The sequence below is a fragment of the Lycium ferocissimum genome, chromosome 4 (assembly GCF_029784015.1).
Source record: "Lycium ferocissimum isolate CSIRO_LF1 chromosome 4, AGI_CSIRO_Lferr_CH_V1, whole genome shotgun sequence".
Lineage (NCBI taxonomy): Eukaryota > Viridiplantae > Streptophyta > Magnoliopsida > Solanales > Solanaceae > Lycium > Lycium ferocissimum.
This window is the reverse complement of record NC_081345.1, coordinates 40,186,305-40,244,099: the sequence shown is the minus strand read 5'-3', so window position 1 is coordinate 40,244,099 and position 57,795 is coordinate 40,186,305. Positions and strand designations below refer to the sequence as shown.

Genomic DNA, 57,795 nt, shown 5'->3' with positions numbered 1-57,795 from the left:
TCAGTTCAGCTCTAGTGCTCTACTGATATTAAGGGAACCACAGGACATACAGCTCCAAGTAGAGACTATGAGTCAGTTCAGCTCTACTGATATTAAGGGAACAGGACATACCCATAACTGTCAATGAGTGTGCACCATAACTTTAACTTCTCAAGGAAAAATATAAAGTAAGAAAAAGAGCTCAATGATTTCTTCTTTCTTTAGGTTTTACCCTCCAAATTCATTAGTTCATTCAATTGCATGAAATCAAAGTGATAAGTTTCCAAGTCTCTGGAGTATGGAATAGGTCTGAGGCATCGAAACAAGGGGATGTGCAAGCCACAATATCATTTTACTGGGTATGTTTATAGGAAAGAGACGAGCTGTTTAACCATTTCAAGATGATCTGATATTCAAAATGGCATTACCTGATCTAATGAGGCAATTCTGGGACGCGTACAAGCTGTTTCATTAATTGCAGGGACAAAGTTTTCTGGTCCAAACAGGATAGACAGTCTATAATAGACTATAGAATTGGAGTCTTCATGTATGGCAAAACTTTCAAGGATAAAATGGATACCACATATGTAAAGTTGGGAGTACCAGCTATAAGAGAAAGGATTTTTGGTACTAGAAGAAGCTATAACAGGTTGCCCTAATGGTAAAGATAGAAGAGAGAATGGAGCCTGAAATAAATTATTTGAAACTTTTGCTTCAAACAATAATGAATCTCTTTGCTCATCGTTTTCTTATCATCTTTTTCTTCCTTTTTAGTGCAGTGGTCTGCAAGTTGCCCTTCTCCAGTGACAGATAAGAGTCTATGTAGACCACCTTTATACACTTCAAAAGAATAACTTAGAAATAGAAGCCAATAGTCATGAAGGTACTCTTAATATACGAGTGAAATTAACTCCCTATCAGATTAACCAAAGGGTCGCACTGACAGAGGAAATGAAGGAATAGAAATTCAAAGTCTTATCTCAGCCCAATGAAAAAGGAAAGTTAGACTGATCAGTGCTGCATAATTTATTTATTTTTGATGACATGGGAACCCGCAGCCGCTACCCTTCGGGTCCGCACAGGGTAAACCCAGCTCCTGTGTAATAGCTCGCAAACCACACAGGAGAGGTAACCCGCACTAGGCAAGCCCCATGCGACGAGCTCGACCCAGAAGGCAAATCCCCTGCTGTCGTAGGCAAGGGGTTTCGAACCTGAGACCTCCATTATGAAAGCCCCATACTCAACCAACTGAGCCACCCTTGCGGGTCAGTGCTGCACAATCTAACACACCAGAGCACTTCATCTCATTGTATAGTTATCCCAACAGCTAAAATGAAAATGTTTCCTAATAGCACTTGATCACATCACATAATGAACCCTATGAATGAAATTCAATTACTCAATCAATCAACTAAGTCGGCTCTATGAATCCTCTATATCTATTTAAGTTCTAATCAAGATAATTATATCCAAATTACGAATGAAAATAAAAATCTTTTAGTTAAACTATCAAGTGATTAAACAACAACAACAACAACATAAACAGTGAAATCCCACAAAGTGGGGTCTAGGGAGGGTAGGGTAGAGTGTACGCAGACCTTACCCCTACCTTGTGCAGCTAGAGAGGTTGTTTCCAGTAGACCCTCGACACAAGGACAAGCAAATAAAAGCAGTACGAAAAAAAGAGATAACGGAAACGAATAAGCCATGGCAAAATACTATAAAAGGAATGATAGAGCAGTAACTACCACAAATTAATACAATAATAGAAGTACAAGAAACAACAGATAGTACCAGAAAGCAAAAGTGATTAACCTAAATACGAAAAGAGAACTTTTACATTGAACATAAACTCATACAACCAAACAAAAGCTTCATATAAGCCAAGTTACTAAAGAGTCAGCACAATACAACATGAAAAGAGAAACAGAACAAACAATTATAGGACATGCAACTCACATATAAGTACGAATTACGAATGAATATAAAACAAAAACAATTATAGTAAAAATGTCGATCTATTAAACCTAAATATGAAAATAGAACTTTTTCATTAAACATAAACTCATACAACCAAACGAAAGCTTCATATGAACCAGTCACTAAATAGTCTGCACAATACAACATGAAAAAAGAGAAACATCTCACAATTATAAGACGTGCAACTCACATATATAAAGGTACTACGGCCTGCTATCATAATCAACAACCTCATTATCAGTAACAGACCTCGAATGTTGAACAATAGATCTCCCAATAGAATTAATCCATTCCTCTTTCTCCTTCTCAGAATCAGCAATAAAATACATAGTATCACGACTAGTAGACAACTCAAAAGCAAAAGGCTTATTAATCACATCTTCAGCACCTTTAACAGTTAGACATTCAGCAACAGAGACAACTCCACGCGGTACAGCAGCGCGTGTGACAGACGAAGGGTCTTTGAACCAGAGTAATTTACCTTGTTTAAGAATGAACCATCTACGGCGCCAGGTTTTGATGTATTCGCCTTGTTTTGTGAGCCAACCGGTTCGTTCAGGGTTTGACCAGAATTCGATTTCTTCGTAATCGGATGGGTTAGGGTTTGCGCCTGTCACTGATCGAAATAGACTTTCCATTTTTGGGTGGCTTTTCGGGTTTCGAATTGGGTGGAGTTCTTGTGATACGACGGAGCAGAAATTATTACTGTTTGCTTCACTGTCAGCCTGTCATCATAGCTATAAATTTGAGTAGATCTTTTTTCATTTTATTTATTCGCGAACCTCATCGGATATTTATTTTGCTGAATTTCTTTTTGACCCACAGTAAGGGGTCGTTTGGAAAAAATCACACCAACTTCCTCAAATCTAATCCAAAACAAATCCAAATATATTTCAAAGACTAATTTTTTCAAACAATGAAGAATTTCATATTTGGTAAAAGGTATAAATTTATACCTTATACCAAACAAAGTATAAAATTGCATCCTTTTTTTTTTCATTTTCGTTTTTTTCCTTGTAAAAGATGGGATATACCTTCTTATACTTACACTTATCATAGACGATCTTTAATTTTTATACCATCCGGGATTAGATGGTATAAGGAAAATAGTCCCAAGATATGGGATAAATTAATCATCATATGTGTGACTTAGTTGAGTCCAAAACAATCGATGCAGATTTTTGGAATTATAATCTCGGAATAATTTTGGCCATGCACCAAACGACCACTAAGAGTGTAAGAGCATTTTCTTTTCTTTTTTTTGCGCGGATTGGCCTTCATTTGGGGTGGTATTTAAATTTTGCCGTTCAAATTGGTGGTCTTTAAATTTTGCCCTTCGCCTAATATCTAAAGTTGTGGATTCGAATCTCAACTCAGTAAAAAAAAAATGCACAAATTCTGCCTTAAAGGCAAAAGTTAAAGACCACCAATTTGAGGGATAAAAATTAAACACCACCCCAGCAAAAGCCAATCCTACAAATTGTCCTAGTATTTTTAGTATTTTGAAGCATAATAATACATAAACAAGCCCTCAAATTTTATTTTAATTGGCAAGTATAGTTTCTAATTTTTGGTGTGCATAAGTAGGCATCTCAACTTGTATAAAGTTGAATACGTAAACACAAATGCTGACGTGAACATGACACATAAATTTTGGAGGTGTCTAGATGATCATTTTGTAAGTTGGAGTGTTCAATTGACAAACTGAAGACAAGTTGAGGTGCCTACTTGTACACATCTAAAGTTGGAGGGCATACTAGAGGTTATGTTTGAGGGTCTGTTTATGTATTATGCCTATTTCAAATATAATTAACTTAAAAGCTATTGTCAAACGTCTTTCATTAATTTTTAAATTTTGTTCTAATAACCTAAAATGACACATTTTGAATTGATACACACTATCTTATCCTTTCGTTGTCTATAAATTTAAAGGTTTTCCTCAAATTTTATACACCGAAAATTCTGAAATTTCTCCCCTCTTTTGTGCATTTTTTTTCCAAAACAAACATAAGTATCAAGTTTGATTTGCTCCGCCATTTGAGTTCGCTTAAGTTCTGTAAATTAAAGTGCCGCTTTTACAGAATAGTTTTCCGTTCTATCTCGGGAGGAATTAATCCGTATACCTTGGGCAACAGTGAGGAGATTAAATTCCTTAAAGACACACAAAAATATTTTGGATGCGGAAAATATTTTTGTGTTTGTTTATGTTTTTTATTAAACTAACGTTTCTGCTTTTCTGATTTTCTGATTTTCTATTTATGAACACAGATTTACTAACAAATATATGATAGATAAAAAAAAAATGTATATGAAGAAAAGTAAAGGTGGACTTATTTTATTTTTAATGGAGTATAATATATCTGAAAATTCCGTTTCTAGAAAGAAGGGAAGTTATGACTAGAAAGTTACGGAGTAGTAATTTATAGAACTCATCTATTTTTTTTTTCAACTTGTTCAAGTGAACGTTTGCACTGTAACTTAAGAGTAAACACTTTGTAAATTTTAGCAGACTAGTAGCAATGATCTACTTCTCATTGCTGTCTATATTCTTTAGTTAGTTCATCTCAATTGATTCTTAATCTTATGACCAAGTATTGCATCCTACTAAGAACATCATAATATATTTCATTTGGGAAACCAATGTGTCGATAATGTGTCGATATTGGATGCTCAAATATTTCAAGAATTACCATCTACAGCAAGAATGAATCAGTACAAGTTTGAAGTTCCTAAAGTTCAAATTTGATAATGAAGGAGAACTGTATAGCTCAAGAGAATTTTTTTTGTTTGCTTTTTTCAGCTGTTTTTTGTTGCTGTGTTATATAGGGGGTATGCCTCCTACCGGCTACTGTGGTCATCAATGTATGCTCCAGGTTATGATCAATAAAAAATATCCACCAATACATCTAGATTAGGACTTAGGTGGTTGCTAAAAAAGCATCAGCAAGTATAGGATTCAGCTCATCAAGAAAAAAGGGACCATTAGGCCACAGAGGCTACTGGATAAGAGTCATAAGACCGAATGGCAGATTATTAAATTCTACATAGAGGATCAATTAAAATTTCATTTAACAAATTTACAAGGTAGAGAATCAATTAATGCGAACGGAATATAAGCAACAAAGGCAGCTGTACATCTAAACTTTTCTCCAGAGACTTAAGGCTTTTACAATCAATGTACATTTGCAGATAGAGTCTTATCTTTCTGGACTCTTCCCATTTCAGTGATAAATTGCTCACTTATGTCTTAATCCTTGCTCTTTGTTCTGTGACTAATTACTTGAGTTTCTTTGTAATTTCAGCAATATATTTGCCTTGATGGAAGGCTTGTTGAAATTCCAGTTCTGTGGGCTGACGAGAACCATCAGCAGCATAAGTTCCAGCTCCATAGACAGATCCACCTTTTACCTCTTCCATCTCAAACATCCCTTTACCAAAAGTATATCCAAGAGGAACAAATATCATGCCATGATGTGCCAACTGAGTTACGGCTGTTAGTCTGCAAGCAACAAGCACTCGTGTCAATGAAAGAGCTGTCCAAATATAACAGACTAAACAAGAAGAGAATAAATAAATATCCAACACAATCGAGACAAAACATAATATTCTCCGAATGATTTAACAACACCATGAGAAGCTTTATGTATCTATTTTACTCTGCATTTGAGTTTATCAACGCAATGGATCTCTAGTCTTTACAATGATAGAAGAATATTGCATACTTCATCCCAAAATAATTAAAGATGAAAAGGAAAGAGTATTGCATGTTCTATTTAGAGCATTGAGCGCTTGGGAAATACACATTTTATCAAAAGTCACTCTCTCGACAATAATAACAAGATCTTAAACGCGCTGTACCTTTGGAAGCCGCTGAAATGGAAACAAGACGGAAGTAAATTTTCCAAATTTCTGATCTCGGTCCTAGAAACAGTACGGTCCAGTTAAAGTTATTATTCCATTTAGAGCATTGAGCGCTTGGGAAATACACATTTTATCAAAAGTCACTCTCTCGACTTCAGTTTCATGAAGTCTGTGTCCTGCTTATGTTCTCATCTGTGACCTTGACTTAGTTTTTATGTAATATCAAGATAAAAATGAATAAAGGGCGTCGTGATCTTGCAAATACCCTCTTCCTGTCTAGCAATCCATAAAAAAGAATTCAACTCCCAAATGGAGGGGAGAGCAAAAGTATACTTAAGCAAACTGTGGTTTTAGGGATAGAAGGATAGGTGAGGATACAGCCATGTTTAAGAACAAAAAGTATTTGATGTGTCAGAGCGAGTGCTTTAGGTTGACATGGACTTTCGCCACTATGGTTGGTTAACACAATTCTAGGCTTCAGTGCCCTTTAACATATGATCTGATGAAACAAAGATAATATCCATGTTTCGGAATCCTCTTGGCACTAGAAAATTTTCAAATTATTTCTATGGATCTCGTCAAGTGCTAATCCATGGCTTGTGGATTATTACACCAAAGGCTTTAAGTGGACTATTGAAGCTATAGAGAGAGTTTATACAGCTACTGATTAAAGATTCTGGAATTACAATTAATCATCTAGCAGAGCTCTAACTTTTCACACATATACCAAGTTGAAGCAATTAGGAAACTAGAAATTTTCTGGTCCCAAATATTCTACGGACTACATTCTAAGTCTTACAGGATAGTAGTCCTATAACTCAATTATATGCAAGCCAGGAATCTGTATTGATGGTCAATTAATCTATGTGAATGTGATAAGAGCACAGAGTAAAGAAAGCAGAGAATCGATAATGAAGTACTTACGCACTAAGCTCTTGGCCACCACCATGAAAACCAGTACTCCAGAAGATTCCAGCAGGTTTACCAGCTAACGCTTGAGCTGCCCATATCTCATCGGAGGCATCAAAAAACGCTTTGAATTGAGCTGCCATCACACCAAAACGAGAAGGGAAACCAAATATGAAACCATCAGCCTCCAAGAGCTGCTCAGGCGTGATCTCAGGCACATCATCAGGCTTTTTAGGAGCCTTCATCTTCTCCAATATCCGCTCAGGAAGTGTCTCCGGAACCTACGTGTCTACCGATCAAATTCATGGAACTAGTAATATATAGAGTCTAACCTTTAGACCCTTAATATAAAGCTATTTATGCATAGTTTCCCAGAGGCAGATCTAAGGATTTCTGTGGATTCAACTGAACCCATTGCTATTTACTCGAACTAAAATAACAAACTATGAATAAGACAACATTCATTCTGAACTCACATACTGTTAATCTTACATTCACTTCTATAACTGTCGATAGTAGATATGGATTGATAAGCTTGAGAAATTCATGGAAATGGTAATAAAGTTGTAACTTTTATACACTTAAATAAGAAGCCAATTATGCATAACTGTCCAAAGGTGGGTCTGCGGATTCAATTGAACCATTGTTGTTGACTCGAAGTAAAATTAATAATGTATATACATATAACAAGATTATACTCATGCGTAACTCATAGGCTCAAATTTTATGTTCTCCTCTCTAACCGTCCATAGTAGTAGATATGGATAGATTAATCTTGAAAAAAATAAGGTAAGTAACCTGCTATAATACATAAACTAACTGATAATGAATTATTATTTTACAAGATCATTGTTTATAATTTAAATCCTAGTAAGAAAATGAAACCTGTAAGGCTAGAGCAGAAACTTCAATGCTAATAACTTTCCAAGGCTAAAGAGCTGTAGAAGTTACCTGCCAGAGTGTTGCTTCGACACCCATAACCGAATTGACTCCTCGTTGTATTTCTCGCGCCATAGTCTCCACATGCCCATAAAGTGAGTAATACCTGAAGAACACAAAAAAATGAATAAACACAGAGAAGGCAGATGCTACTGCAAAATCACCACCCAAATTCATTCATTCACTACAATAAGGAGACGGTCACTTACACTACGTAGACCTTCGTTGTTGCCATAGTTTGTTGATCAGATTATACTCACAGACCTGGAATTTAAATTGAACCCTCAATTGGAAATTATTCCAGAATTTATTGGCTTATAAATTAACTATAGCTTCTTCCCCCAAAATACAGTATTTCAACAGGAATATTTCTAGTTGACAAGGAGGTGGATTCGAAGAGTATGGAGAAAATTATGAGCAAGAATCAAGATTATGATCATTATCAGAGCAGAAGGATGCGTGCAATAAATAGATTATCAAAAAGGAGGTATTCCAAAGTTTCAGCCACGTTGCAAGACCTTATCGTCTAAGGATTTTTTATGTGCTCCTCCATTGACAAAATAGCGAGAAGCGTGACGGAATATTTATCTGCAGTTCTGCACTAGTGGCATTTGGCCCGTACTTCACTAAAAATTATATTTGCAGTTATCTTTTTCATTTTCTATTCTTACTTTTTTATTTTTGTGACATCAATCAACATCTCTTCGAGATTTCTAAAATATTAAAGCATAGAAAATATTTAAAAGTTACAAGAGAACATCTTTTAGTTTATATTTTAGATTTTAATTTCTTTTCAAATAAATGCATACACAATAGCTCTTTCATTTTCTATTTTACTGAAAGTTTTTCAAACTATAATCTCTAACTATCCAAATTAAGCTTTATCATATGTAGAACTAATGTCATATGTTTTTTAAAAAAAAAAAAAAAAATTAAAGTCATATTAGTTATAACACTTTTGTTTTTGCAAAAAAGAATATTACGATATTCAAGTAACGTCAAAAATATTTAATGCTATAGATATTTTTGAAATATGATGAAATCAATGAAGTTAACTTATAAATAAATGTAGAATTTTAAGCTAGATGATTACAAGTTCTGCATCGCAAAATACTTTTATGCTCCTTCAAATTAAACAACACAATTATTTTTTGAAAAGTATATGAAAATACTTTTTTTCTTCCTTTATAAATTTTCTTTAACCTTCCAAAAGGAAGTTAACCGTTTTTCCTAAATTAGATAAAACATTGATTATCCCATATTGCAAAAATATTTAGACACTAAAAAAATGTGAAAATTTTACTTTCTTTTGCAACTTTTAAGTATTATTGCCATTTGGACAGTTAAGTATATATTTTCTTATAAACATAAGTTTTTTAAACATTTTCAAATATATACGTGAACATAACACGTTATAGTCCGCCTTTCAACGTAATCAATTGTTAGGTAAAATTTATATTAAAAGAATGTGCACATAAAATTAGATTAATCAACTTTCAGACTGTGAAATCCCTTTTTTAAATTGAGACGGAAGGACTAAGATTTACATTTTAAAAATATTTAACAATGTTATAAGTTATTTGTGTTTTATTTTTATTGAGAACTTACCCAAGTGAAATCTTTGTTGATTACTTGTGTTTGCCAGCATATGCATATTCCGACATTATTACTACACACAAAATTCAATCAATTTTTAAAGTATGACCTAAAATTATAATAGAAAATAAAAGTTCTAATTGTACTCTCTTCGTTTCAAAATACTTGTCACGTCTCGTTGTTCAAGAGTAAATTTAACTAATATTTGGAACCAAATTAAATTTGATTAGATCAATTTATAAAGTGAAAATTTAGATACTTGAAAACTACGGCACGCCGATCGTTTCTGAAGGGGGCAACGAAAATAGATAAGCTACAGGACGTCACGCCTTATTTAGAAAGGATAGAATAGCCTAAGAAAAATTGGTTACGGGTTGAAGAGCCTGCCACGATCATTCACATAAATTTCAAGAACATCTTATTAATAATAGAGAAAAAATACATTTCATTAGAATATTTAAACTCATGAACCAATTCTATGTTAAAAGAGAAAAATCAATCCATGTGCACAAAGAAGGAAGTTTGAAAAGTCTTTACTAAGTGTCCCATGATGATTTGTCCAACAGTCAACGGAAAAAAATTATATACCACAAGAACATCAAATAAGACAAATTTCAAAATATAAAAATATAAAATACCTAAAATATTTCAATGAGGACTACAAAAACTTGAGGTTCTCTCTTATATATAATAGTAATGTATCAAGATTATGATAATTTATTTATCATGATTAAAAATTAAAATGTTTATCCATTAATAATAGCTAGTTAATACCTAAATTTATATAAGATAAACATGCCTTGCACTTATAATTTAACACATAAATCAAGTTCAATAAGCTTTTTACGTAATTTATTAGTCACCAAGAAGGTGAGCAGTTGCATCTTTAGTTCTGTTTTTGTCCGCAATGAGCTGGCATTTGTCCTTTTGCAGATTGAATAGGACTTACAACTTATAACAGCGTCACTGCCTATTGGAACTAAAGGAGGTATTTTTCCTTAATATATGCACTTATTGATATGACGTATATACGAGTATAATGTATCTTTTCTCCCGTACAAAAATTATACACGTTTGGTGCACTAATTATTAATGGCCTATTTGATTTGATGAACGTGAGATCATTTTCATAAAAGAGTAACCTACACCGGTTTAGCAAAATAGGAAGTGTAGTACTAATCGGGTGCGGAGCTAGTAAGAGTGAAGAGGTTGCTCCGAAATTTTACAACCTCTTTTTAACCAACTTACAAACTTGCGAATACAATAGTATTTGTTAAAAGTGAAACTTACATAAATAGTTATTTTTTATGAGCTTCTAATTAGATATAACTATAAAATGTAAAATTACCAAGCATAGCTACTTTTCTTTAAAAACGCGTGTATTTCTATTTTTTTGAAATATAGAGAAATGCAGTAAACAGTAAACACGCTTCAGTGAAATCAGGAGCTATTTATGGAACATATTTTTTTGAAATACAGTGAAATACAAAATCGGGTTAAGTAAAAATAGGCTATATTTTTGGAACAGATTCTTCTTTTTCTTTTTAAATGGTAAGTTAAATTAAATCAACCATATTTCACGTATTCCATAACAGCTAATGAATCTCTCTCAACTTTTATCACAATCAAAACTTTTTGAATTCAAAACCACTAAAGATCCGAAAACTTTCCAAATATAGAAAAATATACGCCGGAATACAATGAAATATGGTTGATTGTTTAAGAAATATAAAGTTGTAATATGCGTATATATGGAATACAATGAAATATATCGTAAACTATTTCATAAATTAGAAATACAAAATGCGTAAAATACATTGAAATATAGCGAAATACAAAAACCGTGAAAACAAAGTGGAGTAAAAATAGGCTCTAAACCAAAAACGAGATAAAAACATTTAAATACAGCGAAATAATACACTGAAATATACTGAAAAATTAGATATACTGTTTGTTGATACACAGAAATATACTGAAACATTTTATCAGACACTTGGTGGGCATGAAGCTCCACGACTCTCATCAATGGTGTTTCTGCAACAACAACCTATTCTCTTGCTTCTAGATGATGTTACAATATCATATTGCTATAATCAATACTATTCTTCATCACTCATAAGATAAACAACACCACATGATTAGCAAACATAAGAAGGATTTTCCTCTTATTTCGGCCTATCCATGGAGATTTAGCAAACGAATTGTTATGGTTGAGCTTCGACCATTGGCTGGAGATCCTCCACTGCTTTTCTTGTTGCCACTGGTGTATTTTTGCTTGGAGTTTCAATATCCGCCATTAAAATGGAGAGTTAGAGCTCGTTGAAGATACTCTAACAATGGCCGAAAATATATAAAAAAAATGAATGAAAACTGAAGGTAAAGACGATGAAATTTATGAGCAATTGAAGAGAAATACAACAAATAACATAACAAAAATTAGTTACCTGTAGAGATTGGGCAACTGATAAAGAAGAAGAAGAAATCGTGCTAATTATGGTGAAGAATAATGGGAGTAAAATACGGTTGTGAATTGAAGATGTGAGAGAAAAATATTTGAAAAAAAAAAGTAAGTGAGAGAGAGATACCTTAGAAATGATTTACAAAAACAGAGAGAGTAATTTGATAAATAATTAAGCAACCAAAAATAATTTTAAAAAGGTAGCCATTTCTAATAAATAAGTTTTAGAGATAGTTATGGGGTGTAAATTTTCCTTGTTAAAATGAGTAGAATCAGTAGTTACACAAATAAACAGGAAGCTCAAATCTAAAGGCCCAATTAGCTTAGGACTATGAAACCAAACTGAAATGGGCAATTCTGTGAATTGCCCTTCTTTTGGGTGGTCTTTAAGCAACCAAAAATAATTTAAAAAAAAAAAGTAAAGTTTAAAGCCATTTCTAATAAATAACTTTGATTTTAGAGAGTTATGGGGTCCGACATAAAAGTTTGTCCATTAAAAGTATGCCCCCACCTTTAAGCATAAACTTATTAATTCCGACATAACTTGGTAATTCCTTAAAAAGTGTATTCCTTGTTATTTTTTTTTAAATGAGTAGAATCAGTAGTTACACAAAAATAAACAGAATATAAGCTCAAATCTAAAGGCCCAATTAGCTTAGACCACCCAAAAGAAACCAAAAAAATGAACTGAAATCCAATCATAAACATAGGCCCAACAACTAAAAAATGCAGCTTGCAGTGCATGCTGTGATCAGTGCCTCTGTTTTCAAAAAGTGTCGTAGAAAAAGTTAATTGCTATACTAGAATTCAACAGATATGTACTACTTCCCCGGGACCAATTTATTTCACACTTTTCGCTTTTTAAGAGTGAAACAAGTTATTTTTTTATCATAATTTTTTTATATGGCTTTTAAATATCTTAAATATTTAATTATGGTGACTTATAATACTTTTTACGTAGTTTTTAAATATGTAAATTGTATTTCAAAAAAATTTAAAGATTTTATATTTAAATACATGGTCAAAATAAAAAAATTTGACTCACAAAAAGTGTCAAACAAATTGGGATGGAGGGAATACTAATAAGTAATAATTACCAGAACAACAGAGAATAAGAACTTAATCTTTTTTCATGAAAGGAACAAAGAAATAGCACCCAGAAAAAGACAATAACCCCCTTGATCTTAAATAAGCGTCAAAAATTGAATTAGATCATTAGATGTACATTTAAAATGTCAAACCTTTCACTTATTATGAGCTAATTACACATAATTATCTTTTAGGTGATTTGAGAGTATATAATCTAAAGAGATTAAATCAAATACTAAAATCAAAAGTCATTTACAAGAGTTTCAAATCTCTCAGCAAGTTTTTTTCCTGAAATTTTAGAACTTTAAGTTCCCCATTCAGAAATTATTCTATTTGTTTCTGTGAACGTATCCATTTACGTAAAATTTAAAGATTTTATATTTAAACACATGATCAAAATAAAAAAGTTTTTTCAATTGTCGGACCAAAAAAAAAAAAAAAAAAAAATTTACAATGGAAAACGTATCAAACGTTTTACAAAATGAATTTTGTAAAACGGGACGCCTTGGACCGATTTTTGCAAAACGTTCGCCAACGCCTTACAAGAATTCATTTTTGTTTGACATAACGTTATACAATTTACATGAAATTTAACCAGCATTGTTTTTTTATAAACAATCATACAGTTTTTTTTATAAAAAATAATTTACGTGATTTTTTATTTTTTAACTTAATCTTTAATTAACTCAAACAAATATTTTAACTCATACAATAATTAAAAATGGTGTGATATATGTGAATACTAAAATAAAGTTAAATTAACGTCACACCCCTTAAATGTTAAATTAAATACGTTATTAAACGGCACAAAAATTATCTATTGGAAGATTACATTAAATGTAACATTTAGAAATGTCAAACCTAAATCACTTATTATGAACTAATTACACATAATTATCTTTTAGGTGATTTGAGAGTGTATAATCTAAAGAGAATATATAATATCGTTTAATAACGTATTTAATTTAAATTTCCAAAGATCATTTAACTTATAAGACATATATCACACATTTTTAATTATTGCAAGTTAAAATTTTGTTTGAGTTAATTATTATATGACTTAGATGTTTGAGTTAAAAAATAAAAAATCCCATTCAGTATGAAAATACTTAAATTTCATGTATTTGGTTGGCCAATGTCAAACAAAAATGAATTCTTGTAAGACGTTAGCCCTCAACGTTTTGCAAAATTCGTTGGCTGTTTCTGTGAACAATGTATCCAATTTACGTTTTTTTTTTTTTTTTTTTTTTTGGTCTGACAATTGAAAAAACTTTTTGGGGTATGTCTCCACGTTATACCCCTTTTGGTATATTGTAGTCTCCCTGCAACCTAGCCTCCCTGCAACCTACAAAACCTGACCACGTTACCTTTGAAATGGATGTTCAAAGTCACACTAAAAGTTAAATTTATTTATTTCCTTTTTTTAGCTCCACTATTATTTTTTGGATGGAGGAGTTTTTGAGAATCAGATATGGTTTAGCGCTAGTAATAATGATTCTGGGAATTTCTTACATGTCAGTGTGGTAATCCTTTTCGATCACTGTCTTTTGGATTCTTGGTGCCAAAGAAATAGGTACTGTTTTTCCATAAGAGGTGAGGTGGAGGGACTTTATAGCTGGAAAAAAGATTAGATTCTGAACTCATATTAATTTCAAAGATACAGCAAGATCATGTTTCTGCCTCTTAACTTTTTAACAAAATCATAAAAATGAATAAGATGTAGACCTCATTTCTAATAAAAAATAAATTGGAAACAAGTTAGCGAGAGAGAAGGGGAAACCATTTGTTCGGATCAAGCAAGTAACAAATTAACCATAATACATCCACTAAAATCTCCTGATTCTCATCTATCTTCGCTTTAGCAGTTAGAAAATTTGTTAACTTTTTCTTCCATGAATAATGAAAATCATTATTATTCTTATTCTTATTAATGATGGAAACTTATTTTTCTCAATTTCATGTCAACAAAAAATTTAAAATGTCATGTTAGAAAATAATTTTATCAAGAAAACTTTAAGAGAGAAATATTTTCTCCCAAATCAAAAACACCCCTAAATAACTATGGATTAATCTTGTAATACTAATTTTTACACTATCAATGTATTCTTATGTTGTACCAGATAATATACCTTATTTTTTAAAATAATAAAAATACCTTTTCACACTTAACTAGAAGTCTCGGGTTTGAGCCTGAGAATGTAATCATCTTTAACAAGGAACACTTTACGTCCAAAGTAGAATTTTCCCGCAAGAATTTGTATTAGTCGGCTCCAAATCTGGTAGCAGAAACCGGATAGGAAACAAAAACAAAAAAAATTAAAAAATCACTTATGATGAACTAATTACTCCTAATAATCTTTTAAGTGACTTGAGAGTGTTTATAATTTAAAAAATAACTAAAATACTGAAATCAAAAGGTGATTACAAGAGGATAGTCCTCTCCCTGAAAGTTTAGAACTTTAAGTTCCCCATTCAGCAATTATTCTATTTTGTTTCTATGAACAATCAACACGTATCCATTTACGTACAAGCACAAGTCTCCTGAAACCAACAGATTAAACCTAACCACCTTTCCATATATATATTTAGCTTAGAGCTCCCATTGCCGAAAAAAAAAACCTTATTCTCTCACTCTTCTCTCACCATTTTTTCTTTCTTCTTAGCTCTTTCATTTTCTTCCTAAAAAAAATGGTAGTGAAAGCATCAAAAGCTGAGAAGAAGATTAACTATGACAAGAAACTATGCGAACTTCTTGATACATATCAACAGATCCTTATTGTGGGTGCAGATAATGTGGGTTCTAATCAGCTACAGATGATCCGCAAGGGTTTACGTGGTGACTCTATTGTTTTGATGGGAAAAAACACGATGATGAAAAGATCTATTCGTGTCCATGCTGAGAATACTGGAAATAATGCCATTCTTGCCCTTATTCCTTGCCTTGCGGTTTGTTTTCAGCTTTCTTCTTCGTTATACAATATATTACTGCTCTTTTTTTTTTTTTTTCGTTTTTGAATCATAGTATATCATTATGTGATTTGTTACTGCTAGTTTGTTTGGTTTTCCAAGAAAATATGTGGGATTAGATTATCTTTTGAGGTCTTTTATTTTATTTTTGTTGATTTATTTTGTATCAAAAGAAATCGGTACTGTTTTCTATATATTGTTTAAAAGTTCTCTTATATGATGAGTAGCTATTTTCATCTCAAAAAAATTTATTGGAAATGGATGTTCAAAGTCACAGTAGAAATTTAAAAAGTTGTTATTTAGTTCCACTTTTCCTTTTCGGATAAAGGAGGTTTGATAATCAGATGAGGCTTAATAAGTATTAATCATGATTCTGCGATTCTCTTACTGCTGTTTTCTATTTTTATTTTATTTTTTGTTTAGAGGTGGTCTTATATGTAGTTATGTGCTGTAATTTTTTTTTTTTTTATGTCGAAAATATTATGGTTCAAAGTCACAGTACAAACTCAAAATAGAGTATTTTTTTTTCTTCTTATTTTTGAGTTTCACTATTCTTTTTCGGATAAAGGAGTTTTGAGAATTAGATCTGGCTTAGTACTAATAATGATTCTGGGAATTTCTTAAATGTCACTATGGTTTTTTTTTTTCTCCATTCCTTTTTCGATCACTGTTATTTTGGTTTCTTGCGACCAAAAAATTACTGTTTAACATCATTGTCTGTCACTTGTTATATTGGAACAAAAAATGAGTCTAAATAGAGCAGATTAGTTAGATAATTTATATCATTAATAATTCAATTAGCTAGTGATGGTAAAAAAAATTGCCTTTGCCTTTGAGATTGCCTTATGATTCTCTCCTACCCCATAACAGGGTAATGTGGGACTGATCTTCACTAAAGGAGATTTGAAAGAAGTCAGTGATGAAGTTTCCAAGTACAAGGTATATATTATGTATATATATACATCTTCCTTTTTCGTTTTGCATTTTTCTTCCTTTCGGTATCAATAAGATTAATCTTTAATTATCTTTTTGGTTGGCTGGTAAAAAGTTTTTCACTGTATTATCAGTGGATCTGGATCTATGTAGGAGTATCTGAAATGAACTTCCAGAACAAAAACTGATTATTTGCATTCAAGGACTAGATCTTTCCTCTGATCAATTTGTTTCTTTTCACCGTTAAAAATGCTGCTAATGAGTTTATTTGGCTCCCAAATCATCCTGATCTGGCTTCTTTAGTTTTGCAATATTTGATAGGTCAAAAGCCATACAGCATATTTTTACATTTACCAATCCTCACTTGGTGTTTTTAAGTTATCTGAAGTATGGGAATTCTAACGTTTAACATTTGATCGAAAAGGTTGGAGCACCTGCTCGTGTTGGCCTTGTTGCTCCAATTGATGTGGTTGTTCCTCCTGGAAACACTGGACTTGATCCTTCCCAGACCAGTTTCTTTCAGGTTCAGTTCTTTCAAGATTTACTAAAGCTGCTTATGCTTTTTCATCTATATGAATAATCTCACATCCCAGTGAAATTTAGGTACTCAATATCCCAACCAAAATCAACAAGGGCACAGTTGAGATCCTCACCCCTGTGGAGATTATTAAGAAGGGCGAAAAAGTGGGTTCATCTGAGTCTGCCCTTCTGTCTAAATTGCTCATTAAGCCATTCTCTTATGGTCTGATAGTCCAGTCTGTCTATGACAATGGCTCAGTTTTCAGTCCTGAGGTTCTTGCACTCACAGAGGATGATCTGGCAATGAAGTTTGCTGCTGGACTAACAAATGTTGTTGGTCTCTCCTTGATTCTTGATTATCCTACTCTAGCTGCTGTTCCTCACATGTTCATCAACTCCTACAAGAATGTTTTATCATTTGCTCTAGCAACAGAATATTCATTCCCACAGGCTGAAAAATTGAAAGAGTACTTGAAGGTTAGCAATTACTGCAATTCTTGAAAGACCTTTAATTGATTAACCTGTTCTTGTTTGGCATTATCTGAACAAATTTTTTTTCTTGCAGGACCCGAGCAAGTTTGCTGCTATTGCTGCTCCAGTTGCTGCTGCTCCTGATGCTAGCGCTAAAGCAGCTCCTGCCAAGGAGGAAAAGAAAGAAGAACCTGAGGAGGATGATGACGACTTTGTTGGTGGATTGTTTGATTGAGTTGTTTTAATCTAGCAATAATATCTGTGAGGTCCTAAGATTTGGTATTAGCGATGATGAATGCTATTTTGGATATCTAGGAGGATGCTTTTAAGCAAATTTCCATTTGGTTTGCTATAAGTGGAGTTTTAACTTTGGGTTGAGCTATCCTTGGGTATTTTGCTCCTCTCATTGGCTTTGATTGTTACATTTGGATATCTATATGATGCTTATTTGCCTAACTTGTTAAATTGAGAATCAGTATGCATTATAGCTTTTAGGTCTATGAGAAACATAACGAAAATTAAGCTGCTGTGATTTGCGATGATACCCGAACAATTAGACCTCCTGGAGAAACAAATCCATATGAACGAGAATTAGCTGATTTTGCTTCACTTGCATTTGCAAAGTGCAGAGTTTCCCCAGTAATAATAGTAAGTGCAGAGTTTCCCTAGTAATAATACTAAGTTATGCTTAGAGAATTAGTTACATCTTAAGCTAGAACCACCTATGGTTGCTTTATATTTGCTTAGGTGGTTACTTTGGTATAACTTTTCAGTGAAATGTTTCGATACTCAGAGCTTAAGGCTCATTAATACTTCGTTTCTCCCTTTTTGGTGACGAGTGAAAGATGAACCAAATCCTCCACAAAATGTCACCAAAATTCCCCTACTAACTGGCACTAGTTCATAAGCTGAGTTTAAAATGGAACCTAGGGACAAAGGGGTGTCGAGACTTCTAAGACAAAAGAAGCTCGGGATAAAGTTAACTCTTTACCTTATTTAAAAACCTTTTTCACTAAGTGGGCGTTTGGCCAAAATTAAAATTTTTTCGAAATTTTTTTTCACTTTCTTTTGTATTTGAATATTGAAAACAATTAAAAAACTTGTTTTCGGATATCGAAAACAAGAAAAACTTTTCAATTTTTTTCACCATTTTACACTACATTTCATCAAAAATTACAATTTCAAAAACTATGGCCAAACCCAACTCCAACTTCAAAAATTCCAAAAAAAGTGAATTTTTTTTTTATATTTATGGCCAAACGGGCCCTAAAAATCAGCAATATGGTATTTCATCTTGAAGTGTTTTTTCAGGGATTCTTGAAAGTGAGAATCAGCATTTGGTAATAATACTGTCAAAAAAAAATGTGTGCAAAGAAAAATAGACAATCTGGAAATTGAAAGACATTCAATGCCGTGTATATCCGCAACTCTTTTAGCTGCCGTGTGCACCCACAACTCTCTCAGTTACGAAAAGTTTTATTTTGGGTGAGACACAATGGGGGCACCTTTTCCTTTTGACAAGTGTTTTGTAGGTCCCCCTTGTCAACAGTCTCTCTCTTTCAGCTTCATTTCCTCAAATTCCCTTTTTGAGTTTCTTCTGTTCCGTTCTTTTCTTTTTCTCCACACCCCTTCTCATCTTGTATATTTTGTCTTCCTTTCTCTTTTTGTAGTCTTGTTTTTCATCTATCAAAAATCAAATAGAGATAAATGGATTAATGTTAATCCAGTTTTTTTAAGTGTTTCCTTGTACTATTTTTTAAAAGACGGGTAAGTTTTGTAAATGGTTATATAATTACAATTTTTTTTATGGATCTTCATCATTCGAAGACTAAAAAATTGGACCAGATCCCTCCTCTTTTAATTGGATCTGTATTTGTTAGATTAAAAATAAAAAAAGAGTTAAAATATAGAGGTAAAAAATTATCACACATGGGAAAGTTGAGTTTTCGGGCAATTGTGACTTTTGTGTAGAAAGTTGAATTTATTTGCTAAAAAATATAATTATGTGACTTTAGTGAAAAAAATGTAAAGTTATATGATCATTCATGAAATTTATCCCTTAAAAGATTGACGCTATAAAGTTTGCAATATTTTTTCCCTATTTATGTTTTTTTGGTTGATTCTTAGACTTCATAACTAAAAGAATTTTAACAATAAGCGCAACACTGCTATAGAATTTCAAAATATGTTAAAAAAAAAAAAATCGAAGCTAGACAATGACAATTGAGGTTTTAGAATATTTACAGGTGTGCTTTCACTTGCTCATGGATAAGGAGATATTTTGGTGAAACTATTAGAGATTAGAAGAAGAATTTATTGAGCAATTTTTTTTTTTTCATATTTGTTAGTTTTCTCGTTACTGCAAATATAAATTTTGTTTTCTTATTCAAGATTTATCTTCTTCTTTTATTTATTTTTTTGAGATGTGAAATGAGAACTTTCACAGATTTTAATTTTTTTTTCCAGGTACAATGATTAATTATTTTTTCCTATTAATTTGGTCGAGGGATACAATGATTAATGACAAAAGAAAGAGCCAATCAAATAAATTGTAACAACACAGATGAGTATATGAATAAATAAGGGTAGAGAAATAAATAATAGTGATATTGATCCATCTTTTTGATAGGCCTAAAAAAAATAGCCGAGATAAAATAAAGAAGAGATGTTGCAAAAAAGAATGGAGAACAAATAGTGAACTGCAAATTGAGAAGAACGGACTATGGGTCTTTGATTGCTTGGAAAGTGGAGCCTACATCAGTCCACTTGTCAATCAAGCAACACAAGTATGACTTGACATGCTGCACACATGGTAAAAAAATTTCCTTAGTTGCTATGCCGAGTATATCCACAACTCTTTTTTCATTCAACTTCAGTAACTTTTTTCATTCAACTTCCATTCCTCCATAAATTTAACACCTGGTTTGATACCTGTTATCACGCACAACGAGTTAATATATATCAAGTTCCAATAACGCCAACCGAAATACAAGGGGGGAAAAAAAACTTACCTTCTATTCTGGACCACAAATTTGCTGTTTGTTTAGCAACAGAATAAATAGTAAAGAATCACAATCTTTTACTAAGTCGACCATCAAGTATTCCCTGATCCAAAATCAGTGTCATATATTAGTAAGTTAGTGAAAGATCACTTCATCAGTTGTTGTTGTTTATCACTTCATCATTGAAAAATATACAACTATGATGGGCGTCTCTAACAAACCAGATCACAAAAGGAGAAACGGAATAAATTCATACCTGCAATGCAAAGGTGACGTCTGCCTCATCTACTTTTAGAGTTACTCTACATAACTTTTCTTCTCTAACCTTTCCAACTTTTAGAATCCCCTGCATTTTCATGTTCACCTTGGGTTATGTGTCTTCCCAATTCTTAACTGAGAACTCATGACCAAGAAGAGAAAGAGAAAAGGAGACTGAAATGGAGAAACATGTTTTTTATGCAAGACTTTACCTGGTCTCCTAGCACTCTACACATGCCTGATAGCTCCATCATCCCAACTGGTGGTATTAAAGTTGATTTACACACATCAAGGTAAGAGATGTTCAGCTGCAACAGATAACAAATTGTCTCACATCTTGTTTTTTCTCCTTGTGTTGTTTAAATCTCACTGTTATAGTACCAAATAGAAAGTACCTCGCCTATAGTCGCATCCTTCTTTTTCCCCCTGAATAGCTTGACAGCAGAGCAAAGTATAATCTGGAGTGAAATATATTAAGCATTACTCACAACCACCAGGTGATTTTTATATGCCCATACAACAATAATCTAGAAGGGCAATCATAAAAAGGGTGGTTCCATATTGAGCACTTTTTTTTAAGTGTTAATAGATTTGCAAATCACTAAAATCCTACACCCTGTGATGATGATATTTTGGCAAAGACTAAAGACCTCCCATGCAAATCAACTTTTGAATCTAGCTCTTGCAATAAATGCTGCCAATACAGCACAAAAATTTGGATACTTCAACCATAATCCAATAGCTTTCCTCGTTCGTTCTTCACTTTTTGTTTTCACCTTTTCTTTTCCTTTGCAGGGAGGGTCAAGAAATCTCTTGTAACTAGAAACTAACTAGGAAATGAAACCAAATGAACTCTAGATATCTTCTTATGTCAAGTACTCTGTGTGATTACCTGTTGATGTTGTGGAAGTGATCTATATGCCTTTGGTAAAGCAATAGCCACATGATCAACCCTAACCTGTTAACGAGTTCCCAGTTTTAATAAAACACAACATGCTATTTAAAAAGAAAAAGCGAATGAGGATACATAAGTCATAAAATTACAGCTAAGCTCGACTAAATTAGTCAGCTGTTATCATATACGAACATTGAGGTCCTAAATTGATTGAAGGACATTTGAACATTTTAATATTATTAAAGTGTCATTTTTCTTTGTCCACTATGCTGCATTGACCATCCATCGGCGTATGGAGCATTATTCCCTCTAGTTACTTTGAGTAAATGGATGAATGTGGACACAAGTTCATTTAACCTTCTAGTCATTATTCTCCATTAACTCAATATTCATGCACATTCTTCTTGTAACCTCTAAATAATTATTCTTCCATTATCTACCTACTTTACTACCCTATTCATATCAAATTAATTCAAGGATGAATTTTTCAACTATAAATAGTTTGTCATCCTTACTTTGTGGACATAGAGAAAAATATAGTGTATGAAAAGAGTTAAAAAGAGAGAGAGTTTTTTCTAGTTGAAGGAAGGTGTTCTTTTGGTGGAGCTTTGGACTCAACATCTTGTCCAGTTTGTTGAGTTATACGACGTGATCGGGCCGTTGTATCTGGAGGGACAAGTCGAGAAAAAGATGCTATTTGGGCCAGGATCGTGTAGATTATTGCGCTGCCAAGAAATTTTGCCTGAATCTCCTTAAAGAAAGCGAGATATCCGCGCACTCATTAGAAGATATTTTTATTTCTTCATTTTATTTTTTCAATTGTAATTGTAATTTCATTGTATTATCACCAACAATAAGTTACACCTACTTTATGTCTAGCATATCCATTTTAATTCTCAAATACCTATACGCAATGCGTTGCTTAGGCCTCATGACTATAGATATCTCAATGGATCTCAAGGGAGCAAACGAGCACAAATGTGAAGCAGCAGAAGTTCAAAACTAACTTTAGTCTGCAATACAGTTACCCTTCGGTCCACCCTTTTAAATTCTAGATTTATTCATATCTACAGAAAACTTAATAATATGGAATCAGAGAAAAAGAAGCAAAGAGAAGAAAATCACGTAGCTGCTGAAGCTGGGATCACACAATGACTTGGCTATATAAAACAGTCCGAGCTCAACTATAGATCCTCCAGAATCAATAGTTTGACAAACTCAAAACCGTTAATGAGTGAAAATGACGATAATACTTACACCATTGCTTTCGTGTATAAGTGATTTATCATATGGTTGATCAGAAACTCCCCCGTGTAACGATGGCAAATCAAGGCTGGCGATAGAATCTCTTATTCTCGATAGCTTTGAACATCCATGATCTGAACGTGCTCAATGATTAAGGAGTCCTGGAAATATTACATAATTACTTATAATAGCAAGAAAATTTGATCTCCTTATGCCCTTCTTTTTTTCCCTCAATAACTCAGGTATTAATCAATATGATATTATAAAGTTGTTAGGCCACAATCAAAATGAACATTCATGATCTAGCAATATTCACAAAACCTGATTAACATTCTCCAGACGCGTGCTCTTATATTAGGAACGGTGGATTAGTTAAAAGCATCAGTTTGAAGAAATAGTTACATAATTATCTGCTAACAATAGTTAACCAAATTAGCAAGAAAATTTGATCTCCTTATGCCCATTTAGTCTATATATATATATATATATTACACACCAATAACTCAGGTATTAATCAATATGATATTACAAAGTCACTGCCAGCCCCTTCCCCTTTTCCCGTTCTTATCCGGTTCTCCGGCGCACAATCAATATGACCGGAAAAGCACCAAATAGCGATGGATCTAAATTGTTTCTGAAAAAAGCTGTGATGAGTCAAACTTGCAGCAATATTCATCTAGAAAAAAATGTAGACTACACAGATATCCATAGTATATAATATTTTTCCTCATATCTCCAGACTGAAAAAAACATTGTTAATTTTCTGCCATATTAGAACAGGTATTTGTTATATATTAGGATATTTGTTACGGTGGATTATTGTGTATGAAATAATAAATCTTGGATTAGTAGTTTGAAGTAGGATGGATACAATGTGTCACTAGGATAGTCTTACTGCATATGTAAAATGCCCTATAATAAATTCAGAAGTAAAACTAAGCAAAATGCAGATATTAATAATTAATGTACCTATCCTTGCACATAGTTCCACTGCTTGAGGCTGGAAGATTGTGTGGGGAAATGCCTGTTCAGCAGTCAAAGTACAAGACAAACTCTATCAACAATAGAACCATAAGAAATGATTTGTACTGTGCTTTATGCAGATAACATACGACAGGCTGTAAATATCATAGGCAGTCTACACATTTTCAATCAAACGCATAGACCAAAAAGAGGAAAGAGGTAAGTTACTGCACTAGGATGCAAATTAAGTGGAGCAATCTCTAATGCTTTCTAGGTTCTGGCATTAGAATCAGTTGGTTCCACACCAAAGCAGCATCAGTAACTAATCATTGAAAGCACTCGAATTCAGACTTTAGATAATTTCTTTTTGGGTTGCCTTATGATTCTCTTCCTTCCCAATTCCCATATGTAATATTGTAACAGGGTAATGTGGGACTGATCTTCACTAAAGGAGATTTGAAAGAAGTCAGTGATGAAGTTTCCAAGTACAAGGTATACATAACTTCCTTTTTCGTTTTTCATATTTCTTCCTTTAGAGGTATCATTAAGATTAATCTTTATTTATCTTTTTGGTTTGCTGGTAAAAAAAAGTCTTTACTGTATTATCAGTGGATCTGGATCCATGTAGGAGCATGTGTAAAAGATATATAATACTAAATCAATTTGGTATCGAAATGACTAGCTTTTTGCTCTAAGGTTTCTGATCAATTTGTTTATTTCCCCCTTTGAAAATGCTGCTTATGAGTTGATTTAGGTCACAAGTCATTCTGATCTAGGCTTCTTATTCTTGCAATATTTGATAGGTAAAAAGCTATCCAAAATACTAGTTTTACGTTTACAAATCCTCACTTGCTGTTTCTGAGTTATGAACACTTAAATTTATACTGAAGTATGAGAATGCTAACTTTAACATTTGATCAAAAAGGTTGGAGCACCTGCTCGACTTGGCCTTGTTGCTCCAATTGATGTGGTTGTTCCTCCTGGAAACACTGGACTAGATCCTTGCCAAACCAGTTTCTTTCAAGATTTCCTAAGCTGCTTATGGTTTTATCTGTATGAAAATAATCTCACATCCCAGTAAAATTTAGGTTCTGAATATCCCAACCAAAATCAACAAAGGCACAGTTGAGATCATCACCCCTGTGGAAATCATTAAGAAGGGCGAAAAAGTGGGCTCATCTGAGTCTGCCCTTCTTTCTAAGTTGCTCATTAAGCCATTCTCTAATGGTCTGATAGTCCAGTCTGTCTATGACAATGATTCAGTTTTCAGTCCTGAAGTTCTTGAACTCACAGATGATGATCTTGCAATGAAGTTTGCTGTTGGACTAACAAATGTTGTTGGTCTCTCCATGATTCTTGATTATCCTACTCTTACGGCTATTCCACACATGTTCATCAACTCGTACAAGACTGTTCTGTCATTTGCTGTAGCAACAGAATACTCATTCCCACAGGCTGAAAAAGTGAGAGAGTACTTGAAGGTTAGCACTAAGAGCCCGTTTGGATTGGCTTATAAGTTGTCCAAACCAGTTTAATAAGCCATTTTAAACTTATTTGGGTGTTTAGTAAAATAGAAAACAGTTTAAATTAAGTTAAAAAGTGCTTAAAATAAGCCGAAGTTACTCAACCCCAACTTTCTTTTGCTTAAAAGCCATTTTGGTTTGACCAACAACTTTATCTTTTTATCCCTTATATTTTATGTTAATTCCAATACCGTTCTTCCTTACCCTAAAAAAAGACTTTTATCTAAACACGTAACTGCTTATTTATAAAATAACTTTTAGCACTTAAAAAGTACTTTAAACACTTATGCTTAAAAGCCACTTTTTTTCCAGCTAATCCAAACGGGCTCTAACTGCATTCTTGAAAGACCTTTAATTAATTAATCCGTTCTTCTTGACATTATCTGAACAAAATGTTTAAACTTGGACCCTAGAAAGTTTGCTGCTCCAGTTTGCTGCTGCTCCTGCTGCTAGTGCTAAAGCAGCTCCTGCCAAGGAGGAAAAGAAAGAAGAACCTGAGGAGGAGGATGACGACTTTGTTGGTGGATTGTTTGATTGAGTTATTTTAATCTAGCAATATCTGCCAGGTCCTAAGATTGGTATTAGTGATGATGAATGCTATTTTGGATGTCTAGTAGGATACTTTTAAGCAATTTCCATTTGGTTTGTATCAGAAGATGTTTTATGCACAGAAACTAAGTTCCTTTCTTCGAAGTGGAGTTTTAACTTTGGGTTTTGAGCTATCTTCGGGCATTTTGCTCCTCTCATTGGCTCTGAGTGTTGCATTTGGTTATCTATATGCTTAATTGCCTAACTTTTTAATTTGAGAATCAGTGTGCAGTATAGCTTTTAGGTTTATAGGAATCATAACGAGAATTCAGTTGCTGTGCTTTGCGATGATACTCGAACAATTAGACCACCTGGAGAAACAAATCCATTTAAAAATTAATTTTCAATCATAATCAGAAAAGAGATTAGCTGATTTTGCTTCACTTGCATTTTCAAAGTGCAGAGTTTCCCTAGTAAAGATATTAAGTTATGCTAGAGTTCAAATATGTAACGTCTTAAGCTAGAACCTATCTATGGTTGCTTTATACTCCTTGCTGGGGTTGTGGGAACGAATGCACCACTCACTTTGGTGGAGCATAACTTTTTTAGTGCGATGTTTAGATACTCATTCGATTGGGGAACAAATTATCCCGAGATTGAAGCTTAAGGCTCATCAATACTCCTTTTCCCCCTTTTTAAGACTCTGGAGATGAACCACTTCCTCCACAAAATGTCACCATAATTCCCCTACTAACTGGCACTACGTTCATAAGTTGAGTTTGAAATGGAACCGAGGGACGAAGGGTATTGAGATTTTTAAGACAAAAGAAACTCGGGATAAAGTTATTTTCGCTCTTTACCTCACATAAAACCCTTTGACTAAAAATCAGCAATATAGTATTTTCATCTGATCTTTTTTTTCAGGGATTCTTGAAAATGAGAATCAGCTTTTGGTAATATAATACAATAAAGTTTACATGTCAAAAAAAAAAAAATCCAGAAATTCTTGAAATTGATAGATATTCAATGCCGTGTATATCGACAACTCTTAGTTGCTATTTCTCTTCCTATAATGTAACTATTTTGTCATTCAACTTCAGTAACATTTGAGAACAAAAAGTATGATGAGGGGGCCATAGAAAATTCCAATGTTTAATGGAATCCAGATGTTCCTCTTCCATTCGTCCATAAATTATAGCCACTTTGACCAGGTTTGATGCCTGTTATCACGCACAAAAAATGACTTAGTATACTTAGTATATATCCAGTTCCAAAATGCAAACCGAAATACAAGGGAAAAAACTTACCCTATATTGTGGACCATAAATTGGCTATTTGTTTAGCAACAGAATAAATAATAAAGAATCACAATCTTTTACTAAGTCAATCGTCAAGATTGCTGAAGACAATTTCGAAAGAAGCGTATTCCCTGATCCAAAATCAGTGTCATATATTAGTGAGATCACTTCATCATTGAAAAATATACAACTATGATGGATGTCTCTAAGAAACCAGATCAGAAAAAGAGAAACTGAATAAATTCATACCTGCAATGCAAAGGTGACGTCTGCTTCATCTACCTTTAAAGTTACTCTACATAATTTTTCTTCTCGAGCCTTTCCTACTTTTAGAATCCCCTGCATTTTTATGTACATCTTGAGTTATGCTTCTGCCAATTCGTTAAAAGAGCACTCATGATTGAGAAGAGAAAGAGAAAAGGAGACTGAAATGGAGAAACATGTAGTTTATGCAAGACTTTACCTGGTCTCCTAGCACTCTACACATGCTTGACAGCTCCATGATCCCAACTGGTGGTATTAAAGTTGATTTACAGACATCAAGGTAAGAGATGTTCAGCTGCAATAGAGTACAAATTGTTTCACATCTTGTTTCTCCTTGTGCTATTTAGATCTCACTGTTATAGTAACAAATAGAAAGTACCTCGCCTATAGTCGCATCCTTCTTTTTCCCCCTGAATAGCTTGACGGCAGAGCAAAGTATAATCTGCAGTGAAGCATATTAAGCATTACCCACAACCACCAGGTGATTTTTAAATGCCCATACAACAATAATCTAGAAGGGCATCACAAAAAGGGTGGCTCCATTTTTCCAAATCACTAAAATCCTACTCTGTGATGATGATCTTTTGGTAAAGTCTAAAGACATCCCATGCAAATCAACTTTTGAATCTAGCTCTTGAATAAATGCTGCCAATACACCACAAAAATTTGGATACTTCAACCATAATCCAATAGCTTTCCTCTTTCGTTCTTCACTTTTTATTTTCTCTTCTTTTCCTTCGGGGGAAGGGTCAAGAAATCTCTTGTAACTAGAAACTAACTAGGAAATGAAACCAAATGAACTCTAGATATCTTCTTATGTCAAGTAACTCTGTGGTTTACCTGTTGATGTTGTGGAAGTGCTTGTATAGTATCCACCACTGGCGATCTATATGCCTTTGATAAAGCAATAGCCACATGATCAACCCTGACCTGTTAAAGAGTTCCAAGTTTTAGTAAGACACAACATGCTACTTAAAAAGAATAGGTGAATGAGGATACATAAGTCATAAAATTACAGCTAAGTTCAACTAAAATAGTCTGCTTTTACATATACGAACAATGAGGTCCTAGGTCGATAACTTACACCTACTTTATGTGATATCCTAATTGTTCAGGCCGTAGCATATCCATTTTAATTCTCAAATCCTCATTAGTGTAGATATCTCAATGGATCTCAAGGGAGAAAACGAGCACAAATGTGAAGCAAGCAGAAGTCCAAAACTAACTTCAGTCTGCAATACAGTTACCCTTCAGTCGTCCACCCTTTTAAATTCTAGATTTATTCATATCTACAGAAAACTTAATAATATGGAATCAGAGAAAAAGAAGCAAAGTGAAGAAAATCATGTAGTTGCTGAAGTTGGGATCACACTATGACTTGGCAATAGGAACAGCCCAACCTGAACTATACATCCTCCAGAATCAATAGTTTGACAAACTCAACCATTAACGAGTGAAAATGACGATAATACTCACAACATTGCTTTCGTGTATAAGTGATTTATCATAAGCACCATCTCTCGGTTGATCAGAAACTCCCCCGTGTAACGATGGTAAATCAAGGCTGTTGATAGAATCTCTTATTTCAGCTTCTAACATCTCAATAGCACTCCTGAAACAATGATGAAAGATAAATATTTACTTATAATCAAGGGAAAGCTGTACAACAAGCTCTTGAAACATCCATGATCTAGGATTAATACTCTCACGAGCTCAACGAAGAACTTAAGCATCAGTTCTGAAAATAGTTTCATAATTATCTGCTAACAATAGTTCACCAAATTATGAAGAAAAATTGATCTCCTTATGCCCTTCTTTTTTCCCCAATAACTCAAACTACCACTCATGCACTCTATGACTAGAATTTCATCTCCTCAAATTATATTACAAAGTTGTTAGGCCACAATCAATATGAATTCAGGAAACTTTCTCAAATTGTGATGAGTCAAACTTGCAGCAATATTCACAAACCTGCATATCCATAGAGCCTTCCTCATATCTCCAGACGCGGAAGCAACTTTCTGCCATATTAAAACTTATATTAGGATACGGTGGATTATTGTGAAATAAATAAATCTTGGATTAGTAGTTTGAAGTAGCACGGATAAATGTGTCACTAGGATAGTCTTACTGCATATATAATAAGGCAAAAGTAAAACTAAGCAAAATGCAGATATTAATACTTAATGTACCTACCCTTGCACATAGTTCCAATGCTTGAGGCTGGAAGACTGTGTAAGGAAATGCCTGTTCGGCAGTCAAAGTACAAAACAAACTCTATCAACAATAGAACCATAAGAAATGATTTGTACTGTGCTTTATGCAGATAACATACGACAGGCTGTAAATATCACAGCCAGTCTACACATTTTCAATTAACTCATAGACCAAAAAACGAAAGAGGTAAGTTATCGCACTAGGATGCTAATTAAGAGGAGCAATCTCTAATGCTTTCTGGGTTCTGGCAGTAGAATCAGTTGGTTCCACACCAAAGCAGCATCAGTAACTTGTCACTGAAAGCACTTGAGTTCAGACTTTAGATACTTATGACCACCAGTCATTGAACTTGTTACTCATATCCTGAGCCCACACCCACTCATGATATAATGAAAACCGGCTAAATAATAAGAAAACAAATACATCCATGTGATAGAACTATTGCACTTTGCTCAGGGGAAGGAAAATGAGAGTAAGAAGCCATGGAATTACGTTTAATCTTTGCTGAAGAATGGAGATGACCTGGTCCTTAGAATAGGCACGAAATGTTATAACTGCTGGCTTGCCTGAAAAAATAAAGCATAAGTCAGAGATTAAATACTGTTCTACATACAATAAGTAATCTAGCATAAGCTGCATTAAGAGGTTAATTGGCAAATAGGTGTTTTTTACCACATACCCTTGTGAGATTAAAAGGGGCTATTTTGTGTAATAAAATTCATATGCTACAGAAAAATCAAAGAGAAACCCCATAACCAAAGCTAGTTGACTTTCTCTGTCCAATTGCTTGTGTTAAGAAATATTTAAACAACAACTCTTTGGTGCAGCCATTAACCAGGGTTTGACAGTTTTTACCATGTGTTCTGCGGTTACATTATGAAGCTTGACGCACAATTATTAACAGCTTGAATAATTAGGTCCAAAAGTTAAGATCTGTTTAACCTCTCTGCCTAAACTAGATGAAGTCAAAGAATTCAGAAAGAAACAACCTGACAGAAAAGAAAATACTCACAGTTCAAGGATTGTAGCTTTGGAAGAAATTTATCTGCTAGGTCTATTGCATTAGCAATTCCTGTCAAAGCAGAGTCCCAATTAGGAGCAAACATTAGCAGAATAATAGCTTCATTTGACAATACCAAAACTAGTCATATTAGAAAAACACTAAATCATTAGATCAAGAAATTTTGGCCTTTACGGTCTAAGAGCTCCAGTACCTATCAGAATAAATCTGGAGAAAGGTAACGTTGTTAGCATGAACAGCTCATGAAGCACGGCTTTGTCTTTTGTGATTAAATAATCCAACTCATCAGCAACTATTAACCTGTTCAACACTTTATGTTATTAAGCGGATAGACAGTTTGATTAAGCATCTAATAACAAGCACTATAAATGCTTCTCCAAGTTAAAGTAGTTTCACTTGAAATACAATAGAACCTTGAAAGGTAAAAAGGGGCCCCAAATTGTAGAAATTACTGAAACATCTAGAAGATGACTTACAGCATCTTCGTGACTGCTGTCTGCTGCTTCTCAGAAAACATTTTCTGAAGATACTGCAATGGTGATGTGCGACTATTTAGCTTTCTCCGTGGTTGAATTTTATCAAGTATCTGCAATGGTCACCAAAGCATAAGCATGCAGCGATGTATTATTTAGCAACTGAATCAGTAGAATAGCAATGTACCTTGCTGAAAATGTCAGATGTCTTTGACAGAGAACTGCAATTGAGGGATAATGTGTCTGGAGCCTGAAAACCAGACTGTAATGAGCAAGTAAAGAGTTGGTTAGCAATGATCTTCAGAGCAGTTGAATATGCATCTTTGGAAGATAGTTGATAAAGAAAATCTTTTGCAAACCCCTCAACCACTTGGGGAACTCTCATATGCAGATGAACTCTGAGGTTATTCAAAATCAGTTAGGAAAAATTAGAATACTTCTTGCGCATGATAAGAATCATAAGTGTTCAAATTAAGGCATTGACCTAGATCTTAAACCTTCCTTGAGCCCTTTATCATGAGGACTTAAAAGTGTGACCAAAAGAAACACGACTCTGAGTCCGGACAATTCCAGTCATGTCTCTTTGCATATTATAGCATGAAAATATATCCTTGAAGAACCTCAGATCGTCTAAAAAGCAGAGCAATCAGAAAACAGTACAAATCGTCTAACAAGTAGAGCAATCAGAAAACAGTACAAATATCACCAACAATTATCTAGCTAATTTTGGTACAATTCATTCAAAAATATTTAAGATTACATTTTCACAATAAAGAACAGATGTAAGAGTCTCAAAAAGGCATTACTTGCAATTAAATGGTCAAATGAAATCCATTCCAAGCTTAAAGCTCAGGAATCAGAATGAATTATCTCTTCCTTGTAAACTTATTTCAAGGGTTCTGCAGCAGTTACAATAGCAAACATTTAATTTGAAGCCTCAACAACAACAATAACAACATACCCAGTGTAATCCCACAAGTGAGGTCTGGGGAGGGTAGGATGTACACAAACATTACCTCTACCTTTGCGGGGTAGAGGTTGTTTCCGATAGACCCTAGGCTCAAAAGAGATGTAACCGAAGCATGGTACATTTGTTAAAGACGGTCAGTACTTCACTACATTATAAGGTTATAGTTAGCAATTCAACATTTTTTACATGGTTTAGGCCAATAGCACTACCAACATTAGGATACTGCAAATGGAAATAGTTCATGATGTGGATAGATGAACTTGTTTGGTTAAGGAAACACAGTTCATTATAACATTCATGTCATTCCCTCAAAAAGCATTGCATTCATCGCAAACCAACAAGTCATGTTTCGAAACACACCAAGCAACAAGCTATACCTCAACAACAACAACAAGAAAACACCCATTGTAATCCAACAAGTGGGGTCTGAGGAGGGTAGGATGTACGCAGCCTTACCCCTACCTTCGTGGGGTAGAGAGGTAGTTTCCGATAGACCCTCAGCTCAAAAGAAGAGTAAAATAAAAGAAAGGTTTTCGAAGCTATACCTCTTGTGCCCAATTAACAAGGACCTGGTTGACCTTCTCCATTGATAGAGACTTTCCAGTCCCTGGGCAGCCACACATATACAAACTTCCAGCCTTCTCTTGTTCCACAGCTTGCTTACAAAACTCCAGAACTCTATTCTGCTCAACTTCTCGACACACCAGATTTGATGGAGCCCTAGACACATGCAATGCCTGTTTCACTGCATTTAACTGCTCCATATCTACGGATAAAGATGGTAATTAACACAGCATGAAATCAAAAAATCACATGCCACTAGCTATGAAGTGCAGATCCATATTAGTTTAACCAAATTAAAGTAGATTATCTCAACTAAAGCAATAAGAACTATTACACCTCAATTCCAAAGTAGTCGAGATATACTGTATGAATAATTTATATCCATTCCGCTCCAATTCAACTATTATAGTTTGTTATAGAAATAAATTAGTGATTATCTTCGGACGAATACACAAATCTCTAGAAATAAATGCCTCTTTTACTTCATTTAATTGCTCCATATCTATGGATAAAGATGGCAATTAACACATCTTGAAATCAAAAAATCACATGTCACTAGATATGAAATGCAGATCCTTATTAATTTAACAAAACTAAAATAGATTATGTCTCAATTAAAGAAATAAGAGCAACTATTACACCTAAATCCCATAGTAGTCGAGATATGCTATATGAATAAAATATATCCATTCTGCTCTAATAGAACTACGATATTTTTAGAAACATTCTCTCTATCCCATAAAGGTAGAGATAAGATCTCAATTTACATCTTACCCTCCCCAGACGCCACTTGTGAGATTACACTGGGTATGTTGTCGTTTTTTAGTGCTAGAGATTCTCGACAATTTCTAACGAATACACAAATCTCAAGAAACAAATTAAAAGAACTCGTGGCAAACATTGACCTAATCAGTAAACAAAAAATCGATTTAAGAAATAAGATAAACAAAACAATCAAGCTCACCTCTTGGATTCCACATAGGCTTCGCTAGAAAACTTTCTGATAATCTCCTTTTAACTGGTGATTTGCTCATAATAACTGCTTTATCTCCCCGATTCGCCTGAATTCCACATAAAAACAGAAGATCAATTAATTAATTAATTAATTAATGCACTTTTGACAGTAAATCTTCACAAATTTAACGAATTACTATTACATAGTTGGAGAAAATTAAGTTACATTTGGAGGAGTTTTAGGGCTGTCATTGACACATCGACGTGGCGATTTCCATTTGCACGGAGATGGAGTTAAAGACGAAGTTACTAAACTGTCGTCAGTAGTTGGATTAGATCTGAGTCTTCGTTTTTGAGGACTGGATACTATTTGATCGGCGACTACTGTGGTCTCACCGGAGACACGTGGCGAACGACGGACGGCTGCGATTGTCGGCATCTTTGAAAAGCCGATGGTATGAGAGCTTAGATTGGAAGTGAAGTGAATGTATGTATGTTGTGAAGGTTATGTGTTTAATTATTTATATATATAGGATAGATAGATAGATTATTGTGTGTGCTCAGATTCAATTCGTTTCGCGCGAAAGAGGAAACTGTAATAGTGTATTTCCCGCCGTTTTGTAGTGTTTTTTTGAAGTAATGAGACTTGCATTGCGAACGTTCGGCCCATCAAATAAATCACGGCCCAAATATTAGGAACTAAGGGGCAATTCGCAGGAATGTCCTTATTTTGGGGTGGTCTTTAATATTTGACCCTCAAATTGGTTGTCTTTAATTTATGACCTTCGCTAAATACCATGAGGTTTGGAATTCAAATCCCGGCTCAGTCATAAAAAAAAATGCAAAGCAGAGTTTTGTAGCAAAGTTAGGCCTATTCAAATCAAAGTTAGGCTCAAAAATTTTGAATGCAAAACTCTACTGTGCTCGTGTAGAGTTTTGCATTCAAAATTCTTGTAGATAGAGTTTTGCAATTAAAAATTCTGAGATAGAGTACTTGTGAATCCAAACCTCTGCCTTGCGAATTTTTTTATTTTTTATGAGCTGAGGTTCGAATCCAGAACCTTGAGGTATTAGGCGAAGGACAAAAATTAAAGACCACCAATTTGAGGGCCAGAAATTAAAGACCAGTGCTTTTGGAGGCAATCCGCACAAAAAAAAAAAAAAACTAAGCAAACCTATATATTGGGCTTTTATGATTTTTCGGTCATTTGCACTTTAGGCCCTCTGTTGTGCTGGTCTTTAATTTTTTCTCTTTAATGCAAATAACTTTTTTGCGAGGTATATATTAATATTTGTGCATCATAATAACCTTTAAGTTATGCCCGTGTGCATTCTGAAGAATTTATGACGGTAAAGCATAAATTCAATTTGAAGGGTAAATATTTAAGACCAACCCATTTGAAGGGCCAAAATTAAAGACCGGCCCATTTGAAGGGAAAACCGTGCAATTTCTTCAAATTCTCTGAATTTGTAGGGTTGCATCCGAAACTCCTTCGGCGAAAAGTTACACTGTATAAACATGATTAAAATTATTTTTATGTATAGATAATAGTTGAACCCAAATGGGCTTATTCATGTATTTACTTCTTCAGATTTTGAACCCCTTATCGCAAATCCTGGAACCGCCACTGCTTCATTAATGCTTAGCTAAGGCAATTCAATTACTTCACAAAGTTTGGACCAAAAAAAATTACTTTTCTAACTGTTTTGTGTTGGTGTTCCACCTATATAAGATGTTTCGACTAGCATTGTAGTTTAAATTTATTTTTTCTGTTATACGTGAAATATAGAAGCAAACACAGGTCTAAACTTCTTAAAATTTTACATACAAAAGAAAGAAAACTTTTAACGAAATCCCTTCTTCCTCTCCGATCCCTGGTTTGCAGACAAAATGTAGTGATAATAACAGCATCAGCCAAATTAAAAGGCTTAAATGTCTGACCAGTTAGTTAGCTGCCTTGCGACATTATTCTTTCCAAAACAAAGAAGAAAGGCAAGTTAAATTTACAAAAGAATATTCAAAACACAGCAAAGTCTATGATAATAACGTCCTTTCAACAGCCAAAGAGACCACGTGACATAACCTCCCAAAAAATATTCAATATATAGGACCAAAATCCAAAACAGTCTCGTTAATACTTTCATGATATTTGCCTTAGCTGCTTATTCACATAAAATCTTCTCTTATAATTTAAATCCACTTCATGACGAAATATATACAAATAAAAACCAGTTCCTAATAAGTTCTAGATCTACTTTCTATTTATCGCCGAAATCCATAATACAGGCAAGTAGTAATATATTTTTTCATATTCATGCATGCAGTTAAAAGATAGACAAGATTAGACATTTTCTGAAACTTATGTTGTCACGGTGGGCTCTATTAGAACGAAAGATTTAGGTTGTGTTTGGAAAATGGCGTACGAAAATATTTTTCAAACAATGTTTTCTAATTTTTCGCTTGGCTGCTCAAACTATTTTGAAAAACATTTAATTAAGAAAACAAATTCTTAAAAATCAGGAAAATGACTTCCTTAGCTGGTGGAATTAGAGAAAACAAGTTTCATAAGTGACATTCTGTGCTGATTGTCTTCCCACCTGACCCCAACCCCTCCATCCTCGGCCCTCGACCCCTTCCCACCCACCCCCACCCTCCAACAAATCCCAAAACCCCTCCAACCCCAGGCACCTCCTACCCCACCTCATCGGACCACCCTTGACACCCCCAACCCCCGCCCCGAAACTCACCCCCAACACTCATTTCCTTCACTGTACTGGCATGCTCTACCCCGACTCCAACCCTCTACCCCCAGGCACCCTGAACCCCACCACTCATACCCTGCGACCCCACCCATGCACTTTATTTCACCCTAATAGTGTTTGCCTAAATTATATTTATATATTAATAAATGCTTAATATTTTTATCTTACTTATCAAAAACTAAAACATACAACAAGAAAATCACTTTTTTTCAGGAGCATTAATTTTCCTCCTTGCCAAACACACCCTTAATTCAAGAAACGCTGACTATCAGAGGGGCAAAATCAGAAAGGGGGATGGGAAAGGATATTTTCACATGCATGAAAAAAAATAAAAAATATAGCAGTTGGATTTTTGGGAGTTCTATGTTTGTATGGACGTGAATGGAGCTTTGGAGATGATCAAAACAACTCATATGGGATTGCGTAAAATCCTTGGTTTTTTCAACAATATAATCTCTATATCAAATTGTAGAATTGATGTTTGCCGCTCCCACCGCCCCGCCCCTACCTCATAACGATATCGATTATATATGTTTGAATGGGCTTATTTTAAGTTTATAAGTTCTCTATATGCCTAAAAAAATAAAAAATTGGGGTTTCAACTTATTTTTAAACTTATAGCCCGCTTCTTTTAAGCCTAAATCAAACAGTTTCAATTATTTTTTTGAAATTTTGTTTTAAGCATAAAATGATTTTGAATTTTAGTACCCAAACACTCAAAAGCTGAAATTTTTTATAAGCGGTAACTTATAAGCCAATCCAAACGGGCTCATAATGTTGACTTGTTCCATTTTTGGAAACTGACTATTCACAGCCCTTTAAGATATTTTCCTTGGCCAATTACAATTTTACCCTTAACACTAGGGAGAACCATTCATACCCATGCACACTCAAATTGAATTCGTCTATTATTTCGTCAAAGCTTCCAATCTTTTTGCATTTACATGTCATTGCAACCAATATATATATATATATATAATATATATATATCGATGTGTCGTGTGTGCGCATTTTAGCTTACATTAGTTAGTATTATTTGTTTGGTAAATTAAGAAGTAGTAGCTAGCACACAAAGCTGTAAAAACTACAATATAGGAAAAGTTAAAAAACTTGGAAATAATCAGAAGCTATCAAATTTCACTTTTCTCCAACAAGAAATTTTTGGGATTCCGTTATATTCCGATCCAAAGATTACGTCTTTCTATGGAGTCGCGAGAACGTAAACGGAGAACATGCAATGTCATTAAAAACCACGTTCTAGGACAGCTGAATAGTATGTGTAATACGTTGCATCCACATTGGACTTATAATTATCACTAAATCAATCGATACAATAGAATTTTTGTCTAAGTAATGTATTATATTATTGAAGTGTATGATCATCTCATTAAAAAGTTTAAAATGTTAAAAACTTTCTCAATATGTCGTTCATGTGTCTGATCCTTTTTCATGAGTCAAATATAGGGAAAAAAAAATTATAATCGGTAGTAGTAAAACTCGAACCTAGGATATATGTTTGCTCTTGTACCAAGATGAAGTGTATGTGGACCATGGTATGGAGACTGGAGTAAGGTCAATCCCGGTTTTTTATTTGCCCGATGTTGGGCGCTTATAATATATTATCCACGCTCTAATTTTCAGGCTCCGGTGTGTGGGCGTGTTTTTAGTATCACAAATAGTTGGTGGATGTAGCAATTTTTCTTCTCTGTTATATGATTTCGGTGATCAATCCTTACCTCATTGGAGTAAGCTTTTAAAGTTGAGTTAGACCCAAAATTCATTTTCTTATCATATATTACTGCGAGTTTATGAGTATTTTTTGTTTGGCAAATTAATATACAATTCTAGAACCAGACAATCAAGAAAAAGTTTAAAAGTTCTGGTAATAATCAGAAGCTAGTAAATTCCTCTTTTCTCGAACAAGAAAATTTTGAGATTCCGTTATATTCCAAAGATTACCTCTTTCTTTTGAATTGAGAGAATGTTAAATGGACAGCAACCACTAAAAGGATAAGAACTCCAAATAAAAGAATGAAGATGTGCCTGCTGCATGAGCCCTAAACATATATATTTTGAATAGCTGGGTTTTTTGCACCTAAATTTTCCTGTTCTAGTGAGAGATTTTAGATTCTGCAGATATCAATTCACTATACATTTTTTCTTTTATCCTTTGTTTATGTGAGATCGCTATTGTTTAATTGGAATTTTCCTTCTTTTGGAAATTACATCGTTTTCCCTGCCATTTTTTAATTTCCCCCTATTTGAAAAGATGCTAATTAAGAAGATACGGGGGGAAACTTTCTTCTTCTTCGTCTTGTTCTTAAGCCTATTTTTTTTAATATCTAACTTGCTGATGCACGTGGATGAAGGAAAAAACATCTTGTTATTTGGATAATATTTTCCTCGTCATACTCATAAATGTATACTTCTAAAGATTTTCACCACAAATTTATTAGTAATAGTTTAAATATATAATATATACTCCGTATATATATTGAATATAAATGAATCTTGTACACGTTAGAGAATACTACACTTGTGTCTTATCAGTTATCAGTTGTGTAATTAAGTTCTAAAATAGTTTAAATTTTCTAGAGCTACTTAACACATTGCTTGAAGGTTTTGAGTTGAATACTCAAATTTCTACATATATATGGTATCAAAGTCGAAGTTTGGCGAGCTTGTTTGCGTAACTATTGTTTTCTTCATGTCATATTGCTTTAGACTTCTCTCTCTTTCAATTTAGCTCATAAATAGACCGCGCTACTCTGAACTTTATTGTGACAACTCACAAGTGATCAAGTTAATTATACATGTGAAAAGGGCAATAGAGAATGTTACAATTGTCCCTTAATTATTGATAATGTAAGATCTCCGTAAGAATTTAAATGATAAAGGTTGGATGCTCAATTTTTTTTTCATTTGATATCAAAATCGAACTCTAGTGAGCTTTTTTGCATGACTGCTTTATCTCTTCATGTTATATTGCTCTGGACATTTTTTCTCTCAATTTAACTCATAAATTTATGCTGGATCTCTCTCAATTCAGCTTATCGAGCAAATTAAATGAATGCTACTCTAAACCTATTCACTAGCCAGTGGAATCCCCTCAATCTATTTCAAAACAAACAAGAAGGCAAAATAATATCATGCGTAATCGAGTTACACGTGCGAAAGGTATTAGAGTATGTTACAGTCATTCCTTATTGATTGGTGTGTAGGGCGTTTTTGTAATTTGCTTGAAAACAAGGGAATGTGACGTTAATTAGTTCAATCAAAAAAAAAAGTTTTTTTTTTCAAAGGGGGAGATGAAAAATGGAAGATGGACCTGAAAGATGGTAATGAGAAGATAATTAGATTGTCGTGGCATTGGCGTCTCCAATCTCTGTCCACTTCTTGAAACCTAATTATCCTACTATTTCATTTCCATCTAAATATTTGACGAAATATAAAAATTCCTATCTATATATCCCACTTTATACGTACGTGTGCATGTGCTATTGTGCTCCACAGAAAATTGTGTAAATTAGAAGAAATTCTCTCGAACAGATATAAAGCGATTTCGCAACCACTTTTACCTTCGATATTGAACAGAGAGTAAACATGCAATAACATCACCACTATTTGACTTTAATTTTATACATGGACAATATAAAAATTATTTTCTACACTAACACTTAAGGTACCTCAAATCAAGCAGAGAACTTGCTGCATAAGACAAATTAAACCATATCACAGTATTAAAAATCTTTACGCAATAAAAAGAACTTGGTTATTTTAAGTACAGTCGATTTATGTACTCTAATCACATGTGGTCTAGCAAATTGATTATGTAGTACCATTAAAGGTTATCGGAGTGGATAGGGCATCCTTCGTCCTAGATTGGAGGTTTAGGTTCAACTTCTGAATATAAAACAAATTCCGGTAGGGAGTGTTTCTCCTTAAATTGGTCTTACGACGCGAGTTCAAAATAGACGAGGTCCAAATGCAAATACAGAACATTTGATGGGAAATCAAAAAATATATAGCGACCATGAAACACGTAACAAACTTGAAATTAAGGAGTGAAAGAAGCATGTGACATTATTTGTTAATCATAACAAAGAGATAGCTATGCGTTAAGAGCTCTGAATTTAGAAGGTTGTCAATGAAGTGAGCTCCTTTCATTTCAATTTATTTGTCTTAGCTTGATTTGATATAGAGTTTAAAAAAATAAAGAAGATTTTTTATCTTTATAGTCTCAAATTAGAGATGTGAATAATGTACCAAATATGTCTTACTTGCAGTATTAAATACACTCCTAGACTGTTGTGATGAGTTACTAAAAATAGAAAACGACAATTTTCTTTTAAAAAAATCTACTACAAGAAAAGTAAGACAAATAAATTGAAACATGAGAGTAATTAAAAACATGGCATGTGAAAAAAGAAGTTTAATTAGGTGCCAAATATGTTGATCAGGTGCGAGGGCTATATTTTTCCTTAAGGCCAAACTTGTCACGTAGACTGCCACATTTCATACCTAACTATGCTTATTATGACTCTATTCAACCACCTTTACCAAAATGGAGAATAAGATCGGCAAGTACCTGAGCTTAATCATTGAAGAATGGAGGTATATAATTGAACCCCTTAAAATTGACCTCAACAGCCAAGGCTATTTCCAGACTTCGTGGTTGATTCAGAATTTCGACACCGTATATTTTGAAAGTGTTTGAGATTAATTTACGTTTAATGTACTTTTGTTGAAGGGGAAAAAATTTTACTCCCTCCATCCCAATTCATGTGACGATTCATCGTTTGACTAGATACAAAGTTTAAGAAAGGAAGAAAGACTTTTGAAATTTATGGTCTAAAATAAATTTTAGAAATTTGTGTGGCAACAAATAATTTAATTAAGGGTAAAAGAGAAATTTAAAGTTAAGTTATTTCTAATTATAGAGAGGTGATATTCATTTTGAGATAAATTAAAAAGAAGAAAAAAGATCTTCGCATAAATTGTGATGGACCGAATATTATTTAGAGTTGGAAAACGAGTTTAATTTTTTAAGCAAAATATTAAATATGAGAGTGCAAATAATTTCCACCTAGTGTATACAAACACTTATCATGCGGACCTTACTGGATGACTTTTCCACGGATGAATGTGGACGTGAAAATGATATTTACGTCTTTTGACTAAGGGGTTGAACTAGAGAACACTTGTGTCAATTGGTGCACAAAATAAACTTTTCTCACGGGTATACACGCTTTACATTTTTTAATATTTCCTCCTGGACGATATATGTTAATTTGCATTTTTATCAACTCTGTACAAAGATTAAAAGTTTATTTTATATGATATAGTATTATCACAAATGACTTCTCAAGTACAAATTCAACAATTAGAATTTCCCGTTGTCATAAAAGTGATAATGATAAACTTAATACTAACTAAAACCCAAATAGATTAAGGACCCGTTTGGCGCTATGTTAATTATTCACTTTTTTAAATTTTTTTTTTCTTCAGTTTTTTCAAAAATTAGTGTTTGGCCATGAAAATTCCAAATACAAATTTGAAAAGCAAGAAAAACTAGTTTTCAAGTTTTTCACTTTTTTCACAACCAAAACAGGTACATTTCAATAAAAAAAATACTATTTACAAAAATTATGGCCAACTCCAACTCTAACTCCAAAATTCTAAAAAAGTGAATTTTTTTTTATTTATTTATTTCTATGGCCAAACGCTTACTAATTAAAAAAATGAGATTGAATTAATGGCAAAATTTTTGTTTAGTTGTATTGATTGAACTTCACCAAAATGATCATATCCCCACAATCCAAAACCAACTGGCCCCAATTGTGTAGTGTGTACAACTCAAATCAACTCAGTCAAATTGGACCGAGCGAATCAGACCGGTAAGCATGTTTATTTATTTTGTGTATAATTTAAAGCACGTGTTTTAAATTAATATTAAATGTCATTTCACCCATTAAAAAAAAATATCTCACACGGTACACTCCGAGTGGAGTAACAAATAATCTGACACTAAGGACAAGAAATGCTCCATCAGCTTCTTTTCTGTGATTTTCTTATTAGCTTGTTAGAAATGGGAACAATTTTTTAATATATTTTAAGAAATAATTTAATTTTAAATTTCTCAGTTTATTTTTATTACATACTTTTGTAGCCACAGAAATCTCACGACGTGCTATGATTATATTTCTAAAAAATTTTGAGTTTCATGCCTAGTCAAATTATGCAGACATAAATTAAAGTGGAGGTAATACTTAAAAAACAAAAAAAAAATCTTTTTATATGTACATGTTCTGCATGCTAGCTTTTTATTATATTGAGAAAACCCTACAACAAATAGTATTCCCTCCGTTTTATTTTGTTTGTCATGCTTTGAATTGACGTAGTTTAATAAATAAATGAATATTTTTAAACTTGTAGTTTTAAAATATGTCACAACATTGCATAGTTATATGTTTTTTTAGCATTTATGATCTGAATACATATCCTAATATCTGGTATGATTACTTAAAAAAAAAAAACTAAAAATATACAAATGTGTAATTCTTTCCGGGATGAACTAATAAGAAAACACTCCCTCTGCTTACTTTTATTTGCCACGTTTCACTTCTCAAGAGTTAATTTGATTAATTTTGAAGCTAAATTGAATTAAATTAAAATTTAGATATTTGAACTATATAAAATACTATCATAAGTTGTAATTTTTTTATATTAATATAATAGAAATTGTTGATCAAAATATATATAGTTTGATTTTTAAAAAATGAAATGTGACAAGTAAAAGTTAACGGAAGGAGTAATGACAAACACAACTAAAAGGTCGGAGTAAATGTTGTCTATATCATTGTGCATTAAATTACGAAATATAACCTTATCAATAATGAAATGAAGTACGAGTAATTAATTGGATCCCAAAAATGTTTTGATCAGCGTGAAGGATTAGGCCGATGATTATCTTGGAGTGGGCCCATCAAATACATGGGCCGATGCTGTCACTATCAGTATGAACCTATTTTTTGTCTGCTAAGTGATGACAAAACAAATTGCAAGTTGGCCGCGCATATGCCCCATTTCTAAGCTTTACATTCTGCACCGTTGGTTCCTTACCCCTTCCTAACCAAATCAATACATATATAATCATTATTATAATCATTATTATTATTATACAATGAATAATAAAACATAGGACGACTTTGTAACATGGTGATTTGGTGAATAATATATGATTATTATAGAGTAAAATATAATATAGAGGTTGATTTGTGAGGATTGTGATAATATTGAAGATAAGAATTGGCTTTAAGGAGCCGTTTGGACATTAGATAAAATCATGAGATGAAATCATGTTTGGACATACAATTTAGATTTCTTAAATTTCAGTTTTTTTTTTTTTTTTTTTATAAACATAAAAACCTCATCACAAGTTGTGAAAACCATCTTTTTTTTTTCCAATTCTTATACGATCTTACCAAATGAGTAAATCATTGTTCATAATAAAATTAATACGCTACTAGAAAGCCTTTCTAAAAAATATAACATCAATTGATCAAACTTTAGTTCAATAAAAAGGAAAATTTAACATGAATATTAATGTAACTACTCTTTAATATAATCCTCCCACATGATAAACATGATTGGTAAATATATTTTACCAACTTGCAGAGTAATATTTAATATAAATGGTTGGTAAACATGATTGGTAAATATATCTACCAACTTATGGATTTTTTTTTTTACAAAATAGAAATGTATGGGTCAAATTTTACATTTATATTTTTGGAAATCATGATTTCAAATCCCAAATCATGTCTTTTTGGATGATTTGGGATTTCATCTCATGATGAAATTCCAAATCATCCAAAAAAACATGATTTAGGATTTCAAAAATTTTAAATGTAAAACTTGACCCATAAGTTTATATTTTGTAAAAAAAGACCCATAAGTTGGTAGATATTTTTAACAATTACTTCAACCAACCATTTATCAACCTCATTAACTTCTACCAACCGTTATTTATGTTCGTCTGTTGGAGGATTATATTAAAGAAATAGTTACATTACTATTCATGTTAAATTTTGCTTTTTATTTAATTATAGTTTGATCAATTGATGTTGGATTTTTAGAAAGGCGCTTCAAGCGTATTAATTTTGTTATGAACTATGACTTACTCATTTGGTAAGATTGTATAGGAATTGAAAAGGTTTTGATAGTTTTCACAACTTGTGGGGTTTTTATGTTTATAAGAAAAAATATAACTTAAAAAATTGCATGTCCAAAACATGATTTCATCTCATGGTTTTTTTGTCACCTCAAGCACTTTTATCGATCCAAGTACCGTTAGAATTAGATCCAAGGATTGTGATTATATTATTTATGTGTGTATTAGTAATACAGATTGTATAACCAAAATTCAAATGTTGTAAGCTTTAGTAGTTATTTAAAGTCTTATATGGAAGCTAATCATTTAACAATTGATCGGGGGGAAAAATGGAGTATACTTATGTGCAAGATGTATACTCCATTTTGTATACAACTCTAAAGCTTCTTGTATCATTTAATGCTTTGTTGTAAGAAGTTAGGAAGGTTTTCCTGAAAGAGACAAAAGTGAAAAAGGTAATGATTTCCTCATGGAAAGTAGTTTAAGCACAATAAGAATGATAGACAGAAAGTTGTAGATTTTTCACACAGCATCACTTATGTGCAAGATGATAATTGCAATAATTGTGTCATTTCAATATAAGATAGCTGCATATTTGTACCTTGGTTATTAATATTAATTTTGATCATTATGATATATTATTAAGTATGTTGAACCTTCATATATAGAAAATTTATCATATTTAGCCTATTTTTAACTACATTAGACTCATGTATGAATAACAGTACAAATTGGATGTAAAACATGGTTAATCAAATAATATAATGATTAATAATTTATTAAATTTGTGAAAACTCACTAGCCAAGGGATAGAAAGCACACATTTCAATTACTTAAGGGTTAATGTGATTAATCAGATATACCACAAGGACCAAAATTTATCAATATTTGTGGGATTAAAAAAGCAAATTTTCCTTTAGTATAATTTGGAACTTTCATAATCCAAGGATCTTGCTCCACAGCAACAAGATTGATATAGAAAATGTAGGTGGGACGTTAAAGTTTTTGGAGCATGTGAAGCTTTTTTGTTGTTTCCAAAGAGATGGTCTAGTAGTTGCGGTATAAAAATGAGGGCTCGTTTGGTTGGAAACAACTTATCCCGGAATAATTAATCTCGGGATAAGTTATCCCAGGATTAGTTATTTCACCCTCAAGGTGAGATAAAAAAACACTATAATCCCGGGATAACTAATCCCGAGTTTTTATTTCAACCAAACGTGGGATAAGGCGGCACTAAATTTTATCCCAGGATTATTTTTTCTTAGAGATCTCGTATGTGAATAGCAACTACTCCCTCTAGCCTAATCTACGTGTTATCGTTCGAATTTTAAGAGTCAAATAATTTAATTTTGATCTTTAATTCGGGCATAAAATCATCAAGTTTCTTTTTTTATTTTTTTACATATTTAGAGACAACGTAAAAAGTATTATAAGTCACAACAATTGACAATTCAAAATATTTACTAAAAGATATATGAAAAAATTATGATAAAAAAAGGTTTTGTTTGAATCTCGAAATGTTCCACACAAATTGGGACGAACAGAATAATATATTAGTAGGTGCAAGTTCATCACCTCCAACTTTTAAATGTAGAATTATTTTGAATGGTTGAGGCGAACAAGTTGAAGTGTACGTAAACAAATATGAGTACTAGGATGTATTAAAAAAAGGGTAAAGGTGCAAATATGACCCTCAATTTTGCGATTTAGTAGCAGATATATTCCTCATTAAAAAGTGATGCATATGTACCCTGCCGTTACATAAATTGTGCAAATATATCCCTATCGTCACACAAATGGTGCAAATACGCCCTTTTCGCTGTCAGGATCTTTTTGAAAATTATTTAGCTTATCTTTTTAATTAAGAAAATGTCAAGTGACTTAAAAAAAATAAGTCTACCCATTTTTTAGTAGAACTATTTTTTTAAAGCCACGAGACAATTTTTTTTCTAATGGGTTGTCTTGTTAGTTTTAGAAAAATATATGCTTGGCTTTAAAAAAAATAAGTCTGTCCATTTTTGTAAACGAATCAGACCCTACCCACCAGAAAAAAAATTACCACGTGGCTTTAAAAAAGTAAGTCTACTAAAATAAATAGGTTGAGTTATTTTTTTAAAGCCGCGTGATATTTTTAAATTAAAAACACAAGCTAAATGATTTTCTTAAAAAAATTTGTTAGCAAAAAAGGTATATTTGCATCATTTGTGTAACGGCAGGGGTATATATGCACTATATTTTCAACGAGGGATATATTTGTTATAAATTACAAAGTTGAGGGGTGTATTTGCATCTTTTTCCTTAAAAAAAAATGGACGATTTTTTAAATTTTAGATACTAAAACGTACGCCTTTTTGAAGATGTAAAGTACTTTGTAGGGAAAATAAGACAATTCATCCTGCACTGGAAGAGACTTTTGGAAAGAAAAGGAGCACGAGCTATTAGAATAATTCAAGAGGGATAGATTCTGCACATGCAATTTAATGGGCGATCAGAGATAATAGTATATGACCACATTTCATTTTTCTCTGAATGGGCGATCAGAGATAATAGTATATGACCACATTTCTAAGTAAACGTCCAATTATTTTTCTGACTTCCTGGCTATATTCAACGTCGCTCTATATTCATTTTTTTTTTTTTTCTTTTCAAATATAAGTGCTTGGCATCAAATTCTGGCAAAAAAAAAAAAAGGAATAAAGAGGAAATTTAGTGGGAAAAAAAAATAGCAATAAATTAAAACATAGAAGAAATCTGCGCTACAGTTTGGAGGATTATATATTTTAGCAAATGATCATTATTTAAAAACTCTAATTAACAAATGAAAGTGAAAAGAAAAAAAGCCCGAGAACATAAAGAAGTACCTTTGGAATCAGGTTGACTCATTACACAATTAGTCCTTAATCATTTGTCGGATTTTCTCTTTTGATTTGTTATTATATGCTTTGATTTGCATACTTTGCAATATGTTAAGACTTGTGCTTTACTGGGCTCATCACATCAAATGACAATGATGAACACGTTCACAACCATAAACATAAATAGTTGTTTGATCAAATTTTAAAAAAAAAATCATTTTAACACTTTTGTCATATTAAAATAGTAACTTGATAGACAACACCAACAACAACAGCATACAACACACCCGACGAAATCACACAACGTGGGGTCTAACATAACAACATCAATATATTTAGTGAAATCCCACAAAGTAGAGTCTGCATAGGGTAGAGTATACGCAGATTTTATCCTTAGAGAGACATTTCCAATCAATCTTCGGCACAAAGACAGACAATTCAAGACAATACGGGAAAAGAAATAATGAAAACAAATATGCCATATCAAAATACTTTGAGAGAATATTTTTTCTAGTTTCTGGAATACGCTTATGGTATTACTCAAAAGTAGATATTGTTTTCCTAAATGCTTGAATAAATACATCAATTCTGTAAAATAAATAGCAGTCTATCCATCTCAATTTAAGTGTCTTACTTTTTTTTTTTAGTCTGTCCCAAAAAGAGTGCCACGAGATTCAAATGACATTTTAGTACATTACACACACATCTTTAATTTAGGACCAGAATATTTAAAAGTCTCTTTTTTTCCTTAAACTTTATGTCCAGTCAAAGTTAACTAAGACACTTAAATTGGGACGGAGACTTAAATTGGGACGGAGAGAGTAGCATTTTTAGGAAAATAAATTCTTTTGGCTTCTTAAAAAACTTAGCCAAACAGGCTACAGTTCTGATTTATTTTTCATGTATTTCTTTTCCCTTTTCATTACTTCTTCTTCCTTAAACACGCAACGTGCCAAAATACTAATATCAACACCGCTTGTGCACCATCAAAGGATGTGGTGCTGCGGATAAAGCGATTTTTGTTGGGATTTAAAGTCAACAAGTAGTGAGCTTTAAAGATGAAGTGTGAATTGAGAAATGGAGGGTAACAAAATTGGAGAAAAGTGAAATTTTGGACATATAACTTTTCCAAGTGAGCATTCTCCCACATTGGTGGTGGAAAGTAATATGTATGTGCTTATATCTGGAAGCACATCCTCCAGCTCATAAAGGGTTAAGAAGAGGACCTCCACTCGCGCCGTCGTCGTCGCTCGGCTCTGATTCAGATTTGGTCAAATGATTGGTTGATAATCTTTTTTGACCAAATTTTATTTTCCATTTTCATTATTTAATTTTCCTTTTCTTAATATTAATTCGCGCATTATTTAATTAATTCGCAGAATAAATTAATATTTTTCCAACGACCTTAATTGATGACCAAACAGTCACCTTCTTCCCGAACAGGTACCTTTGCACCTTTTCAACGGCTATAAATTTTCAGAGGTTTGGCCTCATTTTCACACATTGAAATCACTGAAATATTTCGAATAACTGAAATTCTGCATTTTTACTCCCCTATCTCTTCTGCATTCTGCATATTTTCCAAAGAAAAAAACGTTTGCTACCGCTATTTGAGTTCGCCGAAGTTCGACAATTTGCATTGCCGTTATTGCTGAAAAGTTTTTTCGATCTATCCTGGGAGAAATTATTACATTAACCTTGGCAACAGTGAGGGGATTAGATTTCTTAAGGACGCACAAGAAACTTGTGGGCTTAAAAATTTCTGTTCATCTACCTTCTGTTCTTAACATTGTTTATGATTCTTTTTGTTGTTTAAACAGAAACTAATTTTACTACAATACTGCTTTGAACACTTAGACATAACAGTTTCTCCCTTAATTAGAGATCTCGGGTTCGAGTTCTAGATATATAAAAGTTCTTAGTAGGAAGAGCTTTTCCTGAATTTGCTCCGTGCGGCGCGAATCCGATTTAGTCGAGGTTTCAATATGAATACCAAACTATACAAACCAAAACTGTGAAAGCTTAGAAATATATATGCCCAGTTAAGATGGGATGAGATTGCATCACGATGCCTCAGGACACGATCTAATAGATCGTTATACCGAGTAGTTGGATCATAATCTCTTACCATAAAAATGGTTGCATGCGCGGCAACATCAACTATGAGAAATCCACCAATCCACATGTGATGTGTGAACAATGACAGTTGTATACCATAGTTAGTAGCTAGATAGGGGTTTGAGGGAGATAGTGCATCAAGTTGTTCGCAAGGGCCAACTTGATCCTCTTCTCCAGAGATCTCACCCTCGAAGAGTCGCCGACTCCAACTACCGTCCATGTACGATCCATACTAGATCTGATCAACTGTCCATTCTACCTCCCCTACCTTCTTGACAGTCCATTTTTGTCTCAGTTGAGTCTTTCAGTAGACCGAAAGAAATAATTAAAAAAAAAAAAACCTCTCATGCTTCCTTGCTTATATTACAAACAACTCCCGTAAAAAAATCTCCTAATACTAATAAAATCAGGAAAAGGGCCTGATTTGCCCCTCTACTTTGGGAAATGGTTCATATTTACCCCTCGTTATATTATCAGTTCACTTATACCCCTACCATTAGAATAGTTGCAATATTTACCCCTATATTTAACCTTTGTCCACCGTGGCCAATGTCCGGGCAGCCTCGTCCACCGTGTCTCCGTTACATTGCCACATAAGAGGCCATGTCAGCAATCCCAATTAAATGAGTCTTAAAATTAAAAGACCAAATGATGCTTTCTTCTTCACCATTAAAATACTGTCTTCGACATGTTCAAGATTGATTGATAAGGAAACCACAACACACCACCACAACCACGACCACCATAGATGTGGGTTCAAGTTATATATCAGTATGAAAAATTCTTAGATCGACCTGTGTGTAGTTTGTCAAACAGCTAGCTATCGTCAGGCCATCTAATAAATGTGTTAGGCAATTGTACACTGGTGGTATAAGGAATTTTTATATCTGCCTATGTGTGTTTTTGTCACATAGCTACCGATCGAGCAGGCCATCGTAATAAATGTGTTAGGATATTTGTACAATAATCTGCCTTTGCAAAAGTTTTCTTTGCTCTTATCCTTTTTGTCGTAGTTTCTCGCTGAAGTTATGACTTCATTTACTAGCTGATTTTGAACACGTCGAAGACAGCATTTTAATGGTGCAGAAGAAGGCATCATTTGGTCTTTTAATTTTAAGACTCATTTAATTGGGATTGCTGACATGGCCTCTTACGTGGCAATGTAATGGGACACAGTGGACAAGCCTGGCCCACGATATTGGCCACAATGGACAAGGGTTAAATATAGGGATAAATATTATAACTATTCTAACGGTAGGGGTATAAGTGGACCGATAGTATAACGAGGGTAAATATGAACAACAACAACAACAACAACAACAACAAGCCCAAGTATAATCCCACCATGCGGGGTCGGGGAGGAGGGGAGAGTGTACGCGGACTAACCCCCCGCTCGACAGGCACATTTCCGAAAGACCGCCGGTTAGAGAGGAGAAGAGAGGAAGATAAGAGAGGAAAACAAGACAAAAGGTCGATAGGTACAAGCATATCGAAAACAATATGATAACACAAATACCAAAAGCGAGAAAGTCATGGTAGACCAGTCCGGGCATAAAGGAGCATTAACTACTATATCTAAATAAAATAATCAAAGTACCAACGGCCCAACAAATATAAGCAGCAATCAGATGCATAAACCAAAGGTAATAAACAAATGAGCGAAACTGCAACTACTAAGGTGAAAGGGTAAGCCACCTAGCCTTCTATCCTAATCTGAGTCCTCCACAACCTCCTATCTAAGGTCATGTCCTCGGCGAGCTGAAACCGTGCCATATCCCGTCTAATCACCTCTCTCCAATACTTCTTCGCCTCCCTTTACCTCGCCCGAAACCATCCATAGCCAACCTCTCACACCTCCGCACCGCAAAGATTCTATCTCTCCTCTTCAATGCCCAAACCATCTCAGCCTTGCTTCCCGCATCTTGTCCTCCACCGATGCCACTCCCACCTTGTCTCGGATATCTTCATTCCTAATTCTATCTCTCCTAGTGTGCCCACACATCCACCGCAGCATTCGCATTTCTGCGACTTTCATCTTCTGAATGTGGCATTTCTTGACTGGCCAACACTCCGCTCCGTACAATAAAGTCGGTCTAACCACCACTTTGTAGAACTTGCCTTTAAGTTTTGAAGGCACTTTCTTATCACACAGCACTCCGGAGGCGAGTCTCCATTTCATCCACCCTGCACCAATACGATGTGAGACATCGTCGTCGATATCCCCATCTTCCTGTATAATAGACCCAAGGTACTTGAAACTTCCTTTCTTTTGAATGGCCTGGGTACCAGGCCTCACTTCCTCATCCCCCTCACGCGGTACGCCACTGAACCTGCACTCCAAGTATTCTGTCTTGGTCCTACTCAATTTAAATCCTTTAGACTCCAACGTCTGTCTCCAGCCCTCCAGCTTATCGTTAACTCCGTTGCGAGTCTCGTCAATCAGGACTATGTCATCTGCGAACAACATACACCAAGGCACCTCACCTTGTATTTGTCGCGTCAATTCATCCATCACCAAGGCGAATAGAAACGGGCTAAGAGCTGATCCCTGATGCAACCCTATCGAAACAGGAAGTGCTCCGAGTCTCCTCCTACCGTCCTTACCCCCGGTCTTAGCTCCATCATACATGTCCTTTATCGCTCTAATGTACACCATGTGTAAACCTTTAGCCTCCAAGCATCTCCATGACCTCTCTTGGCACCTTGTCGTAGGCCTTTTCTAGGTCAATGAATACCATGTGCAAGTCCCTCTTCCGCTCCCTATACTGCTCCACCAATCTCCTTACAATATGAATGGCTTCTGTAGTCGAGCGCCCCGGCATGAAACCAAACTGGTTCTCTCGAAATAGACACACCTCTCCTCACCCTCATTTCCACCACCCTTTCCCACACTTTCATAGTGTGACTTAGCGTTCGACACTCTGATACCCTCATAGTTGTTGCGCCTTTCGAATGTCTCTTGTTCTTGTACACGGGAATCATTGTACTCCATCTCCATTCTTCCGCATCTTCGCCGACTTGAAAATGACATTAAACAATCTAGTCGCCCACTCCAAGCCTACCCCCGCCCGCATTCTTCCAAAATTCTCAGAATCTCGTCGGGTCCTGGCCGCTCTTCCCCTCGCGCATCCTACGAACAAACTCCCTTAACCTCCTCAACCTTTATACTCCTACAATAACCAAAGTCGCGACGCCTATCGCAGTGCTCCACCCTCTCCCAACACAATGTCTCTCCGTCCGCTCCTTCGTTCAAGAGTTCATGAAAGTGACCGCCATCTCTCGTCTAACGCGGTCTTCCCGTACCAACACTTGGCCATCCTCGTCCTTGATGCACTTCACTTGATCCAAGTCGCGTGCTTCTCTCCTCTCTCTCTCCTTGGCGAGCTTAAATAGCTTCTTATCCCCACCTCTCGTCCTTCCGGTTCTACATGTGCGTTCAAAGGTCGCCGTTTAGCCGCCGAAACCGCCAACTTCGCTCTTTTCTCGCCATCTTATACTTTTCCCTATTCGTCCGCTTCTCTTCATCGTCCTCGCTATCTACCAGCCTTCATATATGCCCGTTTTCTTGCTTTCTACCTTCCCTTGGACTTCTCCATTCCACCACCCCCCCCCCCCGGTGCCCACCACGCGCGGCCTCGTGAGACCCCAATACCTCTCTAGCCGCTTCCCGAATGCACGGCCGTCCTATCCCACATACCGCTCGCATCCCCCCTACTATCCCACGCTCCCATAGCTATCAACTTCTCCCCCATCTCAGTGGCACTAGACGAAGTCAAACTCCCCCACCTAATCCTGCTTCTGGTCATCCACAACCTTCTTCTTCTTCTTCTTCCTTCTTACCTCCAAATCCATCACCAAGAACTTATGTTGGGTCGTAAGTTTCTCACTCGCATGACCGCAGTCCTTACAGACAGGCCTTTATCATCTTTTCTAAGAAGCAAGAAGTCTATTTTGCGGGGCAGCCCACCGAGCTACGAAAGGTTACCAAGTGCTCCTCCTTCTTCGAAAAACACGAGTGGCTACCACCAATCCAAAAGCTTTTGCGAAATCCAGGAGTGAGACTCCTCCACCATTCCCGTCCCCCGAAGCCAAATCCTCCATGCGCACCGCGTCATAACCCCTCGAAATGTAATCCAATGTGCCCATTGAAATCTCCTCCTATGAATAACTTCTCGCAGCGGTATACTTACCACCACTTCGTCCAAGTCCTCCCAAAAGCGCCTTTTTACTTCCTCGTCCAAACCCACTTGTGGCGCGTAGGCACTAATAATGTTCAAGGTGAACCCTCCAACGACTAACTTAATCGCCATCATCCTGTCGTTGATCCTCCTAACCTCTACCACCTGATCTCTAAGCTCACTATCTACCAAGATCCCTACCCCATTCCTATACCTCGACTTGCTCGAGAACCAAAGCTTGTACCCGTCCACATCCTTAGCTTTAGGTCCTACCCATTTAGTCTCGGACACAAGCTATATTAATCCTCCTCTTTTTAAGAATCTTAATTCAACTCTATGGACTTTCCCGATAAAGTCCCAATATTCCAAGACCCTACTCTCAATCTAGAGGCTCCCTCAACCCCCTTAGCCCCCCCAACCCTAGTCCCCGATCCCAACCGAGAACATGACCCTAGTCTACCATCCCTCACCAAAGCCAGTAACGCAAATATACGCTAGTGAAAGGTTAATCTAAGACAAACGAAAGATCAATACTAGAGCACACGTTAGTAATAGTCTATAAGCAAAGAAATAGGTATTCAAGGCAAGCGAGCAAAAATTTACAAGCAAAATTTATAAGGCTAGGTGACAGAAATGGGCTATTGGAGGTACCAACTCCAAGTAAGTAAAACCTGCTCACCACCGAGAAATCTCTTCGTTTGCACGGAAACACCGTGCCGAAAAATACCGTTCACCGATCGAATCACCGTTCACCGACCAGGTGCGTAAATTGCCCGAAAACCTACCATGCGTCTCTCGCGAGATAGGAGGAGAAAAAAAAAAAAAAAAAAAGGAAGGAGAGAAAAGAGAGAACAGAGGAGAGAGAGAGAGATTCTGGGTCACGGAATTAGGAAGGTGGTGGTGATTTGCCCCTCACTTACCGTAGAGGGGCAAATCAGGCCCTTTTCCCAATAAAATCGCAATTAACCGACTTTCTCTTTATCAACAAAATTTAGGTACAGCTTTTACATAGTAAATGAGAACATTAAGCCAAATGAGCACATTTGGACACGTGTCATAAAAAAATTGGCACCTGAATTCACGTTTTCGCCTAAAGTAACTTCTTTTAAAATAAAATAAAAATCTCAATATACTGGACACGTGGCATATGCCCATTCTTTGGTTAAGATCCAGAAGTCCCGTGAATAGGGCCGCGTTAATTAAACTCACTAATCACCCAACGAGTCTCTCGTTTGCTATACCCATCTTCCAAGAATCTACACTTCCTCTCCCATTTGCATTTTGACTATGTACAGCTGCAAAAAGAATACGTAAAATACTAGTCCCCATACAAAGTATAACAGGCTACCGGCAAATTTGCGGACGTTAATGTGTACATGTGTATAAAACTGTACGATCTTATTCCTTCTGTGGGAGATATTTTACCCACTTGTTGCTATATGTTGCGTTATAATACTCTAAAATATCATTTAAGCAGTGGCAGAACTAATATTCGAAAATTCATATAAGCGTGTCAGACATCAGATTTAAATATGTGAACTGATAAATTTTTTAGTATAAAAAGATAAGTAAATAATTTTTAGAAATATTATTTCTTTAGTGCATTTTTCATTTAGTAAATCTTCCTCATGTTTGTGACTTGATTGTAAAAAAATCTTCACATTTAATTTCTTTCTCTTCAAATATATTTAATATAACTGTGTTGGCAATGTATTTATAATAATAGCCATAGGAGGGTCAGTCCTCCTTTGAGTTACATTTACCACTGTACTAAGAATCATCTCATATCAAAAAAGAATTCAATAATATATATATATATATATATATATATATATATATATTTATAATAATAGCCATAGGAGGGTCAGTCCTCCTTTGAGTTACATTTACCACTGTACTAAGAATCATCTCATATCAAAAGAATTCAATAATTTATATATATATATATATATATATATAAATTTTTTTTTTTTATTATATTGCACGGCATCATTTTTTGATATAAGAAATTCAATAAATTCACGCGGACAATTTAGCTCCACCCAATCATTTTAAAGTTAACATGATTTGAGTGTGACTAATATTCTAACTTGTGTATTCAAGGAAAATCTAATAAATAATGGCCTTTAATATTTTGACACCTTTTGGAAATAATCTTGTGACAAAGCTTTTTACAAAGTATAGTTTGTACAAAAACAAAAACTGTTTTGGATGATTATAACTTTTAAAAGATTATTCTTTTTTAAAATAAATACTTTTGGGAAAAATAAGCTTGTCCGAATAGTCTAACGGGTGTTATATGAGTTTCCTTTGATTTTTTTTTTTTTTAATCACTTTTCAAAGAACAATACGTTTGAGAAGATCATTTAGCAAAATAACTAAGATAAAAACCCTAAACAACACTTCATCAAAAAACAATCGGAAAAGGGCCTAAAATACCCTTTAAATATTAGATTTGGTGCAAAAATACTCTCAATCTACCTTTAGGGTCTAAAATATCCCTGACATTAACCTTTAGGGTCTAAAATACCCCTGGAGCTAACCTTTGGGGCCTAGAATACCCTTATTTTTAACGGACACATTTCAAAACCCAATTAACAATTTCATTTATTACGTGACAGCTTCTCATTGGTTAATAAAATAACTAATTAATCCCCCTATTTAACCCGATCCAACTAATAAGTCCTACCCGCCCAATAAATCTCCTTTTATCCATATCAAAAGAAACCCTCGAACCCATTTAACTAATAAGCCCGACCCTCGAACGGTGCCTACATTTGGATGGTAATTCAACCAATACATGAAATACTGAAAGAAAAAGACCATGAAAACATTGTTTTTATTTTATTTTAGTTCAAACTTTTAAAGTAGAATTACTCAAACACCACCCTGTAAAAGTAATATTCTTTTCTATTTTTATTTTTTTTGCATTGCTATACATATGTTGCTTCATACATTCATGATTCACCAATAAATAACTCATAAAAAGGATCAGTTAGATTGATAAAGCTTTACGTTGAAACACTTGAAGAGTTATCAGAATTTGACTACATGAGATTTCTTGTTAAAGGAAATTAAATACGTCATTTTCAGCTGAAATTACGACCATGAAACTCTGAAAGAAACAAACCATGAAATAGAAACACTGTTTCTTTCAGTGTTTCATGTATTGGTTGAATCACCACCCAAATGTCGGCACCGTTCGAGGGTCGGTCTTATTAGTTGAATGGGTTTGAGGGTTTCTTTTGATATGGTCAAAAGGAGATTTAATTGGGGGGATGGGGGGTAGGACATATTAGTTGGATCGGGTTAAATGGGGGATTAATTAGTTTAAGTTAATTATTTTATCAACCAATGAGAAGCTACCACATAATAAATGAAATTGTTAATTGGGTTTTGAAATGGGTCCGTTAAAAATAAAGGTATTTTAGGCCCCAAAGATTAACGTCAGGGGTATTTTAGGCCTCAAAGATTAACGTCAGGGGTATTTAAGGCCCCAAAAATTAACGTCAGAGATATTTTAGATTCCAAAGGTGAATAAAGGATATTTTTGAATGAAATTTAATAGTTCAAAAATATTTTAGGCCGTTTTTCAAAAACAATTACAGTAGTAAAAGATTTCAAAGATTTTTTTTTTCACGTAATAAACAAGAATCTCCTATGCATATTGCAATTTGGCTTTGACTTGGGCACAGCTGTCAAAAATATCCTAGCATTATATATTATACCAAAATAAGTACAATATCATACTGGCAACCGGCAACCGGCAACTTCCCTACTCCTTATGATGTACTACGTGTATATATTACTAATACCACTTTAATTCTATTCG

At 34.2% G+C, this 57,795-nt stretch overlaps 5 protein-coding genes and 1 long non-coding RNA gene across 7 annotated transcripts; 2 read left to right on the top strand and 4 right to left on the bottom strand.

Annotated features, from left to right (window-relative positions):
• Positions 1–2,011: 2,011 nt before the first annotated feature.
• On the bottom strand, positions 2,012–2,741 carry LOC132052904 (pleckstrin homology domain-containing protein 1-like). The gene has a single exon (XM_059444621.1). It carries the CDS (start codon positions 2,595–2,597, stop codon positions 2,163–2,165), a length of 435 nt encoding a protein of 144 aa, XP_059300604.1. The 5' UTR covers positions 2,598–2,741; the 3' UTR covers positions 2,012–2,162.
• Positions 2,742–4,989: 2,248 nt separating this feature from the next.
• On the bottom strand, positions 4,990–8,215 carry LOC132052903 (probable NAD(P)H dehydrogenase (quinone) FQR1-like 3). Its single transcript, XM_059444620.1, has 4 exons — positions 7,878–8,215; positions 7,681–7,774; positions 6,745–7,010; positions 4,990–5,458 (listed from the first exon to the last, which is right to left on the bottom strand). Exons 1-4 carry the CDS (start codon positions 7,901–7,903, stop codon positions 5,236–5,238), a joined length of 609 nt encoding a protein of 202 aa, XP_059300603.1. The 5' UTR covers positions 7,904–8,215; the 3' UTR covers positions 4,990–5,235.
• A 7,185-nt stretch (positions 8,216–15,400) lies between these two features.
• On the top strand, positions 15,401–18,228 carry LOC132052902 (large ribosomal subunit protein uL10-like). Its single transcript, XM_059444619.1, has 5 exons — positions 15,401–15,757; positions 16,649–16,717; positions 17,136–17,234; positions 17,315–17,707; positions 17,796–18,228. The coding sequence occupies exons 1-5, from the start codon at positions 15,500–15,502 to the stop codon at positions 17,934–17,936; spliced, it is 960 nt and encodes a 319-aa protein (XP_059300602.1). The 5' UTR covers positions 15,401–15,499; the 3' UTR covers positions 17,937–18,228.
• Positions 18,229–20,589: 2,361 nt separating this feature from the next.
• On the bottom strand, positions 20,590–21,676 carry LOC132054699 (uncharacterized). Its single transcript, XR_009414348.1, has 3 exons — positions 20,960–21,676; positions 20,713–20,806; positions 20,590–20,632 (listed from the first exon to the last, which is right to left on the bottom strand). It is a non-coding gene; the product is annotated as an uncharacterized LOC132054699 (long non-coding RNA).
• Positions 21,677–22,769: 1,093 nt separating this feature from the next.
• Positions 22,770–25,612, top strand: LOC132054048 (large ribosomal subunit protein uL10z-like). The gene is made up of 4 exons (XM_059446122.1): positions 22,770–22,850; positions 24,488–24,556; positions 24,990–25,034; positions 25,153–25,612. Exons 1-4 carry the CDS (start codon positions 22,770–22,772, stop codon positions 25,597–25,599), a joined length of 642 nt encoding a protein of 213 aa, XP_059302105.1. The 3' UTR covers positions 25,600–25,612.
• A 1,377-nt stretch (positions 25,613–26,989) lies between these two features.
• LOC132052901 (cell division control protein 6 homolog B-like) lies at positions 26,990–34,409 on the bottom strand. 2 transcript variants are annotated; one of them, XM_059444617.1, is made up of 17 exons: positions 34,103–34,405; positions 33,887–33,983; positions 32,904–33,124; positions 31,576–31,650; positions 31,392–31,501; positions 31,109–31,215; positions 30,907–30,966; positions 30,387–30,460; positions 29,874–29,924; positions 29,649–29,698; positions 29,154–29,289; positions 28,518–28,607; positions 28,057–28,119; positions 27,877–27,972; positions 27,663–27,752; positions 27,423–27,544; positions 26,990–27,335 (listed from the first exon to the last, which is right to left on the bottom strand). In XM_059444617.1, exons 1-16 carry the CDS (start codon positions 34,313–34,315, stop codon positions 27,506–27,508), a joined length of 1,572 nt encoding a protein of 523 aa, XP_059300600.1. In that variant the 5' UTR covers positions 34,316–34,405; the 3' UTR covers positions 26,990–27,335; positions 27,423–27,505. The 2 variants fall into 2 exon arrangements, with proteins under 2 accessions (XP_059300600.1, XP_059300601.1); XM_059444618.1 differs by lacking the exons at positions 26,990–27,335; positions 27,423–27,544 and having other exon boundaries at positions 27,663–27,784; positions 34,103–34,409.
• Positions 34,410–57,795: the final 23,386 nt, after the last annotated feature.

Bases quoted from the DNA above. Each gene is read 5' to 3' on its own strand.
- LOC132052904 (XM_059444621.1), bottom strand. From the start codon at position 2,597: ATGGAAAGTCTATTTCGATCAGTGACAGGCGCAAACCCTAACCCATCC.
- LOC132054048 (XM_059446122.1), top strand. From the start codon at position 22,770: ATGCGTTGCTTAGGCCTCATGACTATAGATATCTCAATGGATCTCAAG. The intron at 22,851-24,487 runs GTTCAAAACTAA...ATATTGTAACAG, and splicing joins ACAAATGTGAAGCAGCAGAA to GGTAATGTGGGACTGATCTT. The intron at 24,557-24,989 runs GTATACATAACT...TTGATCAAAAAG, and splicing joins ATGAAGTTTCCAAGTACAAG to GTTGGAGCACCTGCTCGACT.
- LOC132052901 (XM_059444617.1), bottom strand. From the start codon at position 34,315: ATGCCGACAATCGCAGCCGTCCGTCGTTCGCCACGTGTCTCCGGTGAG. The intron at 29,699-29,873 runs GTAGGTACATTA...TTAATATGGCAG, and splicing joins CATTGGAACTATGTGCAAGG to AAAGTTGCTTCCGCGTCTGG. The intron at 28,120-28,517 runs GTAAACCACAGA...GCTTCACTGCAG, and splicing joins CACTTCCACAACATCAACAG to ATTATACTTTGCTCTGCCGT.
- LOC132052902 (XM_059444619.1), top strand. From the start codon at position 15,500: ATGGTAGTGAAAGCATCAAAAGCTGAGAAGAAGATTAACTATGACAAG. The intron at 16,718-17,135 runs GTATATATTATG...TTGATCGAAAAG, and splicing joins ATGAAGTTTCCAAGTACAAG to GTTGGAGCACCTGCTCGTGT. The intron at 17,708-17,795 runs GTTAGCAATTAC...TTTTTCTTGCAG, and splicing joins AATTGAAAGAGTACTTGAAG to GACCCGAGCAAGTTTGCTGC.
- LOC132052903 (XM_059444620.1), bottom strand. From the start codon at position 7,903: ATGGCAACAACGAAGGTCTACGTAGT. The intron at 7,011-7,680 runs GTAACTTCTACA...GTAGACACGTAG, and splicing joins TCGAAGCAACACTCTGGCAG to GTTCCGGAGACACTTCCTGA. The intron at 5,459-6,744 runs GTAAGTACTTCA...TGTTGCTTGCAG, and splicing joins GGTGGCCAAGAGCTTAGTGC to ACTAACAGCCGTAACTCAGT.